Source organism: Meriones unguiculatus, chromosome 14 (genome assembly GCF_030254825.1).
Source record: "Meriones unguiculatus strain TT.TT164.6M chromosome 14, Bangor_MerUng_6.1, whole genome shotgun sequence".
NCBI classification, from domain to species: Eukaryota; Metazoa; Chordata; class Mammalia; order Rodentia; family Muridae; genus Meriones; species Meriones unguiculatus.
Genome location: NC_083361.1, coordinates 87875773 through 87926511, shown reverse-complemented (window position 1 = coordinate 87926511; position 50739 = coordinate 87875773). Strand labels below are relative to the sequence as shown.

Sequence of the window (50739 nt, the reverse complement as noted above, 5' to 3'; positions counted from 1 at the left end):
ATATTTATAAAAAAAGACAATGTGTGTTTCCCTAAATGTGTATCTTCTGGAATGATCAAATCAAGTTCATTAGTGTATCTACCACATCAACTTTTTATCATTTTGGGTAGCTCCAGTAGTTAAAATAGCCTCTTTCAGCTGTTTGGAAGTATGTAATGTATCAGTGTTAATACCGAATTCTTCACATTCCAATGATCGTACATTTCTGACATTAATTTCATCACTCCTCTCAGAATACTCATGACTGGAAGCATCAGAGTCTCAAAATACACTCAATTCTAATAACTTTTGCCTGTTATCCCCAATATTTCAATAATTTCTATTATTTTCCCAATTTATTTTAGTATGGTTTTTTAGGAGGACCCTTAAAATGGAGCTTTGAGTGTGTGAGTGAGCGAGCGAGTGAGTGAGTGAGTGAGCGAGTGCATGTGCGCCTGTGTGTGTTCTGGAAGCATTTAGGTGCCCTCTACGCCCCTTCACATGCTGTGCTTGCTCTCAGTCACTTAGTGGCTTCCTTTTCTACCAAAGGACCAGCCCCAAACTGGCTACTTCTCATTGAGCCCTCTCCAACCACAGCTTTCATATGTTTTTTTCCCCAAACCCCAACTCCAATTCATGAATAGCCATCTGCCTAGTTTAAATTTTTTACTCAGAGAAAGAGGAAGATTTGATCTTTCTCAGTGAAGATTCATCTTCTTCTCCCAAACAAGACAAAAACATTTCATTAAATCTCCTGGACATTATGTTAAAAAAAACATGCAGAGAATCTATTTTGAAGAACTAGTCATTCAAAAAATCTAGAACAGAAATAACTGGATACGGCAGCATGTTGAATTAAGTGTTTGTACTGTTCTTGTGTCAGCTGCTGCTGGAAGAGTGAAAAGACAGAACACATGGTACAAATGGAGCTAGCAGCAAAGGGCCTCGGAGAAAAAAGGTTGTAGGCTAGGACGACCTTTGAAGAATAAAGAAGTATCTCTGCAGCAGCTGAGGTCATACAACACTTTATCGATTTAAAGAAGTCATTCCTATTCCATATACTGTGTGGACATATTTTCATCTATTGTATATCTCATCTGTGGTCACATGTATGTTAGATTAAATTATTTATAAATAGAATACACAAAGAAATATAGCTTTTTGTTTTAGATCTCTTCTGTGCTTTTAATCGAGCATGTAAACTTTCCAGAACTCCACAGCTTCTTCCATCATTTTCCTGCTCACTGGTGTGCCTGGGCTGGAAGCCTTCCACACTTGGATCTCCATTCCCTTCTGCTTTCTCTGTGCAACTGCCCTCTCAGGGAACAGCCTGATTCTCGTCGCCATCATCACTCAGCCCAGCCTCCACGAGCCCATGTATTATTTCCTCTCCATGCTGTCCACCACCGACCTTGGGCTGTCCATTTCCACTCTGGCCACCATGTTGGGGATCTTCTGGTTCAATGCCAGGGAGATCAGCTTCAATGCCTGCTTGTCACAGATGTTCTTCATTAAACTCTTCACTGTCATGGAATCCTCAGTGCTATTGGCTATGGCTTTTGACCGTTGTGTGGCCATCTCCAATCCCCTTAGATATGCCACTATTTTAACTGATTCCAGAATAGCTCAGATTGGGGTAGCCATTGTCATCAGAGGAACTGTAATGTTAACGCCAATGGTTGCCCTTCTTAAGAGATTGACCTTCTGCAGCAGCCACGTGCTCCACCACTCCTACTGCTTCCACCCTGACGTCATGAAGCTCTCATGCACAGACACCAGGATCAACAATGCAGTTGGACTGACTGCCATGATCTCTACTGTTGGTGTGGACTCGGTCCTTATCCTCCTTTCCTATGTCCTGATCATTAGAACTGTCCTCGGCATTGCTTCCCCAGAAGAAAGGAAAAAAGCCTTCAGCACATGTATCTCCCACATTGGGGCTGTAGCCATATTCTACATTCCATTGATCAGTTTGTCCTTTGTCCACAGATTTGGGAAAAGAGCTCCACCCTATGTCCATACCATGATTGCTAACACCTACCTGCTGATCCCTCCTGTCATGAACCCCATCATCTACAGTGTGAAGACCAAGCAGATACGCAAGGCTGTGATGAAAGTTCTCCGTTCTAAAGAAATATAGAATCATAAGGGTCTAGAGACAGATGGCCTGCATCAGGACATGTTGTCAGTTAATGCTAGAAGACATCTAGAATGCCAGTGGCATTAGTCCCTTTATTTTACAGATGAGGGGACAATATATAGGAAGCAATATAGAGCATTCTATCTAGAGCTCTTCTTTCTCCACAGTTTGTTCTAGTGTTCCTACCCTTGTTAACAGTCTGTTCATTCTTATTTCATCATATCAGTTACATTTTATATATTAATTATATTATATATTAAATCATCCATCTGTAGAAAAGTAGGTAGCATTTTCTAACTATCTGCCATTCATTATTCAAAGAAACTTCTTTGGTAAGAACTGAGAGCTCCTATGTGTATAGGGATGTGTATTTAGAAGACAGTTTGATACTGTGTCCATTTGGCAAAATGATGATAGTAGTTTAATCCTAGAGCCTATGATCTCTTCGACCATGAGTTCTTGACAGACTTACAACATAATATAAAGCCTGCGGAGTTGGCTTTAAATCCGATCATAAGGCAGTTGGTTACCCCAAAGCATTTCACCACAATCTCACCCATGAGTAAATCTTGCCAGCTCTATCATTATTAGAGCTTGCCATGCTCACAACTGGGCAAGGCCATCAGTGACTTCTGTGCAGCAGCCTGAATAGTGCCATCTGGCACCATGAGGGCCAGCCAGGAGCAGAGCAGCCTCCGGGCCAGTACCAGCTTTATTTCTCCAGGTCCTATTACAAAAGCGGGTGGTGTCTTCAGAAATAGAGTCTTACTATCAAGTTCTGATGGTCAACTAAGAGCAATGATAGTGGCCTGCATTCTTTTGAAGTCTCTGGGACACCCCTTACCAACAACTGGAGAGGAGGCATCCTATACCTAGCATTGGGATTTTTACAACTTATGGCTTCAGGAAGGAGCATCATCTTTTTTTTCCATGTTTTGAAATATCCCAGAATTTCGTTCCTAGGCCTTTTCTTCCTATTATGCTTCTTTTTCTGGTCATTTCATATCCCATTATGATGATAAGTTCCATCCATGCGGGGCAACCACAAATTAACATTTAGAGTCAAATCCCATTCAGTAAATATCAATGTTTGCATCCAGATGCCTCACAATTGTCTTAAATAATCCTAATAGTCCTGCCACTAAAAATATATGCTCATTACAGGGTCCCCTAGCCAGAACCTCTGTTTTCCAGATTGTTGAAATGAAACACTTGTAGTTAACTCTTTTTTAATTAAATTTTTATTTTTTTACATTAATTACATTTTATTCACTTTGCATCCCAGCTGTACCCCCCCTCATTCCCTCCCAATCCCACCCTCTTTCCCTCATCTGCTCCCTGCCCCTCTCCAAGTCCACAGATAGGGGAGGACCTCCTCCCCTTCCATCTGACCCTAGCTTATCAAATCTCACCAGGACTGGCTGCAATGTCCTCCTCTGTGTCCTGGCAAGGCTGCTTCTCTCTCGGGGGAGGGGGCAGTTAACTCTTACGCCTTGCTGTGACTCCTGTTCCCCACTGAACGTAGCTTCCACTGCTACCATCAGAAGGCTAGCCATCACCTTGAACCTGCAGCCACCTGTGAATGTCTTTCTGGAGAGTCTTCCTCCACACAGTTTACAGTTAGGAGTGATTATTTTTGTACACATGGCAGATCTTATCATTCCCTGTTTAATACCCTCTCCTGGGCTCTTGTGTGCCCAAGAAGAAAGATTCAGTGATTGCAGTAGCATTTTAGAAACTCTATATGCTTTGAGCCTCTACCACTACTGCGGTTCTATCTCCCGCTGTCCTTTCATTCACCCTAGTAAATCTATATTAGCCTCCAGATATTTTCTTATGTCATCAGGCACACTACACAGCATTACAGTTTGCACTCACCGTCTTCGTGCCGATGATGCTTTCCCCCGAGTCTATCGCTTAGCTTACATCCTCTCTTCCTGCAGGTTCTTATTCAAGTGCACCTTATTGCAGGACCCCAACATTGTAAGAATCATAATCCTAACAATGATAACTCTCCCTCAGCTCCTGGCAGTATTTACTCCTATGCTTACCTGCCTTGTTTTTAATTCCTAGCACTTTCAACACTGAACCTACTGTATACTAGGGAGGGTATAGTTTGTTTTGTTTTGGAGTGTGTGTGTGTGTGTGTGTGTGTGTGTGTGTGTGTATCCTGTCTCCATTTACCTCTTAAGAACCCTTTATCTCCTGTATAAAACTCCAAGCCCAATGAGAAACACAGGTTTTTTTTCTATCTGAGTATTTCCTGTGGCTTCAAGACTTTCCACAAGCTGTTACCTCCACCAACAGGAGCAATCACTCTCCTCACGTTGCCGCTTAGAAGGCTCCCGAGCCCCTTTAATCTGCCAGTTACCCCACAGAGATGCACCAGCATCACCTTGTACCCACTTCTCACGATGATCCTCTTCAGATTCTATTACAACAGTTTTGTTGTTTTTGTTTTTGTTTTTGTTTTCCCACAACATGCTCTGACTTCTCTTCTCAAGACCAGAAAATATATCTTATTCACTGCTGTCCTGTTTGTATTCTTCTAGTAACAGTGTCCAGCTCCTTGTGTCTTTAGATTAACTTTCTTGTTGATGACTTTGTTTTGGTTTGGTTGTGAAATAGTGTCACAGAATTCCCCATGGTGAACTCCCTCAACCTCATAAGTACCTGGGACTACAGGTGTGTGCCACTATACCTGGTTCCATACTGCCATTTAACCTCAGCTGAACCAATAAACAAATAAATAAGATCTTTAAAGATGTATAAGCATTTGGATGGCACACAAAAATAGAGCAATCTCCTAGTTTCCTTTGATATTTATTCATGAAACGACTCATTTTGAAAGATGCTACGCAAAGTGTCCCTCTTTAATCATTTGGCTTAGTATCACCTTAGCCAATTTATTTCTCTCCTTTCCAACACAAAACTTCCCTTGTATAATCCTTAATAAACATGAGTTACAAGCAAAAAAGAAAGTTATGGAGTCATTTGCATGGGTGGTTTGTATTTTGAATAAACCACAATTTCTGTTTCTTTCCATTCTGTTCTCTGAACCTCGTGGATCATGCTCCTCATACAGTAATAAGCTATAATGAAGCAAAGATAAAAGTCTAAAATAACTTTTTAGAAGAAATTTTAAGAAGAAAAGATGGAGAGGACAGGGAATATGGGCTTACATGTTAGATTTGTCTGCTTCACTGCATGAAGTGTGGATTTGGAAAGCTGTGATGAGACACAGAGAAGGAGTGACTTGAGCTGGGAGCAAAGGATGTCAGTATTCAGTCTTAAAATTGGGGAAGAGCACACTGATTGGTTAGCCAATACCAACTGGTCAGCCCTGAAAACATATGCAGCAAGTAACAACAGTACAGACTGAGCTGGTTGGATTTATGCGTGTAAGAATATACATATACATATGTAACAATTAATGAAAAAAGAGGTCGTGAGTTTGAAAGAGAGCAAGAATAGGTACATGGGAGCCTTTAAAGAGAGAAATCAGAAGGGGGAAATAATGTAATTCTATTATAATCTCAAAAGATTAAAGAAATATTTTTCTTTTTATTATTGTATTAATTGTGGCCAGGCAGGACTCTGTTCCCCATTATCTGGTGGTTTCATTTAAGTCACCCTCATCCATATGCATACCCACATACACATATGGAAGTTTCTGCTGTATTAGGTTTCTGTTCTCCCCCTCAAATGTGCCTGAATTTTAGGTATCTCTCCCATATTTTCTCCCACACTTCCCTCTCCCTTCCCTCTAATTTGATTTTTCCATTCCATCCTCCTCTTCCATCCTTATCTATTTATTCTATTTTCCTCTCCTAATAGGAAATAATTTTAATGGGGAAAAGAAAGAATCTCAATCTCAAAAGTCAGACACTCTGATTTTGATGACACTGCTGGAGATATTTTCCCTGCTTACATGTACACACAGCTTGTGGACAGCCCTACTGTCCTACATCCCTGGAAACTCATAAGCATCCATAATTATGAATGGACAACTTGACACTGAGAACAATTAATTTCCAGAGCAAATGGCGTGCTCTGACCAAGCTGGTTCTCTACAATGAATCAGAGAGTTTCCTAGGAACCAGAGTGGCAACAGTCACATGGGTAATATGATTAAAAGAAAAATTAGACAAGATGGGTTGAAGAATTAACTGCAGGAGATAAGGAAGAAGTAGACAATTTAAGCTTAAATTCATAAGCACATCTACCCTTACCTTCCTGGAATGCATCCCTCCAACAACTTCTAGAAATTCAACTTAATACACATATGTACTTAGAATGTTCTTGATATGAACTGTTCTAAGCCTTCCTAAGTCCAACAAAATGAAGCTTTGAGTCCACAGCTTATCTTTATTTCACATCTATTTGCCTTCTCAATCCTCTTTTCTTTTCGTATGGCTCCAACAACACTACTCAGAGAATTTTGTTTTCTTCTGCTATGGTTTATCTCTGCTTAAAAATTCTCTTCTTGGGGAGGAGAGGTGGAGAAATGGTTCAGCAAATGAGAACACTGGATACTTTTCCAGAGGACCAGGGTTTAATTCCCAGCACACACATGGAAACTTACAACCGCCTGTAACTCTAGTTCCAGGGAGACCTGATGTCTTCTTCTGGGGTGCACAAGCATTCATACCTATAAATGCCCATATACATGAAGTGAATTATTAAGACAAGATCTTTCTTGGACCCACCCCTGATTAAATTAATGTTCCTGTTCAAGTTTTCATTAAAATCACTGATATTTGTTATTATTTCATATTATGTCAAGAGTGTATAGATGGAGGAGATGAGGGACGAAGGGTAGAATTGGGAGGGGATGAAGGAGGGAGCTACAGCTGGGATACAAAGTGAATAAACTGTAATTAATTAATAAATAAATTTTTAAAAAGAGTGTATAGATATTATTTTTGTATCTTAGGGTAATGACTTGATTATATTCATGTCTGTATCCCTTAGACTCAATGTGATGCCTACATAAAACCAGTACTGAAAAAACATCTTCTATGTAATAAGTGAATAAACACATTCATGAATGTAGGTGCATAATAAATCTTGATACCTAACAAGAAAATAGTTACATTTTTGTTTTTAGAATGTCAATAACAAGATAAGATTGATCTGTGAGGCAAACCTAGAAAGAATAGGAGACAAGGCAAGATAAATATCAACCAAAGACAAAGGCCTACCTGGCTGGGTATGAAGGAGGGCACACGTTACTGAAGAAGAAATATCAGAGAGCTTAGGAATATCACTTCTTGGAAAATGTGGTGCCTTAGCTAAATTTTAAAGGCTTGAATTATGAAGTCACTATAAAGAAACAGTGAGAGTCCAGAATGGACAATGATGAATCAACAAGAACAAGCCCACGTGGTAGAGATGGTTCTAGAGGATGAGTCTGTAGAATTACTTCAAGCTCTGTATAAAGACCTACAGCCCCTCCAAAGTCTGAGGGCAGAGTGTGAAATGATTGTTAGGTGCTTTAAGTTCCTATACAGGCAGTTCACAGGGTCTTCCTTTATTCCACCCTCCCTCTCCCTCTTCTCTCCCTCAAGTACACTGCCTGCCTTTTTCCTAAGCACTAGGCACAATTGCTCCTTGAGAAACTTTTTTGCCATCTCTGATCCTTCTTGAAATGATCTTCCCCAGATATTTCCATGGATATATCCCTCACTTGGAATATCTCTCTCCAAGTATCTCCACCAGGCACCCTTACCTGAGGTATCAGCTTCCTCCTCCTGAGATTAATATGTTCCTTATTGTCCTTCTTGTTTTCTCCTAATAACTATCCAGCATTTTATTTAGTTTATATGTTAATTTAATTTAGTTTCTGTATATCTCATTAAAAATTATACTTCATAACCCTGTGAATTTTCTCTGTTTTGCTTATGAGATTACAGACTCTTGGCAAACACTTGTTGTATGTGAATAAATAAATAATACATGAGATTCTCCATCCAGCATTATCACTGTGTAATACATACCACAAAGCCATCATTACCCATGTCACAGGCATAGTAAGAAATTACTTCATCATATCAGGGGCTACGCTTAAACTGTAAGAGAAGTAGCAGGGAGTATGAAGACAAGAATGAAACTCTTTCAAGTAAGGCTGATGTGAACTCCAAGAGTTCAATGATCATGACTATTCATGCACTTCGTCTGCTGTGCCTATCAGATCAAATAATGAGGAAATGCTAACCTTGTGGCTGGCTATGAAAATTAGATTAGCTCAGAGGAGTAGGCACACGATTGTTGTGTCATTTGCCTAAATGGTGACAGAGACCTTGGCCCTTTGAGATCGCTTCCCTGGGCAGGAAAAGCAGAAAGCCTGTGAGAGCAGCACGTGAGTGGACATGAGCATTTCACTCCTCTGTCTGCCAGATCCCTAGAGCATCAGCTGGGATTCCCACTGCTCCCTGCGCCTACTGAGCAGCATCATAAAGGGACCTGTTTCAGAAAGTGAAAGCCAGATCCAGCTGCCCTCCCTGAGTGGAACGGCACCATTTTCAGGTGAGTGCTCTCTTCCCAGCAGTCTGGCAGGATATTACCACGGATCCTGCCGCACTGAGGGACCCTGAAGACCTGCAAGCTTCATCACAAGACAAGCCCCAGCGCTTTAGCTGATGATCTCCGGAAAGTCAGGTGGTATGTAACAGAACTGTGTTCAGCTATAAAGAATAAGATAATACTGTGTACAGGAAAAGGATAGAACTAGGAATCATTATGTTAGGCAAAGTAAACTAGACTTCTAGACTTAGAACGACAATTCCTTTCGCTCCCGTATTCGCAATCTAGGTGTGGAGTGTGTGTGTGTGTGTGTGTGGGTGTGGGTGTGGGTGTGAGTGTGGGTGTGGGTGTGTGTGGGGTGTGTGTGTGTGTGTGTGTGTGTGGGTGGGTGTGGGTGTGTGTGTGTGGGTGTGGGTGTGTGGGTGTGTGTGTGTGTGTGTGTGTGTGTGTGGGTGTGTGTGTGTGGGTGTGTGGGTGTGGGTGTGTGGGTGTGGGTGTGTGTGTGGGTAGGTGGGTGTGTGTGTGTGTGTGTGTGTGTGTGTGTGTGTGTGGGTGTATGCACGCATGCCTGCATACCCATGTGTATTTTGAAAGTAGAAAGAGGATTATTCAGGAAGAGGAAAGGAAAGAAGCTTTAAAAGGAGAGGAGAGAACTTTAAAATAAGAAAGCTAGGAAAGAGGTTGAACAGTTTCTATGACGTGAATCAGAAAAAGGAAATATTTGAGGATGTAAAGAGGACCAGGAAGAGCATGGGGAGGAGCTGGATAAGAACCATGAACAATAACACATTTCTATGAAAACGTCATAGTAAAGTCTATTGCTTTGCATGCCAACCTTAAAATAGCTAGTGCTTCAGCAGCCTAAAGAAACTGACAGCAGTTATAGCAAGTCTGCATATCATCTTAGGGAAAAACTGTAACAGTAACACAGTTTTGTGTTATAATCCATGAGCACTGTGCATCGTGAAATATTCTGTTTCATTTCTCTCAGCAATGGTTTGTGGGTAACAATGTACAAATTTTCTTTTGGTTTTGGTTAAATACATTATCTTTGATGCTATTGTGAATAAACAGGATTTTGGACGACCATTTTCTTTTTTATTTAATTAAATTTTTACTTTTTATATTAATTACAATTTATTCACTTTGTATCTCAGCTGTAGCTCCCTCTCTCATTCCCTCCCAATCCCACCCTCCTTCCCTCATCTGCTCCCATGCCCCACATGAACTCAGTGGCTGGCTCTTTGATCACCTCCCCCTGAGGGGGGAGCAGCCTTGCCAGGCCACAGAGGAGGACAATGCAGCCACTCCTTATGAGACCTGATAAGTTAGGGTTAGATGGAAGGGGAGGAGGAAGACCATTTTCTGATACTTCATTATTATCATTATGGAAATGTTGAGCTCTTTGACTTCTATCATATGCTACAACCTTGCTAGTTTATTTCCTATATTAGTGTTTTGTAGACTTTTTTAGGTCATGTAGCCTTTAAAAAATTAGTCTTGCCTCCTTTAAAATAACACACAAGAGAAGAGAAACTAGTTGTGTGTATTAAGCAGCAGCAGGAAAAGACAGATGCTCTGTAGGGTGTGCAGGACAGTGCCTGAATCTGGCCGAGAGACCCTCAAATCTGTGACACAAAAGCCCTTGAGAATATGAAATGTGACCTTTTGCTCCTTGGTTCACCTCCAGGCTGCTTTCTTCTCATGCTGTCCCTATTTCTCTCGGGCTCCGTGGTCAAGTAATATGGTCTTTCTCCAGGGAAGGCTGCTTAGCTTTGCCACACCACACGGAGGCATTGGGTGGGGTGTTTGCATTCTCTCCCACAGGCTGTTTATGATAGATACAAAGATGGCTAAACAGACTCGAGAGAGAGTCTATTTTGCATCTCAGTGAAGAATGAAATTTTCTCTCACAGCAGCAGGTAGCAAAGTTGGGAATTTAATATCAGTGAGAAGAAGCTCTTCTTTTCCGTGCACAAGCCTAAGAGTGGAGAAAAATCAAGATCACTGATATGGGCTTTATAACCCTTGAATCCTTAATCTGTCTGTCTTTGCTCATTCAAGATGACGATAATCTAGTTTAAAATCTCTCACTTTATTGTTCTCTGAACTCTCTCCATTAAGGTGAAGTTGAAGGTCACCAGCAAGCCTTGGTAAAGACCTTCGCTAGAAAGGGGGAAATAATCCTGGGAGAGATAAACAAATTAATCTGGATAGCCTGGATACTGTCAACAAAGACACCTGCATCATTTCCTTCCAAGCATCAAAGCTCCTGAGGTTAACCAGCTCTGAGAACACCACATTAAGGATTTTGACAGGGAAAGCGTTGGATGTGAGAGGTTGGGTGTTTGAGTGGGTATGGGGTTTAAACAAAGCCACATTAGGCTACAGAAAATAAAATGAAGAAATAACTCTTTGATAGGAATGATTTCCTGGCAACAGTTCAAAAAAAAAAAACAAAACTCAGAATGTCATAGTGAAAAATCAGTAGTGCCTCTACCAAATCAGGTCTTAAACACAAACACAAACACACACACACACACACACACACACACACACCACTCTGCAAGCTCTCTTTGGGGCAAGAGAAAAAGCTTTGGAGGTGACCTCTAGACATAAAGATGGCTGCTGGCCAGAAACAATGGGGAAAACTATCACTGGGAATGTGTCTGGCAGCTAGGATTTGCTGGATGTGATGAATCTTGTTATCACCTCCATCTGTGAAAAGATGATTAGAGGGAGCTAGTACCTTTGGTTTCTCTCTGTCTCTCTGTCTCTGTCTCTGTCTGTCTGTGTGTGTGTGTGTATGTGTGTGTGTCTGTCTCTTTCTCTCTGTCTCTCTGTCTCTGTCTGTCTGTCTGTCTCTCTCTCTCTCTGGCTCTCTCTGTCTTATGGTCTCTGTGCCTTATGTTAGCTTTTGCTTTCATTTTAACTATCTGCATTTTGCTTCTTGAGTTTCTATTTTTCTATTCCCCCTACCTTGGAAGAACCTTTATTCTCTCTTCTGTGTACCTAATTCTGCTTATGCTTCAAGACTGAAATGTAAAGGCCATCTTTTCTAGGAAGGCTCTTCTGTCTTTGTCATTCTCCTGAAGTCAATGAATTAATTCCTTTCCTAGCCTAATGTATTTGTTACTTATCCATCTCCTACCCCTAGGCAAGCCATGTAAGAACAAAATGAATCGTCTTCATATCAGTGTCTCACAAATAGCATTGTGTTTAACAGGTCATACAAGTAAATATTTCTGAAATTTGAATTAATAAAAATAAAAAGAGAAATGGGGAGAGAGAGAATTGTGAAGGAAAAGAGGTAGAAATAAAGAAAGGTGAAAGTGAAAGAGAGGGGTCACAAAGGAAAAGAGACAGGGAGAAAGGAGGAAGAGGATAGTATTTTCTGAAAAGAGAGTTAATAAGGTAACTTCTCGGCAAGGGGAGAAAAGTATCCAGACAACTGAGATAGGGACAGGAGAGTCTGAGGCAATCTGGAGGGAGTCACATTTTGGAGCTAAGTATTTTTTTCCCAAGGCTTTATTTTGAAATTTTAAATGTATCTTAGTAATAGTGATAAAGGAATTTTGAGCATTCACACTTGTTCCAGTGGAAAAGAGAGCCTGTAGCTTATGAAGGGGCTGGAGTGCGGCTGGAGGTAGGCGGACAGGAGAGGGAGTGCGAGCACCGCTCAGTTCCAGTGGCTGTCTGACTCCTCTCCCTGTCTTGCAGGCTGCCAGCGTGCCTGCCCTCTGTGTCCTCCCCTTGGTGTCGGCGGCAATGAGCTCCTGCAACTTCACCCACGCCACCTTCGTGCTCATTGGTATCCCAGGACTGGAGGAAGCTCACTTTTGGTTCGGCTTCCCCCTGCTTTCCATGTACGCGGTGGCGTTGTTCGGAAACTGCATTGTGGTCTTCATCGTGAGGACAGAGAGGAGCCTGCACGCGCCCATGTACCTTTTCCTCTGCATGCTGGCAGCTATTGACCTGGCTCTGTCCACGTCCACCATGCCCAAGATCCTCGCGCTCTTTTGGTTTGACTCCCGCGAGATTACTTTCGATGCCTGTCTTGCCCAAATGTTCTTCATCCATGCCCTCTCGGCGATTGAATCTACCATCCTGCTGGCCATGGCCTTCGACCGCTACGTGGCCATCTGCCACCCCCTGCGCCACGCTGCTGTGCTCAACAACACAGTGACAGTCCAAATCGGCATGGTGGCTTTGGCCAGGGGATCCCTGTTCTTCTTCCCACTCCCGCTGCTGATCAAGCGGCTGGCCTTCTGCCACTCCAACGTGCTCTCCCACTCCTACTGTGTCCACCAGGATGTGATGAAGCTGGCCTACACGGACACATTACCCAACGTAGTCTATGGCCTTACAGCCATTCTGCTGGTCATGGGTGTAGATGTCATGTTCATCTCCTTGTCCTATTTTCTGATTATACGGACAGTTCTGCAACTGCCTTCCAAGTCAGAGAGAGCGAAGGCGTTTGGGACCTGTGTGTCACACATTGGCGTGGTCCTGGCTTTCTACGTGCCGCTCATCGGCCTGTCGGTGGTGCACCGTTTTGGAAACAGCCTAGACCCCATTGTGCATGTCCTCATGGGGGATGTCTACCTGCTCCTGCCTCCTGTGATCAATCCCATCATCTACGGTGCTAAGACCAAACAGATCAGAACACGGGTGCTGGCGATGCTCAAGATCAGCTGTGACAAGGACATTGAAGCCGGAGGAAACACATGACCCTCACCACTCTATCCCTATTGTCCTACATGGCTTAATGTAGTAATTCCATCACACCTGCTTAATTACAGTCATAAGCACACTAGTGCTTCTCCCTGAATGGGATACTGAACGAATGTGTGGTTTATCTTCATCGTGGATATAATGTGAAATAATCAATGAACATTATGTGGTTTAAAGACTCTGCTGTGAAATGAGACACATGATAATACTAAATAAAACAAGAAGGATTTGTGATTTAAACTAACTGGCCTGGTTTGTGACTTGGATGAAATACGTTCAATTACTCATGACTTTGTTTTACTCCTGTTTTCTTTGTCACGAAGCTGTTGTTAGCTGTTGTTTGACTTCTGAAATACAAACCATGAAACCAACAGTGCGGTGGCCACGGGTCTCCTCATTCACTTCCAGTCTATTGTTCGCTCCCCAGGAACATGTCCAAGCCCTAAATAACAATGCTTATGAATGTAGCATGTACGCTTAACATGTTCCAGGCGCCGTGATACGTGCTTTTCAGCCTTTCTGTGGCCTCATTCTTTGTACAGGGAAGGCACCACCTTTGCCCACCACAACATGCCACAAAAGCTTTAATAGCAAAGAAACTTTCTTCTATGTGCTGTGCCAAGATTTTAAATTAAATTTCATAATTGATTACATTTGCTTTACTGCCATGTTATATTACTTCCTGTTCAACATCTGCTGTCTATTTCCTCTGCCTGTTACAGATTCTGTTTCTCCCTGCTGTGTGCTAGCATGGATGTCTTTGTGCTTGTGCTAAGTGTTTAACCCTGTCCTGGTTGAGGGCAACAAACTGGTCCTCTGGGCAGGGCAACCTGCTTCTTCTCAGATGAGAGGAGGGGGTTCCAATTTTTTAGTCTCTTACCTATCCTTGACTGTGTCTTCTTTGTACTGTGTCCTATAACTTTCAAATGTTTTGAATGTATAATATATGATATTGTCTGAGTCTTGACTTAGGAATCAAATGACATAATAATTTATCTTAAAATGTTCAGTGTTATTTTTACTGTTTTTATATTCATAGAGTCCAATAGAGTGATGTTGTGAGCTATGAGAGATCCTCCAGCCTTCTTTACCATCGTGCAAAGGGCCTGCCAGGTATGGGAGCACCACTGATGAAAAGGTTCTAGAAACAGTAGTGATATCTACAGCATGTCAATACACTCAATGTACACATAAAGCTTAAAATGGTGAGATTTGTGTAATATGTATCTGCCACAATAAAAAAATAATTTAAATTCTGTAAAATATCTTATTGTCAATTATGTATCAATAATGTGATAAAAAGAGGTTTGGATATATTAGGTAAAAGAAGATATATTAATAATGCTTTTAAAAATAGCTCCAAAAGGATGATATTGAGCCTGAAATGCCAAAAGACAAAAACTCCAGTAGTGTTCTGGAGCTCTGAGACCATGTTACAGCTCTTGGGAAGGACGGCAGCTGCGCAGTCTCAGGAAGGATTGTAACTGGTCAGTGGAAGTGTGGGTGGTCCAACAGCAGGGACAGCAAGGTGTTTCTGTCATTGTACACCCCCGGTGAGCTGTGCACTCTCTTGGCACTTTTCTTCCTGTAGTTTTACAATAGGCTTCATTCCCAAGGCCAAAAGCAGAGACAAAAAATTCCAAGTGAACTTTGTTGTTCTTTCTATGAATATCCTGAATAGTTTACACGATCCTTCTGATTGGAGTAATAAAATAAAAATCATGTGGGTGAGGGAAAATCATTTTACATTGTTACAACTAATATTTCACACGAGCTTGGCTGAGACACTGCCTCCAGATATTTGAAAGTACAGTTTTCTAGATATATCTCTGCTTTTTAGTGATACTAATATTTAAATCAGTAGAATTTGAAAAAACATCTAAAAACATACAAACAAAACAAAACAAAAACAGACTGTCCCCGTAACATAGAAAAGCAGTTACTCAATCAGATAAGGGCTGAATAGAACAAAGACTGACCTCCCGTGGGTAGACCTCCCGTGGGTAGGAAGGACTTACGCAGTATGCCAGGCTTAGGACCTGAACTATGATGCTGAGTCTTCCTTGAGCTTTTAGTCTAAAAGCCCACCCTGCAGATTTCGGATTGACAAGCCCCCATAATCATTCAAGCCAATTCCCTAATATAAATTCCAGTTTTTCTTTCTATTATGTCTATGTCTATTGGTCTTTCTTTTGTCTATACATCCGTTATCCTCTCTGAATTTCATTTTACATACATACATGGATATTTTGCCTTCATATATGTCTATGTACCACATATATTCAGTTCCCTCAGAGGCCAGAAGAGGACATCTGATCCCCTGGGACAGGAGCTACAGATAGCATATATGTGGCTATCGGTTACTGAATCCCAGTCCCCTGGAAAAGTAGCCAGTGTTCTTGACTGCTGAGCTCTGTCTCCAGCCCCCATCTAGAGATTCTCACCTAGCTGAGACATGGATACCTAATAAAGAAAGAAAGTGTTCCTGTGGTGGGAAAATTAAAAAATGGAAAAGTTGGAAAGCAAAACCCTGACCAATGCAAAGATGTGAAATATACTGTAATTATACATACACAGAGCAGGTAAATATATGGAGGTTAACTGTGGCAGCCCAGTTTTAATAGGCATCCAAATCTAAGCTCAAATTTTGTAAAACCAGTTGCCCCATGTTTTACCAGTCTGAACTCTGTGTGGACACGCATATTCTAAGGATGTGACCCCTGAACAACCTCTGCCTTTAAAACCATCATGTGAACAACAGATAAGAACCCACACACTATAAATACAAGCACCTGTCTCCTTTTGAAACTCTGAATCCTTTGATTCGTTCTCCTCTGTCACCACGTTAGTGAATCTAGCTTTGTGTGACCGGTAGTCTTCAGCTGTGATCTTCAGCAAAATTTACAAGCACACGAGAATCGCATAAACATGAGGCATAATCTTACATACAAAATACCTTGTATCTTAATTTGGGTATGCAAAGAACAATCTGAAACACAGACTCAAGAGAAGTAGAGTCAGATGTGGTTCTAGAAAGCAAGAAGAGAGAGCAAAGAGAGTGACACCGAAGGCAGAATATTCCATGTAGTTACTACCCAGGTCACTGCTATGGATAATGGGCATTTGACTTTCCTTTAAAATATGCCCTGGAGACTTGCCTAGCCAACCGATAAATTAAGATGCTTGACCAACAGCTCCTACTTTATTGAAAGCTGACTCTGGTGTTTTCAGTGTGTCTTCTGAGGAAATATCTAAAGTCAAAACGCAACAAAAAGTCCCTAGGAAAAAAATGGGAAATGGAATGAGTGACAATATCTGTCCCAAACACAGGTGAAGCGAGCGGAGTCGCGGTGTGCTGTGGGGCACACTGGACTGCGCTAAGGAACAAGGTAAAAGTTCGAGAAATCTGTGAGCTGGGTAGTTTATACTAAACTTAAAAGTAGCTCTTACTGGGGACTTACTGTGATCCTCTACTAAGACAATACCTTACTCATATAACTAAGAGCAACATTTTTCCGAGTAGAAAAACAAAGTTAGTCATATAAACTTCCCCAAGTCACACGGTTTAACAAAGAAAGAAGAGTTGGAGCCCAGACTTGAAGTCAGATGCCCCTGAAGTCCCGTCTCCTCTCACACTTCCCTGCACTTGAGAACTGACGTGGCGGACAGACCGGACAGACGTGACAGAGAGAGATCTGAACGATGACTTCTCCCCGTTAGGCTGTTTCCTCTCTCCAGCCTCTGCTTTTCCGTCTGAAATGTGACTAGGGTGACACCTGCCTTTCAGACCTCAGTGAGGATTCAGACACAAGCACGGCTTCACTGGTCTTCGAAGATTCTATGTCGCTTCTGGACGGAAAAAGAATGTGGTGCCAATCTAGCCCGAGGTTACTGGTTGACTCACTCTCTGTGAGGTCCCCTCGTCTGTTTTCCGGGCTGGCGAGCATATCTGTTGAGAACATAAGATGCCTTTTCTTTACCTAATTTGCTTGCGTATGATTAAAGCACAAAGATACAACGATGTTCGCAACTTGAAGACAGTCCACACTCTGGTCACTGTCATCACAGTCAGCGCAGCAGATGCATCCCTCGCCTCCGAGAGCTTTCTCCTGCTCCCTTGCTGTTGTCATTTTCCTGTGTGGTGGGAGCAGTTGTGTAAGATCTACCGCTGTGGCGCTTGCCGATCACACTGTGCCGATCACGGGCTTCGAGGGTGCTTTGAAGGATGGTACAGGGGGAAGGGTAGTGTTCACTGTGTGATCGCAGCCCTCTGGAGCTGGAGGAAGGAGCAGCCAGAGCCCAAGGTCACCTCAGTTACACAGTGAATATGAAGCCACAGATCATGAGAGAGACAGAGAGAGAACAGGGAGGGAGAACTTCCTACTCTCCTCTCCCGTGTTATGTTTCCTCAGACGATGACCCGGAAGAACGTGGTGAGAGGCACAAGCATAGCCTGGACGGGACCCACACTAAGCTACTCCGGAGCCGTGGATGGGATCTGGGGGCTCGGAGCTGTTTTGTGTTCTGACAGCGGATGGGTGATCTTCCCTAAGTCACGTACTCTTTCAGTGAAGGGTTGTGATTGAACGATCTAAGTTCCTGTCACATTTCAAATGCGCTATTCTAAAAATATCACTAGCCAGCCTTAAAGAACCCTGAGGGCCACCATACCAACACAGGACACTGTGGAAGCTACAGTCTGACTACGCCTGCACCTGTGCTTTGCCCAAACACGGCATTTCTCAGCCTAATCTCCCACACTCTGTTCCTACCAGTTACGGCTCTTTCCAAAAAATCAAAACTGCTCCCAGAGACAGGTTTCTTCCCCACAGGACACATTCAAAGGCTAAATGGAAGTTGGGCCCAGCAGAAAGAAAGCTGCTGGGAGACTCCTCAAGTCAATTCACTCTTCAACTTGGCTCCTTTCTTCCAGAGCTAATGTTCACACTCGCCTCGTAGAGCTTCTGCGGAAACTGGGTACAACAGTCCCCCGTCAACACTTGATGGAGCAGTCAATATTTAGTGTGCACTCGACAAACACTCGTCATATTACACTGAGGACACGTAAAAGTCTTGCTTCATCGCAATGAGGGAAAATGATAAAAATGCACCTTGAAACTGCATTGCACAAAGGTCCGTGCTCTTAGCCAGCCTCCTGTCTCTGCCCTCTGATGTCACTCACTAGGTGATACTGTCCTGAAAGCTTGAATTTAAAAACAGGTCTTGTTAAGAGCACCCAGATTCAATCACTGTCATCTACACGATGCAAAACTGTCCATATTTCCAGTTCCGGAGAATCCAAAGCTCTTCTCTGGCTTCACAGGAAACAATCATTCATGTAGGGCACAGGCAAAACACGATACACACAAATTATAAAATTTTTTTTAAAAAACATGTTTTAAACAGACTTTCAAGTTCTGCATCTCTCTTCTGGATCTCACTTCTCCTTTCCTCCCTCCCCACGATTTTCCCAATTCCCTTCTTCTTATCATACAAACACTAGAGTATCTGGTTTTATGTTGAGGTCTTTGATCCACTTGGACTTCGGTTATGTGCAGGGTGATAAATATGGATCTATTTGCATTTTTCTGCATGTAGACATCCAGTTGGAACCAGCACCATTTGTTGAAGATACTGTCTTTTTTCCATTGAATGGTTTTGGCTTCTTTGTCAAAAATCAAGTATTCATAGGTGTGTGGGTTTCTGGGATCAATGACCTCAACATAAAACCAGATACTCTAAATCGGTTAGAAGAAAAAGTGGGGAAGTCTCTAGCTTTTAATAAAATAAAAACTTTAAAAAATAAAAGAGCTTTACTGATTAGGAAAAAAAGGAGCTTCTGATGGTATACAAAAAAAGTAAAGATTATAAATTAATATGAGAGTCACATATTTTGAATTACAAGAGTACCTTTGTATATTACATATATGTAAATATGAACTTGAGAAAGATGAATGATTTTTCTCCTGCTTATTTGTATTTGCTATATTTCTAAAATGAACATGCATTATTCTGGCTAAAAATAATAAAGGTTTTATAGCAAAAAAAAAAAAAAACTCACTCGATTAGAGGATGGGAAATGGAAAAGAGCACAATGGGTGGCAGATGGATTTCAGTGAGAGGGAGAAGGGCTTGACGTGACTGATGTGCTCCCTGGAGAGGGAACAGCAGGCCAGCTTCTAAGGCTGTTGCAGGAAAATGTGGTTACATTTCAAAAGATGGCAAATTAAGGGGGGGGGGGGGCGATGACCACTGCTAGAGCTTAGCTCCAGGAATCCGATCCTGGGAGAGTGTTTGTCTATCTGTTCCCATTACCTGGAAGGGCTTCTGAATCTGGGAAGCCTAGTCAGCTGGCATGCGGCTCCAGGCTGTCCTTCTGTGAGAGGCCACTGAAACTGGGACTCTCAAGCCAATGGTCACTGTAGCGAGAGTGCCTTTCCCAGCAAACAGAGTCTCTGGGGACAGATAACCATAAAAGCGCTGCCCTGTTCCCAGCCATGTTTGCGTTGGCCTGATAGTCCAGGGCACTCATTTAGGTAGGCAGTCCCCAGGAGAGCCAGAGCGCAAGTTTGCCTTAGGACAGAGAAGGTCGCGGCGCTCCGTGACACTGTGTAATCCCCATCTCCTGAGCTGTATTTTTTTATGCTAGACAGGCTTAATTAGAAATGAGACAACTCAAGGTATTTATTGCTGGAAATAGACATTTCCCTGGGCTATTTTTATTATTACTAGAGAAGATTTACACTTGATGTACATTTACAGCCAAATTTTACCAGCCTCCTATCACGTATCTGGAATTCTTTATGAATACAGTCACCACCAATTCTTACAACTAGCGCATAGTTACCTAGTAGTCATACCTAGTACTCAGTTCTGAATTTTTTTCTTTTTTTAATTTATTTTATTTTTTTAATTAATTACACTTTATTCATTTTGTGTCCCCCATAAGCCCCCCTCCTCCCTTCCTGATCCCAACCTCTCATCCCCTTCTTCCTGCATGCCCCTCCCCAAGTCCACTGATAGGGGAAGTCCTCCTCTCCTTCCTTCTGATCTTAGTCTATCAGACTGATCTCATCAGGAGTGGCTGCATTGTCATCTTCTGTGGCCTGGTAAGACTGCTCTCCCCTCAGGGAGAGGTGATCAAAGAGCAGGCCAATCAGATTATGTCAGAGGCAGTCCCTGTTCCCATTACTATGGAACCCACTTGGACACTGAAATGCCATGGACTACATCTGTGCAGGGGTTCTAGGTTATCTCCATGCCTGGTACTTGGTTGGAGTATGAGTCTCTGGGAAGACCCCTCTGTTCAAATTTCTGGTTCTGTTGCTCTCCTTGTAGAGTTCCTGTCCTCTCCAGTTCTTACTATTTCCCACTTCTTACATAAGATGCCATTTCTCAAATTTTTTTTCTTTTTTAAAAATTAGTGTGTACTAGTTATACATAAGAATGTGTTTCATTATATTTTAAAGCATATATAATATATTTTGTATATATCTTTAATGTCATTCAAAGATAAATATTCAGAAAACATTTACACACATCCTGTGGCCCAAAACATGAAATGTGAAAATGAATCATGTAAATATCAGATATGAAATGAAGGTTATGAACACTGAGCCCATAATATACTAGTCCATAATGGACTTTTAAAAGTTCAGCGACCATACCAGGAAAAGAGAAGGCAGTTTGGAGAGTGGAGAGACATTTGTGAACAGGTAATAAGGTGATATTTAAGATGAGGCCAGATTAAAGTTAGAGGAAGCAAATGGAGAAAAGCAGAGGGGCACTATAGAGGCGAAAGATAACGATATAATTCTGACACTCTAGGCCTCATTGCCAGAGCACAGGCTGTTTCCCAGAAGCCAGAGCAGCAACACTGCAGGCATCAGTGCATTCTGGTGACTGAGGAGGAACCTCAGCAAGACTGAGGCAGAGGAAAGAAAGAACTGGGTAAAATGCAGTGTTCACTCCTTAGACAAGAACTGTTAGGTCTTACAGGACTCCCTAAAATTTGGCACAGAATATACTGCCTTGTGGATGTACGAGACAGTTTTCCATCTCGGATCCTATTAAACATTAGCTTCAAGTACTACTAGGTAGGCTACGCCTGAGGATCCAGTGACTCTCCATGGGCCACTAATACTGTCATCAAAGGGAAAGCCAGGTGGGAAGCTCAGGGTATGTGGTATAGACCTTAGCAAGAGTGAATTAAGGTGACAGAGAGCCTGCTCAGAACTGGTGCCCATAGCAGTGGCTGTAATTAGAAAGAAAATCACAGAGACCTTAAGTGGCTTAAAAGCAAATCAAGAAATAAGGCTAACACAACAATATTTTCCAGATTTATTAAGAAATAAATAAAAAAAAAACTGTGTATGTACGCTGAAAACCCCATGTTCTGACCTATGTATCCATTGTGAAAGGGCTGGCAGAAGCCAATCAACACATCCATCACCTCACATAGTTGCCATGTTTATGAAATGAAGGCAATTAAGGTCTGTTCTCCAACAATTTCAAGTGTGCAATACATCAAAATTAACTATTGTCACCATATTGTACATGAGGATTATACAGTTTACTGAGCCCACATAACCTAAATCTTGTACCTTTTCAACAACTCTCACCTCTCCACCCTCAGTGTCTTAGAGGAGTGAACTTGCTCTTTTGTTGTCAATTTCATCAACTTCTATAACACTTTCATATTACACATATAAATGAGATCATTCCTTACCTGTTTCTCTATGTCCTGTCTATTTCTCTTAGCATTATAGTTTGTGTTCACCCATGCTATTGCTACATTTTCTCAGCTTCAAGATGAATAATATTCCAGAGAGATATAAAGTTATATTTTTGTAATACATTATTACAAAATCTGTTGGCGGACACATATAATGTCCTGCTATTGTGAATAGCCTCATGAAGAACATTACCACACAGACAACTCTTCAGGAGCTGAATCCATTTCCTTTGGCTGGATGTCCAGTAGTGGGATTGAAGGATCATACAATAGTTCTATTTTTAAGTTTTCGATAAATCTTCATGCCGTTTCTGTAATGATTGCATCATTTTACATTTGCATCAATATGCACAACAATCCATTTCTCTCTGAAGTGTCATTGGCATTTTCCATCTCTTTAACTTATCTTTTTATTATTTTTATAATAATAACAGATGTGAAGTGTCATCTCATTGTGGGTTAAATCTCCCTGATGGTTGGTGATACCGGGTATCTCCATGTGTACTAATGGTCCATTTGTAGATATTCTTGTGGGAAATGTTCAGTCATGATTCTTATCCATTCTAACTTGTTTTGTTATTGTTTGTGAGAATTAAAGTTTTAGGGACTGAATGAACCCAATATTCCTAATATGAAGTAGTTCATAGCTCCATGTGATTTATAAAAGTCTTTGGGTTGATGCTGACAGATTTCTCTAACTGAGACAGACTGGGAGGGAGCTCAAAGGTGGTGAGAAATAAAAGAAGCATTTGAACCTGGCTGGCTTGTAAGCCATGCTTTCTGCACTGTCCAAATTCTTTTGTTGTTGTTGTTGTTGTTGTTGTTTTTGTTTGTTTTGTTTTGTTTTGTTTTCTTCTGTTCTGTTTTTTTTTATTAATTACACTTTATTCACTTTGTATCCCCCCATAAACTCCTCCCTCCTCCTCTCCCAATCCCACCTTCCCTTCCCCTTCTCCACCCATGCCCCTCCCCAAGTCCACTGATAGGGGAGGTCTTCCTCTCATTCCTTCTGATCTTAGTCTATCAGATCTCATGAGGAGTGGCTGCATTGTCTTCCTCTGTGGCCTGGTAAGGCTGCTCCCCCCTCAGGGGGAGGTGATCAAAGAGCAGGTCAATCAGTTCATGTCAGAGGCAGTCCCTGTTCCCATTACTATGGAACCCACTTGGACACTGAGCTGCCCATGGACTAAATCTGTAAGGGGGTCTATGTCCTCTCCATGCATGGTACTTGGTTGGAGTATGAGTCTCAGGAAGGACCCCTGTGCTCAGATTTTTTAGTTCAAATTTTAACATTTTTGGAACTTGCTTGATTGGTTAAGAGTGTTGGCAGAATCACTTAGGAAATTCAAAATCTCATTCCTGGTCCTTTCAGAATGAGAGCTGAGAACTCAGCACAGACTGGGCTGTTTGGAAGTCTATCCGTGCCTACCTACTTCCTCTAAAGTTTTCTCAGACTCCCTTAGACTGTTTGGGCCAGCACTGGGCTCCAAAGCCATTGTTCCTACCCTACTCTACACAAAGTCAGGCAAACCCCACAGAGTTTCCATCCTGTGCACTGGCCCAGAGGAGCCTTCAGAAATTTTGTGGAATGGATTTTAGACTCAAATGATGGTCCTAGTGTCTGAAGACAACTTAGATCTGATGGGTTGCTGTGAAGTCTGTGATCTGGAATTCCCTTTCTCTGGGATTCAAAGCAAGTTCCAACTTTTCCATTCCCCAAGGACCTGAATAAAATGACACCTCTGTGCCTCCAATTTCCCTGAAGACAGATGTTACTGCCACAGCTCCTCATGCAGGGAAATAAATCTCCGTCTCTCCGTTGCAGACAGAACACCCTGGAACATCAGCCAAGGTGAGTGCCCAGGCCCAGAACGGCTTTTTCTTCACTTCCCACCTTAGTGGCAGGGGTGCCTCACCTCAAATGGTGAGATGAATCAGAGGAGGGCTGGTACCAAGGAAAGAAATTTTCTGGAACTAGAAATAGTAGAAACTATCAGACTGATTAGTCAAAGCCTGGAGTTTATAGCTCAGATGTGAATGTGAAACTCCCGCTGTATCTCTAGGATTATCTGAAGAGGGAGTGGGTGAGAAGCGTATCTGGTTCCTTTCCCATCTGAGCATTTGTCCGTCCTCTCGGCTGCCCTTGTCAGCACTGGCAGGGTTTTGTTTGGTTTGGTTTTTAATTTTAACGTATTTATTTAAGCATTCAGTATATTATTCCATTGAGTGCACTGTTTCTCATTTGATTCTTTTTTCTTTCTTTAATTTTCACTTAGATTTTATTAAATTTTTCATTTTAAATATTACATTGCTTCCAGAAAACAGTTTATTCACTTTGTATCCCCCCTGTATACCTCCCTCCCTCCTCCCCTCCCAATCCCACCCTCCCTCTCCCCCACCCATGTCCCTCTCCCAGTCCACTGATGGGGAGGTCCTCCTCCCCTTCCTTCTGATCCTAGTCTATCAAATCTCATCAGGACTGGCTGCATTGTCATCTTCTGTGGCCTGGTAAGGCTGCTCCCCCATCGGTGGAGGTGATCAAAGAGCAGGCCACTGATTTCATACCAGAGACAGTCCCTGTCCCCATTACAATGGAGGCCACTTGGATACTGAACTGCCATAGACTACCTCTGTGCAGGGGTTCCAGGCAATCTTGATGACCCCTGTGCCCAGACTTTTAGGATCTGTTGCTCTCCTTGTGGAGCTTCTGTCCCCTCCAGGTCTTACTATCTCCCCCTTCTTTCATATGATTCTCCACACTCTGCCCAAAGTTTGACTATGAGTCTCAGCATCTGCCTCGATACCCTGCAGGGTAGAGCCTTTCAGTGGCCCTCTATACAGAAACATTCCTTTTTACTCTTCCCGCTGGGGCGCCCCTCGCCCTTCCCAGCATGCATAGCGGTTGGTGCAGCATCAAGCTAACAGCCAGAACTCTCAAGCTGCCGGTTTTCAGTGTGGTCCTCTCATTTCTCTGTCGTCCACCCCCCCCCCCGCCCCCCCGCGCGTCTTCTGAACCTTTGCAGGACGTTTGCTCCTGTGCCTGCCGTCACTCTATTGTCAGTCTCCTCGCCTTTCTTCTTACCAGCTTCAACTTCTTAATTCTCTTGAATCTGGCGAGCTGCTTCAAGAACAGGATAGAAAAAAGAAACCGCCTGTGCCGGTTTCCTCCTCTCTTCTGTTTTTACCATGAACAATAGCTTTTGTTCCATCCTGCTCCTCTGCCACTGTGAGGAGGTCATAGCTTGCTACCACGAGGAAGGTTTTGGGGAAAGTGTAGTTTTACATAGCTCTCCACATTTCAATCTCTTTTTTTATTTATAATCACAGAACAGTATTTATTTTTCTAATGTGTATAATGAAAGCTCCTGGGACATGGGTATCTTCAAAGCTGCGTCCAGTGGCACAGCTATCAGTCATGGCCACTCTTCACCCTTCAATCAGCTTGAAATACATTGATATCTTAAAACATCTATACACTAAAGCATGGCTGAACTATCATAACCATACCAAGATAGAGCATCCCCAAAAAACTAGCATCGATTTACATCCCCACCCACCTACGCCTCCTCTAAAAAGACACTTTTTTGTTCACATGTTGCATTTAGTTTCCTCAAAACAGTCACATATTCTTTTCTTTTTTCTTTTTTCTTTTTTTTTTTTTAAACATGGTTTCTCTGTGTAGCCTTGGCTGTCCTGGACTCACTATATAGACCAGGCTGGCCTCGAACTCACAGTGATCCGCCTGCCTCTGCCTCCCTGAGTGCTGGGACTAAAGGTGTGTGCCACCATGCCCAGCTGCAGTCGCATACTCTATTTAGCTGATTGTAGAAACACGTTCCTTTAAAACTCTATAGGCTTTGGAGAAGTCAAATTAAAAGAAGTAGATGCCATCACTTCTTTTTGTTGTTATTTCTTTAACAATTTATTTGTGGGAGAAATTTTGACCTGTCACTTTGCCTATCCTTAATTGGAATTTTTCTGTCGGTGGGTGTCTTAGCAAGCCTGATTTCCTGCCCCTTTCTTTATTTTCTCTAAATTGGTAACTATGAATCAAAATTAATATTTTTGCAAAACATCATTTTCTCTCATTTTATTGGCCTTTGATGGGCTCCCATCATTTCACTGAGTTTGTAGAAAAGAAAAGTTCTCTAGTCCTATTGTTATGACACATCTATAAAGAGGGATCATTGCTTTTGTTTTATGACAACAAGATGCAGAGTCAGCAACAGCATCGTAGTGAGGGGTCCGAGAGAGCAAGTGATTCAGCTCCTTGCAGAGCTCCGTCTCACGGAAGCCCTTTCACCATTACTTTGGTACTCACGGGTATGAAATTTACAATAATATGAACATATAATAACCTGATGATTATTAATTTACTTAGTGGGGGGTATATGCCACAGAGAAGACGTGTAGATCTGAGGCCAGACTGACGGTTTGGGTCTCTGCTTCCGCCACATTGGCTCTAGGAACAAGCTGAGGTCCTCAGGCTCGGCAACAAGTGCCTTCCACTGAGCCATCGCACCGGTCCTGTTTTCCCTCCTCAGAAGTATTTTTTCCTTTTAAACTTTCTAAATCTGCTTCACATCTGTCATGTTCATGCTTGAACCCAGATCAACAGTTATTACACCAGATATTTTTTGCATCAACTTCATCTTTTTAACTAAGGTTTCTTCCAAGATTGAAGAGATCACATTTTCCTAGAGCCCTTGGCTGTTTCAAAGGATGCTCCCTTCCCAGTCCTACTCCAATGTCTCCTTCTTCCAGCCAGACTCTTTCTTCATGACTGGCATCCCAGGGCTAGAAGCTGTCCATGGCTGGATCTCCATCCCCTTCTTCTCCATGTACACTGTGGCACTCACTGGAAACTGCCTCATCCTCCTGGCTGTGAGGAGGACCCACAGCCTACACCAGCCCATGTACTACTTCCTGTCCATGCTCGCCCTAAGTGATGTGGGCCTCAGCTTGTCCACGCTGCCCTCCACACTGGCTGTGCTCTGGTTTGACTATCATTTCATTGGCTTTAATGCCTGTCTGATACAGATGTTCTTCCTACACTCCTTCTCTGTGGTAGAGTCCTCAGTGCTCTTGGCCATGTCCTTTGACCGCTTTGTGGCTATCTCCAACCCACTGCGCTATGCATCTGTCCTCACTAACAATGTCATCATCAGAATTGGGGTGGCCATTGTAGCTCGAGCCACTTTGTCACTATTCCCAGTGCCATTCTTGTTGAAGCGACTGAACTACTGCCCTGGAAAGATCCTCCTGTCTCACTCATTCTGCTTCCATGCTGACGTCATGAAGCTGGCCTGTGCTGACATTACTGTCAATATCCTCTATGGACTCTATGTGGTTCTGTCCACAGTGGGTGTAGACTCCCTGCTTATTGTCATGTCCTATTCCTTGATTCTTCACACAGTGGTGGGGCTAGCCTCTCCCAGGGAGCGTGTCCGGACGCTCAACACATGTGTTTCCCATATTTTGGCTGTCCTGGTCTTCTACATTCCAGTCATAGGTGTGTCCATGATCCATCGCTTTGGTAGGCACCTGCCCCACATTGTTCATGCCCTTGTTGCTTATGTGTACCTTGTGGTTCCTCCCGTGCTCAACCCCATCATCTACAGCGTCAAATCCAAGCCTATCAGGGGGGCCATGCTCAGAGTGCTGAGAGGAAGAGACCGTACCTGATGACACTGGAGCCTGTGAAAGTTGTTGGGGACAAAAACACCAAACTTGGTGGATCAAGTCTTGCCCATGGCTTGGTTATGTTACCAACAATGGTAAGTGTAATACTGCAATGAAAATTATTGTTTTCTGTGGTTCTGGGGAACATATCGCAGGCTCCTAACATGCCATTCAAGCCCCTATTACTGAGCTAAAGTCTCTGATCTGGAAATGGGTAATGTTCATTTGTTATCTTACTTATGTCACATATATTTTCTTAAATCCAATGTTTTCTGGCCCTATTTTAGATTCCAGGAACAGAAAAATGGTTCCCACATTGTGTTTGGTTTATGGACCTTACATTGCAGTACATATCCAAAATGTCTAAATATAAAAACATTTAATATACTATAGTGGTACATTATTAAAAGTATGTACAGAGTCATGGGTAAGCAAGTGAATACGTTTTTATCTGTTTATTGCTGTGTGGATAAATGTGAATTTATGACTAAATGCGAATAATTATACTATTGCTAGGAGAGTTATACATGAAATAATATGGCACAATATGGTGTAAATGCCAATAAAGGGTTTACATTCTAGTGACTGAACTTCTCAGTTATTCATTATAATAAGCTTTTTTGGAATTATTCTATTCTTATCCTTTTCACCTGGGAAATTTCTACACAATCCTGAGCATGCATGTATATAAAATAAGAACTGAAACCAAAATTTACTGATAATAAACCATGGAAAATGTGTATTAAGACATTCTGTATTAAACATAAATTTTACCACTTCTTAACATGAAAACAAATTTGGATACTAATAAAATATTTTTTCACAACAATTAAGTCTCAACTGAGAATTTCAAACTGCAGACTAAAAAGTATCATTAAAATTTTTTCAGAGCTAAGTGACATTTCTATTTTATAAAACATTGCTTTATAAACAAATAGGGTAAAATGACAGAAATATACTTAGGGTGATTTCAGAAATTGCACTCCAAGACAGTATTCATTATATTCCTTTCACTAAGCTGAAGTCAGTAACTCAAATAGAAGTGTTTCAAATTCCAGCATTATACAATCCAAAGATACACTAATTGTGTATTTGGATGCACAACTCAAAACACGCAGTAGGCTCGCATCTGAGCCAACATGTTCCAGACAGTACACATTAGGATTTGTTGTATGATAGCATGTATTTGTTTCATCTTGAATATTATTTTGTTCACCGAGCATTCAGAAACATAATTACCATCGCCAAATTTTCTACATCTACAATATTTGGTTATGTCAACTCACATGAGGTCCTGAGCTGCATATTAAACAGTCAGGCTTAAAGAAAATGTTTTATTTGTATGAAAAATATTTCCAATCTCTGAAGAAAGAATTAGAAGAAAGGATCTCCCATGCTCATGGCTTGGCAGGATTAATATAGTAAAAATGTCCATCTTACCAAAAGCAATTTAAAGATTCAATGCAATTCCCATCAAATTACCAACACAATTCTTTACAGACCTGGAAAGAAAAATTCTCACCTTCATATGGAACAACAAGAAACCCAGAATTGCTAAAACAATTCTCTACAGTAAAAGATCTTCAGGAGGTATCTCCATCCCTGATCTCAAGCTGTACTATAGAGCAACAATACTAAAAACTACATGGTACTGGTGGATCAATGGAATCAAATAGACGACCCTGAAATAAATCCACACACTTATGGACACCTGATTTTAGACAAAAATGCCAAAACCATTCAATGGAAAAAAGACAGCATCTTCAACAAATGGTGCTGGTCTAACTGGATGCCTACATGTAAAAAAATGCAAATAGATCCATACTTATCACCCTGCACAAAACTAAAACCCATGTGGATCAAAGACCTCAACATAAAGCCAGACACACTAAACCGCTTAAAATAAAAGTGGGGAAGAGCCTTGAACCCATTGGAACAGGAGACAACTTCCTGAACAGAACACCAACAGCACAGGCTCTAAGAGCAATAATCAATAAATGGGACCTCATGAAACTGAAAAGCTTCTGTCAAGCAAAGGACACTGTTGTCAGAACAAAACGACTACCTACAGATTGGGAAAGGATCTTCACCAACCCTATATCTGACAAAGGACTAATATCCAGTATATATAAAGAACTGAAGAAGTTAAACAGCAAAAAAATCAAGTAATCCAATTAAAAAATGGAGTACAAAACTAAACAGAGAATTCTCAATAGAGGAATATCGAATGGCAGAGAAACACTTAAAGAAATGTTCAACCTCATTATCCATCAGGGAAATGCAAATCAAAATGACCCTAAGATTTCACCTTACACCCATAAGAATGGCTAAGATCAAAAACTCAAGTGACAACACATGCTGGAGAGATTGTGGAGAAAGGGGAACCCTCCTCCACTGCTGGTGGGAATGTAAACTTGTACAACCACTCTGGAAAGCAATCTGGCGCTTCCTCAGACAACTAGAAATAGTGCTTCCTCAAGATTGAGCTATATCACTCCTAGGCATATATCCAAAAGATTCTCAAGTACACAATAAGGACATTTGCTCAACCATGTTTGCAGCAACCTTACTTGTAATAGCCAGAAGCTGGAAACAGCCCAGATGCCCCTCAGTGGGGGAATGGATGCACAAATTGTGTTATATCTACACAATGGAATATTACTCAGCAATAAAAAACAAGGAAATCTTGAAATTTGCAGGTAAATGGTGGAATCTGGAAAAGATCATCCTGAGTGAGCTATCCCAGAAGCAGAAAGATGCACACAGTATATACTCACTCATATAGACATATAATATGGGATAAACCTACTAAAATCTGTACACCTAAAGAAACTAATCAAGAGGGAAGACTCTTGCTAAAAATGCTCAATTCCTATCCAGAAAGGCAAAGAGGATGGACATCAGAAGAAGGAGAAAAGAGGGAACAAGTCAGGAGCCTGACACAAAGGACCTCTGAAAGGCTCTGCCCTGCAGACTATCAATGCAGATGCTGAGAATTATGGGCAACCTTTGGGCAGAGTGCAGGGAATCTTAGGAAAGAAGTGGGAAACAGTAAGATCTAGAGAGGACAGGAACTCTACAAGGAAAGCAACAAAAGCAAAAAATCTGAGCCCAGGGGTCTTTCCTGAGACTGATACTCCAACCAAGGACTATGCATGGAGATAATTGAAGACCCCTGCACAGATGTAACCCTCTGTACTTCAGTATCCAAGTGGGTTCCATTGTAATAAGAACAGGGACTGTCTCTGACATGAACTGATTGACCTGCTCTTTAATTACCTCCCCCTGAGGGGAAAGCAGCATTACCAGGCCACAGAAGAAGACAATGCAGCCACTCCTGATGAGACCTAATTGACTAGGATCAGAAGGAAGGAAAAGAAGACCTCCCCTAGAGGGTGGAGGAAGGGAGGGATTGGGACGGGAGGAGGAAGAGAACCACAGGGGGGGTACAAAGTGAATAAAGTGTAATTAATAAAGAAAAGAAAGAAAGAACTTCCTGGAAGGAAGGAAGGAAGGAAGGAAGGAAGGAAGGAAGGAAGGAAGGAAAGAGAGAGAGAGAGAGAGAGAAAGAAAGAAAGAAAGAAAGAAAGAAAGAAAGAAAGAAAGAAAGAAAGAAAGAAAGAAGACCTCCCCTATCAGTGGACTTGGGGAGGGACATGCAAGGCATGCAGAGGGTGGAGGAGGGAGGGATTGGGACGGGAGGAGGGAGGGAACCACAGAGGGGATACAAAGTGAATAAAGTGTAATTAACAAAGAACTTTTTAAAAAGGAAAGAAAATGTTTTATTTATACATATTTTTAAGTTCTTAAGGTCTTAGAAGTGAAAAGAAACTCATTTTTCTCTTGGAGAACCTCACAGTCCATTGAAGAAGGGGAGGGGTACTAAGCAAGGACACGTGATGACAAGCAGAACACTGCTGATACAGGCTAAGATCGGGAAGGAGGGAAATAGCACATTTGTGAACGTTTGGAATTTTCTGAGCTCTAACTGGGCTCCTGAAAAAAAGTGGAAAATATATTTAGTAGATGTTGAAATCTGAACTGACATGGATAAGAAGAGAAATGGATGTGGGAAGAGACGTAAGGAAAGCCCTCTCCCTACATGGAAGAGCAAGTGGTTCAATATGAGTGGAGAAGAGTTGAGCGGCAGAAAGGTAGAACTGAGAGATGGGACTGGGATGAGCAGAACTTTCTCAGACTGCCTCAAATGTGTATACCAGTTTTCAAGCATGAGCAATTATCTGTCCCTGGGTCAGGCTCCACTCTCAAAATAAATGAGATTCTAACACTATCTCGGTCCATTCATACAGAATCTAGTATCACCTGCTTTATATTCTAATGGTGATCACTCGTTAACCACCTCCAAGTCAGTGAGGTTGATGTCCCTGATTTGCGTGTCTGTAACTAGTAGGTATTAGGTTAGGCTTTGATGGAGACTCCACACATTCCTGTTACAATTGGCACCATAGTTTTCCCTTTCACATGCCACACATGTTATAGAGCACATGGACTCAGAGGCAAATCTTTCTGCTCCAGGGTCCTCTCATAGCTGATACTCTGCTACATTACATAGGGAATGGATTAAGTAATTTTTCTTAAGCGTTATATCTAAAGCCAAAGAGGATTGATACGTGCTGTAGCAATTACTTGGCAGTAAGAGGTACAGTATGCAATAAACTGTCTTTACTTTTGAGAAAGTGGAGACAGGGCAAAACTTAACCTCTCAACAAATACCCTCAGCAACATCCCAGGGGCGGAGCTGAGCACAGACAAGTTTTCCTGTGACTCAAATCCCATGTTCCCTTGAGTCTGGCTACATTTTTCTGAATCAGAATAAAAGAAGAATGTCTTAACTAAAGAAGGTTCTGTGTTCTATGGGGTGTGGTACAGCAGATTTGACCAGTATCACAGCCAAGGTGAGTAATCAGGGCTCACAATTGGGCTTTCCTCTATTTTTGGAGTGCTGGAAGGATTCTTTTTCTCCCTTCTGCATCCCAAACTCAAGGAAAAGAAATACCAAAGGTAGAGGCCAGAAAGAAATAAAGAGACCTAGGTATTAGGTTTAAGAAGAGCCCAGAAATTCCAGCTGAGTTCCAAACCAAAATGTCCATACAGTTGATCCAAAAAAAAATGCTTAAAGGAGACCACTCAAGTGGTTCCTGTCTAGACTACAACATAATATTTTTTAAGTGAAAGTATCCATACTTGGAAATATACCAACATGGTCCCAGACTCCTCCAGTTCATTGTTTATTTGTTCACCAAAACAACTGAATTTCTAGTGTGTATATTGACTATATATTAGTCAATGTTCCAAGGAAAACCAGAACTGGGACAGGAGCAAGAAGCTGGCTCAAGCAGTTATGGGGACTCTGGTAAGAATTATTCAGGACGAGCTGGATACTTGGGGAGAGCTGATGTGTACACTGTACCTCGAGGCCACCTGGACCAGGGTCCCAGTCTCCCAGGGAAACCTCAGTTTACCCTCTTTCTGATTAACAGAGGCCACACATAAAACAGAGAGGAGTGGTCTTTCTTCAAAGTCTAAAGACTCAAAAGTTAATTTTTTATTTAAAAAAAAAAAAAAAACATTTACTCATAGAAATCTCTAGAACACTGTTTGGCCAAAACTGGTACTATAATTTAGCCAAGTTAGTACAGGAAATTAACCATCATGTGTACCATACTGTGAAATGGAGCTTTATCAAAGAGAATCAGACTTTCAGCTTTTTTAATAGCCAAACTTGTTGAGCTCAGAAACTGCCGTGTAAGTGGGTGTGTGGCACTTTCACAGGCATGAATTAGTAATTGGAAAGAAAAAAACTTGGGAGTTAGCGTAGATTAGAAAATCTTAAGAAAGAAGATTCAAAAGAACAAAATAAGAGCAATGTAAAGAGATGGAAAAGAAAGATTGGTTTGTTGATTGATTGGCTGATTGAATTTTATAAACAGTAAGTAGATCTATAATTACCAAGTGCCAGAGTTCAAGTAATAATCTGGCTCATGCCTGTGTTTTACAATGAAGAAAACTGGGACAAGGAAGAGAAAATGATGCTGGTATCTAACAGAGCTTGTGAAGTAGAAGAAGAACCGTTTACTTAGGAAAAGAAGGAAGGAAGGAAGGAAGGAAGGAAGGAAGGAAGGAAGGAAGGAAGGAAGGAAGGAAGGAAGGAAGGCACTTGATACCAAACAGCGTTGAGATTATTTCTTTCAACTCAATAGGAGTTTTATTCTGTAAATAATGGTAGTGTTGTTGGATTCATTTTTCACTCAGAGCTGACTATGTGCCCTGAATATGCCCAGTGTAATACAATAATACAGCAGAATGGCTGAAGCCCAAAAACTTTTCTCTAATTCTCTCCATTTAAAAATTGTTAAAATCACTTTGCATACTTAGAGCTGTTTGTTGTTGTTACTTCACAAGTGGAAGACACACGTAGCTAAAGTTATCTCACGTATTCCAATTCCAGAGGCTTGTACTCAAAAGTTAATATTGTGTGTCAGCTAAAGCACTGATGGACAAATAGAGAAGATGATAACGAAATCCAGTTTACCAGGAGAGTAGCGACTTAAAGGCAATGACTCATGAGGATCGGTTGGTTCAGACAACTTAAGATACCTGTAAGGAAAGTAAAGAGAGATGGTGGAATGAGTCAAGGGTGAGAACAGGACCAGCAGTGTCCCTGAAACAAAAGTGAGAAATAAAGCTAATGAACAGTTTCCTTTGGATTGAGTGATGGGAAAGTACAGAGGAAAGGTACAAGGGGCTAAGAAGATGAATCCATGAGATGTCCAACAGACGTAACTCTGGGGAGACTGTCTGAAGATACACTATAATGCCACATGTGTCTGTCTGTAACCCCAGCAGGCTTCTTAAAATAGAACCCAGATAAAATATTTGAGATTCTTAGTTGACATGATAACCAACCATCTTGGACGCAGGACTAGCCACAGGATTATCATCATGGATTGCTGCAGCCATGAATCATCTGAAGGAATGGGCGGGCATGGGAGTGTTAGCAGGCCTTCTGGTGTTGGTCTCCTTGGTTTGCCTGTGGTATATATGCAAGATTAGAGTCTCACAACAGTGTGATGCAGCCATGATCATTCAGGCCTTTACAGCCATTGAAGCAGGACATTCTCCCCAAGCATGGTTGGATACCATAAAAAGCTAAAATGATACGCTCAGGATGCGAGGCTAAGCACTGCACTCAGGGTCAGCCGCTTTGGACCCAGAGAAGAGCATGTCTGATTGCATGCGGGTTGATGCCCCAGGTCCCGCCTCTGAGAAAAAGGTATTGGACGGGTCTGATGCTCTTTGGGTGGATGACACCTAAATGAACATCTGTACAAAGTCCCAATTTATTTCTAATATCAGAGATCAGACCTCTACTCTTGCCTGATGCGTCTAAAACAAAAAGGGGGAACTGTAGAGAGCTGCGGAATGCTATGCCTTAAAGATGGAGCTGGTTCCCGCCTTCCACCTTCCCGATGGTGAGTGCTCTCTGTCACGAACAATTCCACATTTGGCTAAGGCCGAGGATCTGGCTTGCTTCCATGTATGTGGACCTATCTGCATTGCCCCCGTGGCACGCCTGGGTTGGCTACCCAGAGGCTATTTAAGCTGTGGGCTGGCTTTCCCCGGGGTCCGAGGATTGTTCAATGTTCCTGAATAAACTGCATTGAAAAAAAAAAAAAAAAAGAAATTAAGCTGGACTTTTCTTGGAGATTTCTTCTATGTGTAATCAACTATAAATCTAACATACTATGTCCATCCCACAGTGCGATGCATGATTTCCTGAGCTGGGTTCCAATCCCCTCTTCTTCGAAACACACCCTCGGTTCCACTACCTGATGCCTGGGGGCACCGTTCTGGCCCTTGACGCATTTCACCACCTCTTTACCTCTAACTTTCATTTGCTTTTCTTTCACGTGTATAACGTTTGGTTATCTCCTCAGTAGTCATTCATTCCAATAAATGCTGAAGGTGACTTTAGTCTGTCCAGGAAGTGCACCAGGCGACAGTTACCAGTTAACGGATGAAGCCTTCCAGTTGACACATTCATGGGGTTTTAATCTAGTAAAATAGACATAAAAATCATCATGGAAAGAAGTAATCGTGAAATGCAAAATCAATTCAGTTTCTTACAGGAAAATAAGAGTATATCCTGTGAGAATAACAAAGGCGGGGGAGGAGATATAGATAAGGGCATCACTGAGGCCAGAGTCATCCAAATGCTCTCTGAGAAAATAGTGTTTACTCTATAAAGGAATGAGGAGCCCAGCCACATGAAAAATCAAAGGAAGAATACAGAAAGAACACAAAATCCCAAATATAAATAACAGGGACTTTTTTATAAACTAAAATATGATCTGCTTGGCTGAAGAATCCGGTCAGGACAAAGTCCACCCAGAATTAACAGAGTGTGTGCAATGTGCTTCATCACAGGACTGCCCAAGGCATACCACAAGCATCCTACCAGACTGCACAGGGAACCACCGAAAGGGTGTTCAAAGCAGAGTGACAGGAGCAAGTCGCATCCCTGAACATCAATCACCATGCACAACATAGGCAGAGCAGCCTCCTAAAGTCTACATTTCACAGCAGCTGTGCGATGAAATGAGTCCCAGCTGGTGAAAGCCCTGAGAACTGCAGCAAGTTCATGGCGCCTCACAGAAGAACCAACGTTTGTAGTGTTCTCTACTGCAGACCGATGGTCAAGGACTTTGTGTCATCAGGACAGGCTACTGGAGACAGTATTGCTTTTGGAAAAAGACTTAGGAGTCAAACTCCAAGACAATGATACATGGGCCAGCCAGCAGAGGTAGGTCACTGAGAGCTCTCCAGCCCAGGGCTTCTCATCTGTACAGTGGGTAGGGAAATGTGGCCTTTTCCAAAGTCTCTTGATTCTTTATCAAAAAAAAAAGTCTCAAAATGCTAAGTATGAATCATGGATTCTTTTTTTTTGGCATATGTCAAAAATGTGTCATAGAAAATCCAAGTGCAACATAAACAGATGAGCTTTGTAATAGCTTAAAAAGTGCAAAACTGTGGGAAAAGCACAGTAATTTCTCATGCAGTCAGACTTTTTATAGGGTTTCTAGAACTCAATAAAAATAAACTTCCTTTATTCCATCTCCACGGTTTAATTTTCTTTACCTCTTACCGAACATGAACTCTCATTTCCTTCTAAGCACAAGGATACAAAAGGTCCTCAATTTGGACAAAGAAGTAGATCTTGGTGAGGTCAGTAGAGGCCCTATTCTGTACACTGCTTCATAGCACATGGAGCCTGGGTCCATCAGATCAGACGAGGCGTTAATGTGGGGGACAAGAAGCTTTTCATGAGCATAGTACAGTTCATAACTCCAACTGCCCAACCTTATGTTTGAGAGGGGCCATATCTTCAAAAGCGCCTGTACTTTTCATGAAGACATGAGAAAAGTGCAGGTGAGACATTACCATACTCAATAGAACATAACGTAGAGTCTGCAATGATTTTGTTATAAATATTTTTCTTGTATACATGGAAGGGTGAACTAGTGAAACTTGACTGTGAGACTTTTGACTCCACTCTACTGCATTGTTCCCTCTCATCCTGGGTATGTTCAGCGTCCGTGCAGACTGAGGCCATCGCATCTCCTGGGAACCCTTGGCTCGCCCAAAGGATGCTCCCTTCCCAGCCTTTCCTCAACATCTCCTTCTTCCAGCCAGACTCTTTCTTCATGACTGGCATCCCAGGGCTAGAAGCTGTCCATGGCTGGATCTCCATCCCCTTCTTCTCCATGTACACTGTGGCACTCACTGGAAACTGTCTCATCCTCCTGGCTGTGAGGAGGACCCACAGCCTACACCAGCCCATGTACTACTTCCTGTCCATGCTCGCCCTAAGTGATGTGGGCCTCAGCTTGTCCACGCTGCCCTCCACACTGGCTGTGCTCTGGTTTGACTATCATTTCATTGGCTTTAATGCTTGTCTGATACAGATGTTCTTCCTGCATTTCTTCTCTGTGGTAGAGTCCTCAGTGCTCTTGGCCATGTCCTTTGACCGCTTTGTGGCTATCTCCAACCCACTGCGCTATGCATCTGTCCTCACTAACAATGTCATCATCAGAATTGGGGTGGCCATTACCTCCCGAGCTACCCTGTCCCTCTTACCACTGCCCTTCTTGTTGAAGCGACTGAACTACTGCCCTGGAAAGATCCTCCTGTCTCACTCATTCTGCTTCCATGCTGACGTCATGAAGCTGGCCTGTGCTGACATTACTGTCAATATCCTCTATGGACTCTATGTGGTTCTGTCCACAGTGGGTGTAGACTCCCTGCTTATTGTCATGTCCTATTCCTTGATTCTTCACACAGTGGTGGGGCTAGCCTCTCCCAGGGAGCGTGTCCGGACGCTCAACACATGTGTTTCCCATATTTTGGCTGTCCTGGTCTTCTACATTCCAGTCATAGGTGTGTCCATGATCCATCGCTTTGGTAGGCACCTGCCCCACATTGTTCATGCCCTTGTTGCTTATGTGTACCTTGTGGTTCCTCCCGTGCTCAACCCCATCATCTACAGCGTCAAATCCAAGCCTATCAGGGGGGCCATGCTCAGAGTGATAAGTAGGAAAGTCCAAGGCTAATGAACTTTAAATATGTCACAAATTGGATAAAATAAAAGACATGCCATAGCAAACACTGAAAATTTTTAGTTGTGCTGAGATTACAAGAAGACATTCTGCCTTATTCCTGTTACAAATGTGTGTTTTGTTTACTTTGTAAAGATGCAATGATGAAGATTAAAGACTGATAAATCCATGAAACATTTTCTTCTGTTTCCAGAAGTTTACACTTAATACCAGGAAAAGGGCATATGATACAATCATGCTATGGACCAAGAAGTGTCATATAAATCTCCGTGCAAAAGATCACTAAGAAATATAAATCAGTAGTTGACAGAACCTACCTGAGAAGGTTGGAAAGCTTACATAAAGAAGATAATTTTTTTGTTTTCAGAAAAAAATCAGTTTTTCTAGGTCATGCAGAAATTGAAAGAGATAATGAAAAATAGAACCATATGGAAAAGGTTGCACATTTTACATAAATACATTCATGGAAGAGACAACACTATTTCATTCCTCCATGCTCTACCATTTGTTTTATACACGTGTGATTGTGTGTGTGTGTGTGTATGTGTGTAATGTAGATGACACTGTAAATTATATATAACAGAACTATTGTTCAGTATTTGAAGGAAAAAATGGAGACAATAAAGCTAGTTTATACATGACTTAAGATAATATTCTAAGTTCCTTTATTTATACCTAATAAATAAAGATTATTTATCTTTAAAAATATTTTGTTAAATATTTTATTTTGCAGTAATCACTAATATTAATTACAGATTGGAGCTGTGGTAAGTACCTGTGCCAGACCAGAGTGACTTGGAATCTCTTCTGAAACCTAAAGTACTAACTCTTTCCCTACAAAAAATAATTAATTGGCCACTGTAATTGATGCATTCATCAAGCATTATCTATGAATAACTCCAAAGGGACTGCAAATATAAATATAAAGCAGAAACAACGTGGGATCGATTCCAGCCCTTGAGAGGTGCCTGCGAGAGAATCAACAGTCCAAGGTCATCCGTAGCTACACAGTGAGTTGAGGCTGTCCTCAACCACACCATCACAGTCTTTCTACACAGTGAGTTGAGGCTGTCCTGCACTTCATCATCACAGTCTTTCTCAAAAAAATCACCAAAAGAAAAACACACACAAAAAAACTTATCATATGTCCAAACAGAAGTATGCAGGCAAATTCATACTAAACCCTGGAAGAATAAACACCAACGGCTTTTCAATTCTTTTGAGTAACAGATTGAAGATTTTCATTATGTTTTAATTTCTTTTATATTTTCAGAAAGTCTGTGATTTTTGTTTACAGTGAACACATTGCAATTAAGAAAATCATGTTTCTCTGATACTTTTCATTGTCTTTCTTTTAACTGCAATGTCAGAGCACTTCTAGACAATGAATGATTATCCACCTTCCTCCTCTCAGTTCAAAGTGATCAAATCTTGCACTGAGTACATTTCATGCTATTTCCTTTGGCCACCCCTCACCTTGCCCTAGTCAGTTTTGTCATACACACAATCCTTATATGTCTGGAGTACAGCAAAGAAGTTGGATATATAAGTGGGCTCTCTGTGCTGCTAGCCATGGCTAGGAAGTTCTACCCTGCGCCCACTTTGCTGCCTGCGTCTCATACTCACCAAGAATACCCTAGACCTTACTATGACTTTTCTGTAGTTAATGATCTCAATCCCTGATCAATCTACTCCCACTTGGCTCCTACAGTGAGTGTCCAGCCCACCCCTGGAAATGCTGTGACTTGATACTAGGACCTAGGTAGGCTCACGGCTATCTCCATGGTAAGGACAGTTGGTAAGAATTCAGTGCTTGTTTCCTCATTGCCTACAGCCCTGGACATCTGTGGCGTTTGGTTGTGTATGTGCTCCTCGTGTTGTACAGACCCATGTTTTCCCTAGTCTTACTTCCTAGTTAGCCATGTGACCTACAGTGTCCTTTAGCCTACTTGGTCTCATGCTCCTGCTCTTGACTCTGTGGCGACTAATCCACTCTTTACACCACCACAAACTGCTGGATATTCTCAACTGTTTTTCCTAAAGCATCCCTCAGACAACAGGGAATCTGCAGCTTACCACGCTGTTTCCATTGTGCAAGCACAGTGAAGACTAGGCTAGGCATGAAGCAATGTTTACTGGCATGAGTTCTATTGATAGGAAATTCCTCAAAACAGCACTAGGTAGGTAGGTGGAAATAAAGGACCAAATGCCTCCTCCAAAAAAAGTGAAAGACTCTGAAAATTCCCAGTTCAACATCCTGCCAGCTTGTCTAACAATTCTTCTACATAACGTAAGATTACACATGAAAACTCTTTTTTTTTCTTCCATTTTTGAGCTTCCATGATCAATTCACTGATGCCCATGAAATATCAGTTTCCCCATTGGTGCCATCAGGGTGCACACAACAAGCTGATAAACTTAAATACATAAAAGTGCTTTCATGACTGTGACAACTGTCATAACAAAGTGTGTCATCTCATACTGTAAGCAAATGTAGTGTTTTTTCTGGCCTGGGACCTAGAAGAAAAACAATTATCTCTTTCAAGATTGTTTTGAATAAGGAATCCAGTTATAACGTCTTAGAAATACAAAGTCGTTGTGGATTCTGACGAGGAAATTGGAGTTTTAATCCAGGTTGTATAATTTTATTCTAGTCTTTTGTTTATTTTCTTTTTGTCATGCCTTTGATGAACATTTTAGGATGTGTTGATCCACCTCAGAATGCTGTACGCATTTGTCACTGTGAGCATTCACTTGTGGGCATCATCAGTGAACTGAATTGAGATTTGGGAGTGGTGATGAAATTGGATGTAATAGCTTTCAAAACACAGGACTTGATCTTAATAATCGTGCCAAGAAAAACAAAAGGGATTATGGTATTAGAAAATGTAGATTTCAGGTGTTGCTTCATTCCACGTAGAAACTCCACAGCCAGTTTCGTCTTTGAAAGATCTGAGCTATGATTGAATTAAGAAAGATTTGTTTTCTTAATACTGTCTTCCAAGATGCTGATATTACAGTATGAATTACAGAACTTTAGATGGAGGGAGGTTTCATCGTGGATTCCTAGCGATCTGAAGTGTGTGTGATCGTAAGAAAAAGACGCAGGATGCGCTGCCGGATCTCCTTTGTCTTTACTCCATAGACAATGGGGTTGAGCACAGGAGGAACCAGCAGATATGTGTTGGCCATAATGACAGGCAGCAGAGAGTCACGCCTCTTGCTGAAACGGTGCACCATTGACAATCCAATGAAAGGCACATAGAATATGAAGACAGCACACACGTGAGACACACAAGTGCCAAAAGCTTTCGCCTGAGCCTCACGTGTCAAGCCCAACACAGTCTTAAGGATAAGCAAATATGAGAAGGAGATGAGAAGCGAGTCCAAGCCAATGGCAGAGATGATGACAATGAGTCCGTAAATGACATTGACACGGATGTCAGCACATGCCAGCTTCATCACATCTTGGTGTAGGCAGTAGGAATGAGAAAGGATGTTGGAATCACAGAAAGGCAGCCTTTTGATGAAGACAGGTAAGGGAGCCATCAGCGCAGCACCCCTGACCACAGCAGCCATACCAATCTTGGCAACGCGAGGCAATGTGAGCACGGTGGCATGGCGAAGAGGATGGCAAATGGCCACATAGCGATCAAAGGCCATGGCCAGCAGCACTGTGGACTCCATGCCAGACAAGGAATGGATGGCAAACATCTGAACCAGACAAGCATCAAACTGGATGGTAGTGGAATTGAACCAAAAAATGGCCATCATTTTTGGCATGGATGAGGTGGAAATAAGGATGTCCAGGCCAGAGAGCATACAAAGAAAGATATACATCGGTTCATGCAGGCTGTGCTCTGTCCTCACAATGTAGATGATTGTCAAGTTGCCTAGCACAGCGATAAGGTAGAGGGAGCACAGTGGGAAAGCCAACCAAAACTGAGCCTCTTCCAGTCCTGGGAGGCCTATTAAGATGAAGTACGTGGCGCTCGAGCCACTGCTGTTGGTGCCCACCATGCTGAAGGGACTGAAATGGAGCCAGTACCATGCAGGTGGAAGCTGAAACACAAAGACACATCGTTGTCAGGTCCTCTGAAATCGCAGTGTCACCCACCCCTGATCTAGTGTCCTAGTCTATCACAAAACTTTAATTCCATTGTCCATCCAAACCCTGAGCCTACCCTAACTCCTATCTAACTGTCCATCAAGCACCAGGTGAGAATTCACTCAGTTCTACCTTAATCCTACCTGCGTATTTAGTGAAATAATAAGATGGCATTCTGACATTATTAATCATATAGTTCTCTCAGACTAAAGGTACTCACATCCTCTGTGGTATCTTATACTCAGACTCCTTATGTTTAATATTGATCATATTCACCATCTAAGCCATTGTCCATTCCTAGAAAATGAAACTGTGGATGGAGAAACAGCAAATGAAAACTTTTGAGTACTTACTGTAGCTTTGACCACAATCAGTCCATTCTAAGGTGATTATCGTGTAAATGGCAATCGTAACATCAGCTGACAGTGAACTCTGACGTGATCACTAATGTAATCGTAACTTTAACATTATAGCCAGTACACAGAAGTCATTTCAATATTAATTTAATAACATCTATTTTATTGTAATAAAACCTATTCCGATAAAGTAGCTTGAAATTAGTTTGCCCAGATAGCTAATTGAGAGTTTACACTTGCTCTGCATAACATCAAAAAAAAGAGAGAAAGAGAGAAGTAGCTTTAGGAGACCCACTGCTGTCTCAGCTAGACCCCGTTTAAAATGCCGAGCACTTAGGAAGCTGCTAACAGGGGAGCCTTCCAGTCGGCACACCAGCGCGGTAATACAACTTCAGAATTTCCTAAGGACGTTGATGTCGGTCTAGAACTGAGACTGTGGCCTTGCTCAGCCTCCCTGAACTGTCCCATACCGCACTGCTTCCTAGGGCTCCTCAAGGGAGCACTCCTCAAGAGGCGCAGACCTCTCCCTGTAGCCATACTTCCACTTCCAGTTAGTTTATTTCAATCAACTGTGTCCAGCTGAAGGCCGAAAATATTAAATGGAAATTCAGAAAATAAGCAGGTCACACGCTTCAAATTGTATGTCACCCTGAGTAGGTTGATAAAATGTTGTAGCCTCTGGCCCTGCCCTACCTGGAAGATAACTCATCCTTCCCCTTAGTCTGGCCACATTGATAACCCCCTACAGTCACCAGCAGCCTCTTCAGCTAGCAGATCTACTGTCAAGGCGTTGCTGCTCAAGGAATTCTCATCTTGTTTAATAATGCCCCCAAAGCACAATGATTTTCCAACTAATGTCAGCCTATGGTTGACTGGCGGTATAGATGTAGAGTCCACAAATATTGAGGGCTGATTTGATGTATGTGTATGTATAGGTGTGTCAGTACACAAATTCATAAACTTACATAGAAACATATATTTAGCCTATGAAAACTGGAATGGCAGTGTTTTCTTTTTGAGACGGAGTTTCTCTGTGTAGCCTTGGCTGTAGACCAGGCTGGCCTTGAACTCACACAGATCCACCTGCCTCTGCCTCCTCCAGTGCAGAGATGAGGACTTTTATAGGTTACCTGAAAGAAGTCTTGTGTAAGGCAGTGCTAATTCCTGGGTTCCAGACCTATTTAGATCATTTTCAGGCTCAGGATGTGCAATAAGCTTTGTTCTACCACTGAGCTCTCGTGGAGAGGTGGCCCCCTGCAGACAGAGATCGGTAGAAGAACACGAAAAGCATGTATTTCAGACAAGAGGATAACAGAGCTCGATTCAGTCTGATAAAAAGGAAAAAGTTAAAGCAGAGAAGTTGCCCTACAACTTCAGGCCAAGTTGCGAGGTCATCCTTACCTCTCACTCTCCTGAGCTGTGTTTGTAGTGACCCGGCCCCCTGCTGCTTAAAACCACTCCTTCTCCTGTCTGGTGCTTCTTTCTCTCTAATCACCTGTTCCTGTTATCCTGTCTCCATCTTCACCCTCCCCTGCCTGACTCTTCACAATACCCTTAAATGACAAGGCTATACAGAATTTTATCTTTGGTGTTCTTTGTCTATACTCCCTTCCCAGACTATCTCAATCTTTTTAATAGCGAATCTATTTTTCTATCTATAAACTTTTGACCCCCAAATATATTGAGTGATGCCTGAGTTCTCTTTTGTAGACTATGTGTATAATTCTGGAAGGGTCTACCTGGTTGCCTGCTGAGCTTATAAATTCTTCTTGCGCAAAGCTAAGATCTCACAGAATGGTTGTCAAAACACTGAGCTTCAGGATCAGTCCTGTGGTCACCTCATTTGGGAGCAGTGTTAATCAACGTATCATATACCATTTCTAAGCTTCAGTCTCCTCATCTCTCAAAATATTAGTTCCCCTCCTGCCTAGTGAGAGCACCGTGAGAATAAAATGAGATCATGAATGCGAAGTGTTTAAACCTCACATACTCTGAGTACAAAAATTATAACATTGTTTCTTTTTCCCCTGATGTCGATAACTGGTTACACAAGCTGATACCAGGAGGCTAACCATGCTCCAGTGTAAGCTTCCTTATCTGCACAACAGCACAACTGGCCAGATGAAATCAGGACACTGCCTGTAGCAAAATACCTGGGTAAGCGCTGGAGGTGTGGCCCAGCCGATAGAGTGCTCGCCTACCATGCTGGAAACCCTGGATTTGATCCCATATGTATTCTTCACGTCCTCATTTATTTTCTCTCTCTCATGTTAATTTTCCTAAGCTTCTTTCCCTAGGGTATGTTTAACCATTTCCTGCTCTGTATTCCTAAATAACTTTGTTTTGGGGTCTTCTATCATGAACGTACTCTCCTGATAATAAGAAACACTTACCCCCCCATCAAAAATTCTTTAATACCACCGACAATAGTCCACTTATTAATTAGCATCAAATTATTCTCACTCATAATGAGATGCGGTTTACTAATAGAAGAATCCCTTGGTGAACATCTCATGCAGATAACACAGGCAAGGGGCAGGTGGGACTGCCAGATGTCCGAACCTCAGAGAACGGAGAGGCAGGAAAGAGCTTACACACAGCCAGTACGGGATAGCCTTAAAGGAAGAACAGAAATCTTTAGGAACAACCAACACACCCATGGATCCAAAGGGCATGTGAGGAAATAAAAAATAAAAATAAAAATAACAGAAAATAAAGAAGTAAATAACAAAAACAAAGCACAAAGCAGCTGCAGTAAGTGCCGAGAGGATACGCAACATAATCTGTGCCCGGGGCAGCCGTCCCTGGGAGTCTCCATCCGGAGGCCTTAGCAGGAAGATTCCAGGATTCTAGCGAGCCAGGCAGCCATGCCACCCGGCAGTTCGCATAACAGACTCGGGAGAGATGGCAGAGTCCCAAGATTAAAATAAGCTGCATTAGGAAGCAAATTGGGAAAAAGTCATGAATCAACATGTGGAATTTTATGGCCTCTGTGGAGCAACTGATGATGTCAGTAGAATCATTTGGGGTAGAAACATGAGTCCTGGCCTCAGCTCTTGGGGCAGTAAATTATTAAACTGTTACTGTTATCTCAGATAATAACAACTTCATAGTGCTACTGTGAGCTTATGGGAAATCAGTTATGTCAAAGGTCATTATAGAATAATCAAACAGCATGTAACATTTAAAATTAGTGAAAATATATAAAATAAAATTTTCTTTTTTCCAGTTCACCTTCACCCCACATCTTTATGTGCCCGTTCTATGCACATATGCATCCATGTGTGTATGAATATAAACAATTTCTCACAGCGGCAAGAATGGACACCAGGGTAGAAGTGAAATCAAAACAGGGAAGAGTCAGCTGGCCTGAGAGGGAGGTACCTTGGCAGCACAAAATGAGATCTGGACCTCAGATTCCATGAAGGTGGGAAGGGAAGGGAAGGGAAGGGAAGGGAAGGGAAGGGAAGGGAAGGGGAGGGGAGGGGAGGGGAGGGAAGGGAAGGGAAGGGAAGGGAAGGGAAGGGAAGGGAAGGGAAGGGAAGGGAAGGGAAGGGAAGGGAAGGGAAGGGAAGGGAAGGGAAGGGAAGGGAAGGGAAGGACCTGGACAACCCAGATGGCACCCCTTAGCTGCACAGCTGGACAGTTCTACAGTTCACCAGAAGACAGCAGAGATGGGACAGCTTCCAGGAGGCCGTGGGGCTGAGCACCAGCTCACACTTAGAGCTGCTTGTCCTCACTCAACAGATGCTTGGGAGCTTCCCAGAAAGTTAGAACAAACTTGATTTGTTTTAAAAAATGAAACAAAACCAAGAAAAAATAAACTAAGAAAGATTTTTTCTCTTATTTATTTACTTTTTTTTTTTTTTTAGAAAGCCCACACACTATCCTAATCCCAAAGGAATAACTCTTTTCTTAATGTTTCCCTAAAATATCAAATTAGCTTAGTGAGTCCTGAGGATGTTTCTCTGGGAACTGTCCAGGCATCTTAGCTTTTTCTCAGGAATCGGAGAGCAGCAGACCACCCCTATGACAGAGACCAAGTCCACTTTGGAGTCTCGGTCTTTCCCCTTGGCTTTAAAGCATTCCTCCCAATACCAGTTCAGCCCTTCTCGCCAGCCCCAAGCACATTCTGCACCAGAATTGCTGTCATTCTTCTAGACCCGTGGAAAAAGTGGTGGAAGAGAAAATCAGGCCTATGTGCCCTCTCTTCTGACCCAAGAACACTGAAGCAGTCTCCCAGCCCAGACTTGCTGTTTTGTGGTGTTAATAGAGTCTACTGAGCACCTACAAAATGCCAGGCCCTGTGTTTCACTAGCGTATAAATATCATCTCTCAGCTCAGAACAACTCCGCAGGACAGATGGAGTTCTCTGCATCCCTCCTGCATGGCAGATAAGACAACTGGGACTCCAGGGGGTTAAATGACATTTCTGGGGCTCAGCAATGGACCAGTACAGTAAAAACAGCCTAGCCTATCTCCTAACCTCTTATCTCAGGCTACCTCTGATCACACTGCATCTTCTAGAAGCTGACAAAATCTGCCTGAGAGTAAGGCAAGATGAGGGTTACTCAGGTATATCAGAAGAGAGAGCAGTGGCTAAGCCTCCTAGATGAGAGTATGGCTCACTCTCCTCTTCCAGAGCCCGTTCCCCTGGCTGTGGCACGGTCACACCCCTCAGTACAAAAGAAGGATTCTGTTCTCTACCTCAGAGCCTTGTCGGGCAGTAGTAATACTACCTGAAAGGCAGCAGTGTAAAACTCAGAGCTATGGATGACCAATCCAAATGCTCCCAGTATGCCAAACCTATCCTGTCCTTCTCACAGTCCCCTTAATAATGAATGTTTTGTGGGAATAATTTCTGTGTTACCTCTAAGGAATACAAAATGAAGGACCTGAGTCCAGGAGCTTCTTTAGGGATCAGGATACCTAAGCTCTTCCTACTTAGGGAAATGTGAAAGGGGCACAGAGGCAAGAGGGAATGAGGATGGGGATTTGTGGTCTTTGTCCTTACCTTGGATAAATGCAGTGTCTCAAACCCAGGGCAACCATGTGAGAGCCTCTGATGCTACCTCCAGCCCTTGTTAGAATATGTAGAAGAGAATATTCTTAGAGTAGATCCCAGACAGAGCTGGGAGCCTTCAGCTCCTACTCCCAAGCAAGAGAGGGAAGGCAGGCCTAATGGGCAATACTGGGGCTGCAGCCCAGAGGAGCTTGAGAAGAGTCACTTCATATGAGTACCAGAACCACACCTACCCAAATTACCAACACCCACTATGCCCTAAAACCTGCTTGGGTTTGGGGAAGCAGGTGAACCTTAAAGAATGTTCATCATTATCGTCTTTAATGGCAAAGATAACAGTTGAAAGATGGAATTTTCAAAAAGTAGATGTTTCTATCATATCCTTCTCACTCAAGTCAGTCTGGTCCCCTAAAATCACCCCAGAAAGAGAGCATCTAGGGCTCAGGTTCCGAACACACACTTGCACACACACACACACACACACACACACACACACACACGTCCTGTGCAGGGGCAGTTGTTGGTAGCCTGTGAAGCTAGGCTGGCTTGTGACTGCTGTCTGTGGTGCCATAACCGCCTGATGGGGACTTTGTTCAGGGCACTCATTGTTACCCGACAGTTATTGCCTGGATGGCTCCTGAGTGCCAGCTGTGCAGTAAGCACCAGGGGCCCTAAGGGGCAGAGCAAACAGTGCACACAGCTCAGGACCCCCCGGTGCATGGAAAGACCGAACAAGCATGCAAGCGTCAGGGCGTGTTGTGATGAGCGTGAGGGCAAGGCTGTGAGCTGCTCAGCCTCTCTGAAACAAAAGCAGCCATAGCTCCGCAAAGCCTCCAGGCCCAGACGGCTCCCTGAGGTGCTGTTATCAAGGTAAGCTTTACAGGACTGATTGCAGTTAGTCAGGATTTAGTGAGGTGAGGAGACAGCAACATTTAGTTGGACAGTTCGGATCTGAAACAGTGGATATAAACAGACAATATCACACCTTTCCTGCAGCCCATACATTGTACTGGCAATGACAAAAAGTAAAGACATAAATAAGAAAATTTCAAGTGAGCTTAAGTGGACTAAAAATAAGTCAGACAGATAGGACAGAGATCCGGTGCAGACAGGTGTCAGAGGAGATGACATGCAAGCTTAGCAGCCTGTGGTGAGAACAGGCCAGCCATTCTCAGACCTAGGGAAAGAGTATTGGAGGCTTGGGAGACCATAGGAGAAAATGATCTTAAAACAAGAAAAGTCTATGAGTTCATGAGCAGTAAACTCAAAGTGCCATAACTGAAAGCAAGGGAGACTGAGAACCCAGATCAGGGCTAAGGGCCAGGTCATGGGTGCCTGAGAGCGTTGCCATAACTCTGAGTAGCCTTACAGAAACTTAAACAACAGACGTGGTCATTGGTGTGTGTGTGTGTGTGTGTGTGTGTGTGTGTGTGTCTGTGTCTGTGTGTCTGTGTGTGTCTGTGTGTGTGTGTCTGTGTGTGTCTGTGTGAAGTTCATTCTAGCAAAGACAAAGACCCAAAATGAAAGAGAATAGTCCTCATTTAGAAAGCTACAAGGGCAGTAGTACATCTAAAAGCAAAGAATACAAGGCAGGGTTGTTGGTAGGATAGACATTAAGTCACATTTTAAATGAGCTAAAAACTGGACCTCAGTTCTGTGATCGAGTCAGGATCTGTCAAGGTCAGAACTGGAGCTTGGCAAGTGACCAGTCTGACTCTTGATAGAGTGTCGACTGAGCCCAGATGTCAACCATAGCACCAACTCCCCCCAAAAAGCCACAGCTGTTGTCAGACCACATCCCTCCCATCACAAGCTGGGCTTCAAGCACGTTAGTGACCCATACACTGAACCAGCCCAATCCCAACTGACCCAGTCCAACTCCAGCCCTATCTGTTCTGTCTCCATTCGCATCCCCCCAGATCCGCTGCCCGCCTCTCCGCAGTCCCCAGCAAACCAGCCACGGGATGAAGAGAAGATACCTGAAAACTACCTTTAGGCAGCATTTGACGTCCTCACTCCTTTCACCACATCACTACGACGGCCTGTCATTTGGGTGAGAGGCCTCCTCCACATCTCCAACCCCACCCAGCACATCCCATTCTTCACAGGCAGATTTCTCATCCTCTCAAGAGGTGTCATAGAAGTCCTCAGCTACAAGTAACCCCCACCCAATGCACACCTCCTCTTGTACTCACCTCGCCTGTCCTGAAAGAGCCTGCGTCCCCTTTCCTTTAGCACTCTTCCTGAAGGAGGTCTGGCAGGCTGCAAAAGAGCCTTTAGTCTCCACCTCCTTCTGTGGTCTGCTCAGGGCCTCTAATTCCTGGTCTCCCCGCCTCCCTCTTTCTGCTCCTCCTTGTTGGGAGTGCAGGCTGGGTCCGGAGGTCCATCTGCTAATGTGCCCCGCCAGCCTGCTGTGGCTCTGATTCCCTTCCAAGCTACCACATCCTAAAAGGATGCGCCTGGGCTGTGGGGAAGGAGGGGCTCCGGGTAGACGGTCTCCGGAGTCCCTTGAAAATGGACTTTCGTCAGCTGGGATATTTAGACCAATCCCAAATGTGAACTTAGGGTAAGAAAGGGCCAGAAGAAACTCATTTTTGCATCTGTGGTGTATGTAACAGTCTTTCACAGCTTCTTCACAAAGCTGTCAAACAGCCAGAGAAAAGACAAACAAACAAACAAAATCTTCAGAAACCAGTGATTGATAGCCTTAACTCCATCGTGAAACATTCTTTATTCCCCACCTTTCCTTTTGTGGATGCTGGTTAGGTCCTTATTGAGCCTGGAACCCAGTGGTCCCGTCCTCTAAAGCCCTGAGGACCTC

General features: G+C 42.6%; 5 protein-coding genes across 5 annotated transcripts in view; 4 read left to right on the top strand and 1 right to left on the bottom strand.

The window, feature by feature from the left end:
- LOC110542674 (olfactory receptor 51F2) overlaps window positions 1-2119 on the top strand; it is a 7187-nt gene extending 5068 nt beyond the window's left edge. The window contains exon 2 of the mRNA XM_060366282.1: window positions 1190-2119. Coding sequence (XP_060222265.1) covers window positions 1190-2119 — 930 coding nt within the window. The remainder of the gene's footprint in view (window positions 1-1189) is intronic.
- A 6398-nt stretch (window positions 2120-8517) lies between these two features.
- LOC110542673 (olfactory receptor 51E2) lies at window positions 8518-14602 on the top strand. The gene is made up of 2 exons (XM_060366281.1): window positions 8518-8647; window positions 12365-14602. Exon 2 carries the CDS (start codon window positions 12413-12415, stop codon window positions 13373-13375), a length of 963 nt encoding a protein of 320 aa, XP_060222264.1. The 5' UTR covers window positions 8518-8647; window positions 12365-12412; the 3' UTR covers window positions 13376-14602.
- A 12232-nt stretch (window positions 14603-26834) lies between these two features.
- On the top strand, window positions 26835-27797 carry LOC110542675 (olfactory receptor 51I2-like). Its single transcript, XM_021629216.2, has one exon. It carries the CDS (start codon window positions 26835-26837, stop codon window positions 27795-27797), a length of 963 nt encoding a protein of 320 aa, XP_021484891.2.
- A 9665-nt stretch (window positions 27798-37462) lies between these two features.
- On the top strand, window positions 37463-38425 carry LOC132647061 (olfactory receptor 51I2-like). Its single transcript, XM_060366280.1, has one exon. The coding sequence runs from the start codon at window positions 37463-37465 to the stop codon at window positions 38423-38425; it is 963 nt and encodes a 320-aa protein (XP_060222263.1).
- A 756-nt stretch (window positions 38426-39181) lies between these two features.
- On the bottom strand, window positions 39182-50277 carry LOC110540270 (olfactory receptor 51E1). The gene is made up of 2 exons (XM_021627071.2): window positions 50114-50277; window positions 39182-42493 (listed from the first exon to the last, which is right to left on the bottom strand). Exon 2 carries the CDS (start codon window positions 42449-42451, stop codon window positions 41498-41500), a length of 954 nt encoding a protein of 317 aa, XP_021482746.1. The 5' UTR covers window positions 42452-42493; window positions 50114-50277; the 3' UTR covers window positions 39182-41497.
- Between the last annotated feature and the right edge of the window lie 462 nt (window positions 50278-50739).

What these genes read in the sequence shown, in the direction of transcription:
- LOC110542675 (XM_021629216.2), top strand. Translation starts at nt 26,835, where the DNA reads ATGCTCCCTTCCCAGTCCTACTCCAATGTCTCCTTCTTCCAGCCAGAC.
- LOC132647061 (XM_060366280.1), top strand. Translation starts at nt 37,463, where the DNA reads ATGCTCCCTTCCCAGCCTTTCCTCAACATCTCCTTCTTCCAGCCAGAC.
- LOC110540270 (XM_021627071.2), bottom strand. Translation starts at nt 42,451, where the DNA reads ATGGTGGGCACCAACAGCAGTGGCTCGAGCGCCACGTACTTCATCTTA.
- LOC110542673 (XM_060366281.1), top strand. Translation starts at nt 12,413, where the DNA reads ATGAGCTCCTGCAACTTCACCCACGCCACCTTCGTGCTCATTGGTATC.